General features: G+C 39.6%; 1 protein-coding gene and 1 pseudogene across 1 annotated transcript; both read right to left on the reverse strand.

The window, feature by feature from the left end:
• Window positions 1-4,963: 4,963 nt before the first annotated feature.
• On the reverse strand, window positions 4,964-25,993 carry LOC136677181 (microfibril-associated glycoprotein 4-like; annotated as a pseudogene).
• A 6,634-nt stretch (window positions 25,994-32,627) lies between these two features.
• On the reverse strand, window positions 32,628-37,651 carry LOC136686674 (microfibril-associated glycoprotein 4-like). Its single transcript, XM_066660590.1, has 5 exons — window positions 37,522-37,651; window positions 36,565-36,759; window positions 36,286-36,382; window positions 35,763-35,930; window positions 32,628-32,890 (listed from the first exon to the last, which is right to left on the reverse strand). Exons 1-5 carry the CDS (start codon window positions 37,588-37,590, stop codon window positions 32,628-32,630), a joined length of 792 nt encoding a protein of 263 aa, XP_066516687.1. The 5' UTR covers window positions 37,591-37,651.
• Between the last annotated feature and the right edge of the window lie 14,432 nt (window positions 37,652-52,083).

Here is a 52,083-nt window from a genome sequence, read left to right on the forward strand (position 1 = left end):
ATCCTAGATGGTGAAGGGCTTGTGCATTGTTCCACAACCAGGACAAAATATGCATTGATCCTCCTGGTTCTGAGGTTCAACTGTCAGCTGGACTGCTTTTTCCAGTACACCTGCATAGACAATACTAGTGAAGCTGTTGAGTGTAGTAGGAACACACATTCCGGACAAGACACATTCCGGGGTCTTGAGTAACTGAGTGAATCTCATCCACCTTTAGGGCTCTGCCACCAGGATGTTTTCTGACCATCTCAGGCACCATGCCCCAACCCCTGCTTCCTCTTTAGAAGATGTTCTGGTGGGATTGAGAAATTCCTTAAAGAATTCCTTCTACTGCCCAATGATGTTCCCAGTCGAGGTCAACAACTCCCCACCCCCATCATATACAGTGTTGGTGGGCAACTGCTTTGCCCTCCTAAGCCACCTGAATCAGAAGCTTCTCAAAGCCGAAAATTGTTGTCCCAGCAACAGCTAAAGCTTCAATCTGCTTGGCCCTTCTGTACCCATCAGCTGCCTCTATAGTTTCACAAGGCAGCCTGGTTTGATAGGACTCTTTCTTGAAAGCCTCAGCTTGCAATATCACCATGAAAGGCACAGACAACTTTGCAACAACAAATTCCTTCAGCCACCTCAACAATGGAGGCATGGAACATGATCCATCTGGACTCATCGTCTCCAGGCTCCACCACCATGCATTCAAAAGACTGCTGGATGTGGAAGTTATAAATCTTTCTGACAGGTTCTTCTGCTAGATGATCGCAGCAAACCTGTCGTCCTGCAAAGTCTCTCCAGAATCCTCCACTGCCATCTGATCCAACTCACCACAAAGTGTTGATGAGGTGACAGCTCTGGTGGCCCACAACATATGGCCACAACTCAGAAAATATAACTATAAATTTTATCATTGGATTGCAGTCTAAGGTATCCTGATGCCACATGCACATATGGTCAAACATAGTGTTTGTTATGGGTAAACTGTTATGAGCATAGACATGCAACTCTGGTTAAATTTGGGTAGGCAGTTTCTTCCAATCATGCCACTACATGTCTCACTGTCATTTGAGCATTTAAATCCCACAGCAGAACACAGCAGAATTGTAGGTTTAGGTTAGGGTTAGTATTATTTATAATAATACTAACACAATAATTAGTGCACCATCTGTTTTAAATGTGAAGGCAACACAATACCTTCAGGAACAACAGAGGCCTTTTCACTTATTCATGTACTATAATAACTGAGCATGAGAAAACTGTCCCTTCTCCAGGCTCAGACATGCTGCCAAATTACTCAGAACCAGTTTGATCAGATGCTGAACATTCAATTCTCTGAGGGATGCACATATATAAATTTAAGATATCATGGAGATTAAATTTTTTTTCACCCGAGTGTGTATAATCTCACAGTGAACCGCAGAACACAAGAGACAGTCTGGAGCATGTGTACATGCTAAATATCAAGTGTGAGCTAGGGGGTTTAAATTTGACAGCATTATTACACGTTTTCCGTATTTAGAGGCTGTATGTATCTGTTGCTCTGCATATTTTGTTACCCCCCTTTTCCCCTTTTCCTCGGTGCTCAGGACCCCCACAGAGCAGGTGTGATGTGGTGGTGGATCACTCTCAGTGCTGCAGTGACACTGATGTGGTGGATGTGTGTTAGTGTGTGTTGTGCTGGTGCGAGTGGATCAGACACAGCAGTGCTGCTGGAGTTTTTAAACCCTGTGTCCACTCACTGTCCGCTCTGAGAGACACTCCTCCCTCGTTGGTCCACCTTGTAGAAGTAAAGTCAGAGACAGTAGCTCATCTGTCGCTGTGTATGATCCACTCGTACCAACCCAACACACTGAGAGGGTCCTGACTACAAGAGTTTGTCAAAAATAAGTGAACCATGCATTTAAAATATGAAGGTAAAATATGTCTTCAGGAACAATATGGGGACATGTGTTCAGAGCACACTGAAACTCTCAGTTGTACCAAACGTCAGATGCGCTTCTTCAGATTCGTATGAGGAGTTTTCAAAACCAGTTCGACCAGCTTCAGAACGTACAGTGCTCTAAGCGATGCAGATATATATCATACATTTCTTAAATGAAAGAGAAGATATCATCAGAAGTTCAGAAGTTTTTAATCTCTTAACATTTATGTGTATAATCTCACAGTGAAGAGACAAGCCTGTTACCTTTATTTACGTTGATACAAACTAATTATCACAAGTTTTCAGTTTTATCTCATGCAGATAGTGACGCTGCAAGATCCAGAGTCTGTACAAAATCACAGTCTGTGACTAAAACTATATGGTTTAGATGCAAGAAGGTGTCAGACGTTAGTCTTTTATAATTCTTTTAGTCTTTTCTTATAGCATCTGCTTACAATAAACTAAACTATTCCTCCCAGTGGAGATGTTTCACACAGCCAGTCACTCTCACATTCACACCTGTGGACATTTTCAGACACTTACCCAATCACACAGCTGTTAACAAGTTTACACTGTCACTCACACACAGTGTTTGCATTCTACACTTAAAAACTGTCACTGTGGTGGTATCCTCAAGTGAACATATTCAGTACCATTAGTTAGGGAATGTAATAGCACCTCATTGTATTATAAATGTAGATTTTAAGATTTCATACACCCGTTTCATCTCCACTTATGGTCTTTTATTTTACACAGTTCTATTCAATGAAGCACTGATGAGGGGAGGTGCCTGCCTGATGATCCCTGTGAAGAGCTACTGATGCAGAGGGTGGTTTGGGCTGGGCTCAGTGAGTAAACATAGTTGATAAGGGTTGCTGGAAAAATTTACACAGTTTGTACCTTTAGTGACAATAACATACCTCTAGTTTATCTTTTTCTGAGAGTATAGTGAGCACAAATAGGTTAGAGTCCAGATTACTCTTAGGCTCATACACTGTCAGACACACCTATGAAGAAAATAAAAAATAGATAACACAACATAACTGCAAAAATGAACAGTTCCCATGTGTTCTTAACTAGATGGAAGAAAAGTGTTAAGTATAGAATCTTCTATGGTAATAACTGTGCATACTTGTGTAACCTCAGACCTGCTGCTTCAAATTTTTCTGAAAAGCAGTTCTCAAACCAGTTTGATCAGATGCTGAACATTCATTGCTCAGAGTCATGCAAATGAAAATCACAAATAAGGGGAAACTAAGTGTTAAGTGTTAATGCTAATGAATCATTCTACCATATTTGGTCACAATTTCCTCTGATAATCCACTCAGTTTATAGAGATTAGTGACATGGTAATTGTAGATTGACCAGAGGAGTATAGGTAACCCTGTGTGAGCCTTGGTCATCATAAGGTTTCTTCCTCAGTTGAGGGAGTTTTTCCTTGCCACTGTCGCCCTTCGCTTTCTCACCTGGGAATTTTTTACATTCTTTATAATTTTACATTTTATGTCAAAACTTTATGTCTTACCAGAATTCTGCGAGTTGCTTTGTGACAATAACAATAAATTTGATTTGGTAATGATATTGTGGCAGCCAATGGGAGGTGCCACTGGTGCAGAGACTCATGGGACTGTTTTTGTTTATTCTTAGATGTTCTAGTTATTAATGGTTTCAGTTAATCAGTGATGTTGTGCTGCTTTTACTGTTGCTTATGGGTTGTGGTGTCAGTTATGCATTGTTATTTTGGGTGGCCACCATGACCGAGATGAGTATGGCAATTAATGACCTTGGGCTATTTTCCTGTGTTGTTAAGCTTTGGGTTGTGTCAATAAAGGTGCAGTTTCTGTGGTACACCACCAGGTGGGCACAGGAAACCGGCAGAAAAGCTAAAGAAGTCTCTTCTGGTGCTTGCCACAATATTATTAGAAGATGTAAACAGAGTGTCACTATATTTGTAATCAGAAAGTAGATTACATTCTTTTTACGCAGAAATATGGGTTAAATCTCATCATTCTCAACCTCTCAAACATACAGTTGCTGAGAGATGTTTGACATGTTTATTTGCTTCATGCCTTGCTTAATCCAAATATTTTTCTCTCTTAAACAGCACGTTTCCCAGACAGGGATTAAGCCTATTCCTAGACTACACCCTCAATGGAAAAACAAATAAATCACACAATACACAATGCTGTGTTGTCCTGGACTAGGCAGAATCTGTTTGGGAAACCGCCCCATAACGTTGTTGAAGGTGGAATATGCAGATGTTTTATTGTCTGAGCTGTGAGCTGCAAAGTTGTCAATTAAAACTTGTGTCAGATCTATGTTGGGTTAGATGTTACCATGTACTCATCAAATTAAGAGATTATAATTCAAATATCATGAAATGATGAATTAAATTAAAAAGAACAGTGTCCCATAACCAGTTTTTGTGCATACCACTTTACACATTTATTCGTTTGTCTCCCTTTCAATAAAAGCAGATGTTGACACTACTAGGTTTTAGTCTTTGCTCATGCAAATTGTGACCCTGCAAGATCCAGTCTTTGCAAAATCACAGTCTGTGATTAAAAACTAATTGTGTTTAGATGTGTGTGTGTGTGACAGACGTTTGTCTTCCAAAAGCCTTTTCAGAATCTTTTCTTTTAGGGTATGGTTAGAATAAGCTGAAATTTCCCTCAAAGTGGAGATGTTTCTCACTCTCATCCGTCACTCACTCACTCACTCACTCACACACACACACACACACACACACACACTACCCTGCTGACTGTTTCACACATTCACCCAGTCACATACACAGCTGTGATTCACAGTTTTTCACAGAATTTTCCTCTGAACTTTACCTTTAAATACATCTGTTAATGTAAGTGTAGTGACTGACTATAAAAACAGTGTTTTTGAGAAATCTATACAAAATAGTTCACAGAGAAACATGACTTTATTAAAATACCAACAGCTGAAAACTTTTACATAAATATGGCAATCAAATCTCTGATACATCCAGGCCAGGGTTGTCAGTAACACCTGAAATAATGATTGACCACTGTACTCTCTTTAATAACAAAAGGGGAAGTTAAACCTCGACACAGATCTGATATTCACGCTGATGATTTTCAGCCCATAATCATAGCCTTTCCAGTGAAGTCACACATTACCAATGGCATAATCTTTCCCTCACAGATAAACACCATTAGAATTAGCGCGGTGACAGTTACTGTACCAGAAACCTCAGAGGTAGGACTTGGCACAGTTTGCCGTTCCATGAGAGCCCTGGTCTTTGTTGAATGTGGAGAACTTCTGTCTGCTGTCTGTTGTTTGTCTGCATAGAGTTCCCTACAGACAGAAGAACACCTTGCAACAGACACTTTACATATTTCATTTTCCAAGATCACAGTAAACTTTAAATACATATGTAACAAAGATAGCTTTGTACAACTAGGTAGAGAATTGAAATACGGTGCCCCATAAGGCTCCATTTTATGGTCCATATTATTCTTTTATTTACATCCTCTACAACACATTAGCTCTAAACACACTATTTTATTTTTTATTTACAGTAGTTTATCAATTTATGAACCATTTAGAATTTATGATATATATACTACATTTCAAGGGAAGCGTGTGTAAAATAAAATATTCAGAGTAATTTTGGAGCATGTCATCATGAAATTTACAGTTTGAACAACAGCTGCTATGTTCAAATGATGTAGTAAAATTAAAATGGACATGTTTTTATCTAGATAATGATGAAATGTGTGTGGCAAAAGCATGTGAACCTTTAGGATTAACAGATATTCTGAAGGTGGATTTAGTCAGGCGTTTTCAATCAATGGGATGACAATCTGATGTTAGTGGGTACCACCACTCAGCACATCTTCACAACATGTTTGAAAAACAAAACATTGTTTATACATGTATAACCTTTGCAATGAGATACATCAGTTTATTTTTCATTTGCCCACACACTCACACAAACACATTTACAATTTCTGTAGATTTTTTGCTCATAATTTTCTTTACCTCTTTGAGGTCATCAGATCAGCTGCTGTTCACTGTGCCACGTCTCAGTTGAAACTTAAAGGTGATCAGGCCTTTGCTGTTGCTGCATCAAGACTGTGGACATTAGGTCTGCACTCTCTGTTGATGCTTTTAAGTTTAGGCTTAAAACCTACTTTTATATATGAGCTTTTTTGCTTGTACAGTATTTTGGTTGTGCTTTATAAATAAATACTAAGTAGACACAGAATTACAAACAGTGGTGGACATTCTGTAATTACATAATAAGCTCTCCTTAGTGAACATAGTGTAGTACTTATACTGGGCCTAAGTTATTCCTAATCCTTACTTGAGGTATTCTGCTTAAATTCAGCCTATTCTGAATGCATCTCTTGGCCACATACAAATGAGCCTTCGAGATTTGACAGCACAATCGCACTGCTGTGATTTAATCTACTATCTATAAATGCGTCCTTCAAAGTATGCAGTCCCCCACCCCTGAGGGGTTTGGTTTGTACACAGTTGTGCTTTTACACTCCTATTTAAAGATCACTTTTCTTTAAACCATTATTACTCATTGAAGACAGCGGTAAACCTGTCTGCCTTTGGTAAATTAGGAATAAATATACAGATACATTAAAAGTTTGAGGAAGAATATCTACAATTTAAACATACAGAACAAATCTATATTCACCACCTTGTCCTTCTTAGTTGTGTTTAATGAACTGTCCAATATTCCTGCCTCCTCTCTCACCTGCCTCTCCATCAGTCAACGCTCCGAGGTGGATTGGATTCAATTGGATTCAGACTCCACAGAGAACGACGAGTACAGAGTGTAAACCTTTACTCCCTCAAAGTCTTGCAGGTCCACTCTCAGCTCATACTTCCTCTTCCGGATCAGCTGGTACAAGTTCTCCAATCCTAAGAGGTGTGACAAAGGTGTTATCAAACCATTGTGAATATAAAAGGGACACAGACTATTTGGGGGAACTGGGGTGACTGTCTTATGACTCCTTTGAAGAACTAGCAATGCTGGGGCTGTGTTGAGTATACATGGTTTGGGCCCAGTAAGCAACCGCAGTTGTTAGGTGTAGCTGGTAGCGATCCAATAAACAAACAGCCACAGCAACCATAGCGGTCAGGAGTAGTATACAGGGATGTTGAGAGGGCTGGGCCCTATGTGGGATATTTATATAACTTTATCCTGTGTATAATTACAATCAAACATTTATATACTATAACGTAATCCATTTATTTACATGAGCACTCAAGTGTTTACAAGTGGTTATTTATTGTTTTAATGTATTCCAATCACAAGACATCTTTGAATTCCTAAATGAACCAGCTGAGGCTTCACAGACCGTGTCCCCCACATGAAGTCGAACAGTTTTCAAAATTCAGACACATGTTCTCGTGCTCTTGTTGAACGTCATCTTCCACTGCCAGAGTTACATTACAAAACTCAAGAACAGTTAAAGTACCCAGATTCGTTTCCTCTCCACCCAAAGCAACAAGGATGCATCGGTTCCTGATTCGCCAATGGGAACAACCTGAAAGTCCCATCATTCACTGTGACGCCACAAATTTACTCTCACAAGGCAACTACTCAATAACATACTTTTAGAGAACAAAAGTCCATTATGGGCGGCACGGTCCCGGTATGGTCAGCAGGTAGTGTTACAGTCACACAGTTCCAGGGACCTGGAGGTTGTGGGTTCGATTCCCGCTCCGGGTGACTGTGAGGAGTTGGTGTGCTCTCCCCGTGTCTGCATGGGTTTCCTTCCTTCCTTTTTCCCACAGTCCAAAAACACACATTGGTAGGTATGAAGGTGTAGGTGTGACCGTAGGTGTGAATGTGTGAGTGTGTGTGTTGCCCTGTGAAGAACTGGCATTCCCTCCAGGGTGTATTCCCGCCTTGCGCCCAATGATTCCAGGTAGGCTCTGGACCCACCATGACCCTGAATTGGATAAGCGGTTACAGATAATGGATGGACAAATCCATTATGTGTGCTCCTGGGGTTGAGCCACGTTCTTAAGTACAGCATTCAACAGGTGAGCCTAGTCCGCTTAATTAACACAGAGGAGTCTGGGAAATTGAGTTCCTTTGGCTACTGGCTCTACACACAGATGTACTCACAGATTCACTTTTGATTTTTCAGTTCCAAATGTAGTAGTTTTTTCAGCAGTGTTTCAGAGTCATTTCTACCAGTACGTAATGAACACTTTCTAAAGATCTACTCAATTAAGTCATCCAGTTAATTATATATATATATAAATATATATACATATATATATATATATATATATATATATATATATATATATATATATATATATAACTTTACGCCCTGTAGTGTAAACATCAGAACAGTCTGTGGAAAACAAATACTGAGAAACAGAGGAACTGCCCAACAGCAGGAGGAGCACTAGAGCCAGAAATATTCTGCTCTGGAGAGAGAGATAGATAGAGAACCAGTCTCATAAATAATGAATACCATTAATCTTAATCTTAATGCTAATTGGAATTATAAGACATATTCACTAAATGTGCATTGATATGTCCAAATACATTGAGCTAATTATGAGCTGTATGTGCATTATGAGCTGCAAACATGTTACAAATAATTTAAGCATGTTTAAACTATATATTAATTTAATTTTCAAAATCACAACACTTACACACAACCAGATAATGAAAAATATTTAAGATTCATATGTGATAACTTTGAATTATAACTTTGATTATATATTAAACCTCAAAGACACTGTCATCTGTGTGGGAAAAAAATGGGTAGATTCCAAAATGTATAGAGCAAACTAGAATTACTGATTATATAATTATATTCTTTATACTCTCTACATATGCTACCATTTTCGTAATATCATCGTAATTTTACTGATTGTCTGAAAAAGGTAAAAAAAAAAAAAAGTTGTTTGTTGCAGATGACAGATTTCAGAGTGATAATTGCACAGATAGAACTAGACCCCGAGTTCTTCCACAGAAACTTGACGGATCTTCATTACTATGCTCTTCAGAGAGTTGAAGCTCCCTTTCCAGGGCTCCCAGTACATCTCAGTGTATGAGTTATCTAGGACCCCAAACTTGTAGAGGCCAGTAAGATTGCAAGGCTGCCAGTAGTAATACCAGTTGTAGTATGATATGATGAATGTGAATTAATATGAAATTTGACTTTATGAGAGTTTTATTTTAAATACCCAAACTTTAGCTCGTCTCAGAGACATCTCCTCCACACAAGCCAGATGGAATTTCAGATAACAGAGAGCAGGCTCGTAAACCTCTCCAAGGACCCTTTTTTATGGCTCCAGGACCCCCTGGATCAAGAAAAGAATCTTTGCAAAATGCAGAGAGACACACAGACCCACCTTTATTCCATGTCCTCTTACATCTTTTTAAAGACTGTTAACTCTAAAAGACTCAAACATCCCAAAGTTCTTGCATGAAAACAAGTTGTATATGGGCACAACTGTTTGAAATTAATTTCATTTAGAAAATCAAAATGGGTGGGATTAAGTTACATGTGTTTAAAATCATTTTTGTTTTATAAGAATTTATGTAGAACCAAGGTAGCCACATACTATGTGTGTCGTTGGTTAATAATTATGCAGAACATGATTGTCTTAATGATATTACTTTGTGTTAACATCTAATCTTTTATATTTCAAAAGTATGATTCAAAGTCTTGGACATTCATTCAAAGGAATGGTCTTCAAGCCTTTTGTCTTGTCAAGGGTCATAAATTGTATGTGATGTCAGGTACAGGTACAGGAAGCAGCCAATCGGGAACAAGAAAGGCTCCAATCTTATCCAGTCGGTATTAAAGGCGCGTCTTCTAAACTCTGGTTAAAAACCTTTGGTGCCAAACGACACGGGCTTCTTCCCCCTTACTCCGCTGTTCGACTCTTCACTTCAAGGCTCCAGACGCTTGGGGCATTTCCTCTTTTAGCCTTTTTCAAGGCTAAAGAGTAAAATGACCCGTTTTTTTTTTTTTTTTTTAATGACTCTGCAGGCTCCTCTGCAGGCGTCAGACTCATGGCTTTCTTAAACAGTCTTGGGCCCTTAAAGTGTGGTCCAGATAGAAACTACAGATTAAGAAAAGCTATAGTTTAACTCTAGCGAAATTTCAACGCCACACCCAGAGAATGAAGGAAACCTTAGACCTCTGACCCTCAAAAGGACGACAATGCCTCCAGCGATGAAGAAGACGGCCGCACGCACCCTCAGAATGACCTTCTGAGATGAGGCCCCAGGAGAGACCTTCTTGGACTGTCTCTCACAAGGCGGCAGATCAGCAGTGACGAAGAATCCCCACAGAAACCTTCAGAACACCACCAGCTCCAACGGCTGCATCTGAAAGCCTCGGGAGAAAAGGAATGCCCGCAGCTGCAACCTATGAGGCCCGTGTCTGCAATTCTCCAGGAAGTCGTGCCAGCAAGCACCGTCAGCGACATGGTCCCTGTCCATCTCCAGATACATAAGGTCACATGGTCTCATGTCTCTCATGGGTCGGTACTGAAATGCTTGCTGGGATAAACCCTTTCTTAGAACTTAGGGCAATAATTATCATAGAAAAATTCCTTCATAGATTAATCTCCCTGTTCCCTCATGTATCACATTATATGAATGTCTAATCAATATTCATTATTTGATATTACAATTAATAAACCAGTTATAAAACCAGTGATAAAACCAATCCTTGGTTATTTGTTTGTGTGTGCACCTTTCTTGTATAGAATTATATCTTCTAGTTCAGATCGAATTTCAGAGTCAAGAACCCACGGCGGGTCAATGAGCATAATTCATTAATAATAGTTAATTCTAGCTAATTCTGCTGTAATATATGTGAAGATGGCCTTCTTGTCTAAGCTAAAATTAGGACAGGTAAGGACACTACATATTATTTAATGGCTCCCAAACATGGAGATTAGCAGAATGAATTAAATAATTAATTATTAACAAAATAATAATGAATTATCATTGACTCCGCTATGTAGTGCTTATGCCACCGCAATGTGTGCATAACTATTTCCGCTACACAGTAATACCACCATAAGCAGGTGTACCAGAATCCTCCATAATAAGTGATACCACAGTAATTACTATCAAAAGTTGCAAAAATCTGCCCATTCAAACTGGTCAATGCATCTCTTGGAAAACACAAGCACATCCTTTTGAATATACAATAATCATACTTATCAATAATCATAATAATCAGTTTTAATGAGTGCAATAAAAGTAATATTGATAAAAAAGATTTCTCCAGGAATTTTATAGTGTTGTACTCACTGGCTACAATACAAAACACAACTCCAATTATAAAAGTTTGGACATTTTAAATCTCAGACCTATATTTTATTCACAGATTGCAGCAGCGCATCTCAAAAAAGTTGGGACAGTGCCATGTCTAGCACACAGCTAATTCACCCGTGTTAAATCAACACCATTAACACACTCTCAGTAATAATTTAACACTAATAGTCTTGATTTTACACTAGTGAATTTACTGTGCACTGTTTAACTTGTGGAAGTGATTTTCTGTCAGATGTAGCATTCTAGCTGCTCAACTGTCTTGGGCCTTTGCTGGACTTGTAGTTTCATGATGCGGGGAGAGTTCAGCACCCAAACTCTTTTCCTCAAAGCCGTGGTTCTTCAAAAAACAGAATAGTTTTTCATTTTGGCCCAGAGTATTGCCCTAGGGCACATGACAGCAATTCTGGATTGTGTTGACATATGGCTGCTTCTTCTTAGTTGCAAATTGTGTCTCTAGCTGTTTTTAATAGATCCCTTACTTTTTCAGATTTGTGCCATGATGTTCTAATTGAGTTAATGCTTTTCACTAAATGATAAAATGTTTCACTTTCAAAAACAAACGCACAGACAAAGTGAGGGAGTCAAAAAGGCTTGCTAAGAGAGCCTAGAAAGCCATTTAAAGCAGTAAGATGTGCAGCACAAATAAATTTAGCCCCAATTTTTCTCCACACCACTGAGACAAAACACTTATGTTTTGTATAATTATAATTTGGTAAATGCTACAACAAACAGAAAAAGACTTATGTATTTACAAAGTAGGCCTACAATTTTACAAGTATTATACTCAAGCCATTTCCAGCACCCCATGTGAGGAAGAATGCGGCTTGAATGAATCTTGATTCGTGACATAAAGGCTCCTGGCTCTGGCTCAGCCAATTCTTGGATTGAGGTGTTGGTTGAGGTTGTTGAGAATGAATTAGACAGAGTCACACGCGTGTGAAGAGAGTAAAGATGTTTTATTTTAAAGTAGAGATGGAAAAGTTTACAGAGATGTTTCTTGAAAATGTTATCACCCTCAATTGTTCCATAAACAACAATCACTGCATTCCATTTTTATGAATGCATGCACAGTTTACAGTTTTTTAAAACTTTCATAATATTGTGTTTGTAAAATAAAATACAGCACATGACGAGGGATTCTCCTCTTTTCTGCTCGTCAGGCTATTAGTCTGGGGTTTTTCCCCAGTCCACCAGCCTGCTCCATTATGCTATAATTCTCATCTTACACTAACCTTGATTATTTACAAAACCATATTAATTGCAATTTAGAGTATGAAATTGAAATGTTTTGTGAGTCATTTAAATATATCTTTTTTCAATCCCAACTTTTACTTTTGTCACCTGTGCCATTTCTTGCCTCACAATTAGAATAACTCTAATCTGAACCTGTATGATAAAGGATATTATACCTGATTACAATTTTGATGTTTTAGAGCAATTCACGCTCATTATAACACTATAATTCATCATTCATATTGCTCCATGTTTAAACAAGTGCTAAGGTCATAGTACTTCCTTAAGTTTCATAAGGAAATGCAGTGTAACCAACTGGAATAAAGAGAGTTGAGTGCTTTCCCACCTGCTCCTCCGTTGATGTAGTTGGCGATATGGAGTGTGTAATGGTTAGCCTCTGACACAACAGTGAAGCAGGTGTATTTTGCATGGGCAGTACATCCATCAAAATCCTCCAAGTCCACCCTCAGCTCATATTTTTCAAAATTAGTCATGATGTAGATGTTGTGCAGACCTGCAAATACAACAGGGTTTAGGTCATTGGTGTCTACACTGCAAAAGTCATGTCTTACCAAGTAAAAAGTGTAAGGAACTGGAGCTTAGATCTTTTGCATTAAAGACTGCATTGTTATCCACTACTATAACCAGCCTCATTTACAAATCTGTACAATGTCTCACCCTGCCAGTATTCTCCACTCAGGTTCCCAAAGCCATTCTGATACTCTTTTCTATGTTCTGTAGAAGTTCACACAATGTACACAGAGCAATGAGAGCACTGAAAAAAAACAGAGAGAACAAGAATGGAGAAGAAAGAGAACCAAGCAAAAATGGGTTTAAAAAACAGAGCTTCTGCTCTGGTTTTCTGCTCTGAATAAGAACCTTACACCACCTAGCAAAAACTGATTGAAAAAATACAACTTGGTCAGCTCTATAAATAATGTTGAGATTTGGTTAAATATTGAAAAGTGATGTTGTCTGAAATATATATTCGTCCTGGGCTAAATTTGAGCCAAATCATATGGACAATTGAGGGTACCCCCAAAGTGGCATATTTTCTGACACTGTATATTATCATTAAAACAACACTTACCATGTCTGCAAGCATTCTTTCTTCTGTTGGATAAAAACAGACAATCAACTTCTTAATAAATAGTAGTTTCCCCAGGGGTGTCTATATTCATAGTCATCATAACTTTCATTTATTCTGTGTCCTGCATATCACTTATACACTTTTTCAATAGTCAAGAAGGCATTCGATTTAATGCATAGAATATCCACAACTCAACCTAGATAAAGTTACACAACACACAGCAAACTATCAAACATAACTCAGAGATAATCTAGGTGTTAGATATTTAGTGCTGATTAGAAGCCGCTATGCTTTACTAGAATTGTTTTTAATTATCTTCACTCATTCATGACCTGATATAGTGGATGCCATCAATGAAGATTGTGGTGAAGTGGCAATTGGTTACATAGCTTTTGTGGCATCTACATAGAGGTGAATATTTAGACTGTTCCAGAGCATTGAGACCAGTTTACTTCCTCAAATCTAAGGACCTTGGCACTTTAAACTGTAGAGTTTATATTGTCTTATATAAAAGAAAAAATGCATTTCCTAAATTGTCTTTTAACAAATGAATTCTCACAATTGCTTAATATAGCCTAATGTTAAGAATGTTAATCTTTACAAAAATTCATTAAATCATTCATTGTCTGTAACCTTTATCTAGTTCAGGGAGGCAGTGGGTACAGAGCCTACCTGGAATCACTGGGCGCAAGGCGGGAACACACGTCCTTCACAGGGCAACACACACTCACACTATTGAGTTGCCAGTCCACCTACCAACATGTATTTTTGGACCATGGGACGAAAACCACAGGGAGAACACACCACACTCCTCACAGACAGTGACCCGGAGTGGGACTCTGTCCCTGGAGCTGTGTGACTGCGGCACTATCTGCTGCACCACCCCTTTACAAAAATGTAAAATTTTAAATTCTTTAACATTAACAAGTGAGTTTAAGCAACTTTCCATTTGACATAAGGGACACACAAATTCTTTATTTATATTATCTTTACTTTTTTTACTTATATTACATTAAGAAATTTAACAAAACAGGACATATGGACTATAATATACAGAAAATTATATAAATATGTATGTTGAATATGTACTGCATCTATAAAACTGACGAAGACAGAATCCTCACCTGTGTTCAGTGCAGTGTACATATTCTTCACTCGTTTGGCTGCAAAAGTGAGTGGAATTAATGAACGATGTCCTCATTCCTTTTCATAGTCCAGTAAGTTTGGCCAGTAAGTCAGGCGTTTTTAGAGAAAACTGTGAAAAGTGGATGGACAGCACATTTCAGGCGTACGCCATTAGTTAAGTGAAGTTAGGGACAAGGACATTTAAATGACTATAATCACAAACACAAAGTTATTAAATTTCACTCCAAAAGTGACTAAATTAATAAAATCTCAAATAAAAATAATCTGAATATGGTAAAATAAATATATGGTTATAATTTTGATCAGTATGGCTTATAACTTATAAAAAACAGAAATCCAAATTATGTGAATATTTTATTTGAAGTTAGAGTAAGTATCAAACTGTGTAAATATCGTGTATCTCTCACTCTAGCTCAGCACATGCAACCACAATCATGGAGAAGACTGCTGACTTCATAAAGAGAAATTCGACCAATTCATACAGACATGCTGAGTGCCTCCATGCCACTCTGTACTGTTGCAGTCATTTGTGTTAAAGAAGCCCCAACAAAGTACTGAGTGTATAAATAAACACACTTGTCAGAAGCTGGACATTTCTATTCTGTATAACTTTTCATTATACTGTACATCCTGTAATGTTATGAACAATTTTAACAATTTGAAATAATGGATTTCAGATTTTTATGGGCTGTAAACCGTATTGAATAAATTAAAACAAAACCAACAAAATAACACAAAAAATCTTTTGGACATAATATGTCACCTCAGGTGAAAAAAAAATATATATAATATTTATAACAATTAAAAATTTTAAATTTAATTATGAAAATATGTTTACATTCTCCACATACTCTAATTTTCTTAGATACACTAGTAAATGTGTCGTTGACACACATCAAAGAAATAAACACATCTATGCCCTCTAAATGCATCATTAACAAACATGAATTAAATATAAACTTTAGCATTGTAATTTGGTAAACTGGTCAGATTCTGTACTAAACCCAAGTTAAAATTCCTCAGTGGTAGCATGTGGTGTTCTGACGAGTCTAACTCTTTTTTTATCTGAAGAAGAAACATACTCAGATTTATACCAATGTAAAATACAAAAAACAGAGTGGGCCATAATATGGGGTGTGTTAGTGCATATGGTCTGTAATACTCTAAGTTTCTCCACATTGTAGAGCAACACATTCTGTCTGTTATAAGGTGTATATATGGTCAGCCATTGAGGTAGCCATGGACTAATGGTTAGTGAAACAGGCTTGGGGCCGAAAGGTTGCTGTTTCAATCTCCTGGTTAAATGCAAAACATTCACTATAAAATTTTATTCAAAGTATGTGTTATGTATGTGCAGCTCTCTGACACTTATTAGATAGTGTTTAAAAAAAATTGAATGAAAAACATGTAAATCCTCAAATGCTGTATGTTTTGTACAATTTCCAGTCACTGATTTCTGTATCACACAATTTAAATGCTATATTTTTTAGCATTACGCAAATCAGGAAATCAAGTGTTTACTGTCGTGTTACTGCATTAAACGGTATTTGTTTGTCTTTGTGGTAAAACCTAAGGCAGGGATCCTACAGAACCATGGGCAAGTTGTCAGGTTACATATTTACAATTGCTATGCTGGTTGAATGAACTCGATTGTTTCCCTTCATCAACAAAACACACAATTATGAAATGATAAAATCCTCACACCTCATGACAGTCTGCTGCATGCTTTCTTCTGAGTGAAGTTGTAATAATGGTGGGGTGTAGGAGTAAGGGATGGAGGTATATGCAGGAGGCTTTATTACAATAACTTAAAGGAAACTAGACAGAGGGACACTAAACAAAAGGGCTAAGGACAACAAGGACTATACAGAACTAAGAGGCTAAATGCTAAACACAGCAAAACACTAAACAAGGAATCTAAACATAAAACACAAGAGTTAAACAAGAAGGCTAAACACAGAGCAAGACACATAGAACAAAGCTAAGGACCATGAACATCAACCAAACATACATACAATGACCCACAGACAAGAAACATTGACAAGGACTGTATAAAGACAACACCAACAAGAAACACCTGGGTACTAATTAAGACACGTGACACTAGGGACACAAGGGAAGGGTATCACATGACCAGGGAACAATCAGGAGGCAGACAAGACATAGGGAGCACAAACAAGGAACAAAAACAGAACACAAAAAATGAATTCTCACAATTGCTTAATATACCCTAATGTTAAGGATGTTCATCTTTACAAAAACTCATTCAATCATTCATTGTCTGTAACCCTTATCCAGTTCAGGGAGGCAGTGGGTACAGAGCCTACCTGGAATCACTGAGCGCAAGGCGGGAACACACGTCCTTCACAGGGCAACACACACTCACACTTTTGAGTTACCAGTCCACCTACCAACATGTATTTTTGGACCATGGGACGAAAACCACAGGGAGAACACACCACACTCCTCACAGACAGTGACCCGGAGTGGGACTCTGTCCCTGGAGCTGTGTGACTGCGACACTATCTGCTGCACCACCCCTTTACAAAAATGTAAAATTTGAAATTCTTTAACATTAACAACTGAGTTTAAGCAAATTTCCATTTGACATAAGGGAAACACAAATTCTTTACTTACATTATCTTTACTTTTTTACTTATATTACATTAAGAAATTTAACAAAACAGGACATATGGACTATAATATACAGAAAATTATATAAATATGTATGTTGAATATGTACTGCATCTATAAAACTGACGAAGACAGAATCCTCACCTGTGTTCAGTGCAGTGTACATATTCTTCACTCGTTTGGCTGCAAAAGTGAGTGGTATTAATGAACGATGTCCACATTCCTTTTCATAGTCCAGTAAGTCTGGCCAAGTGCCAGGGTTTTTAATATTGACAAAAAATAGTCAGGCGTTTTTAGAGAAAACTGTGGAAAGTGGATGGACAGCACATTTCAGGCGTATGCCATTAGTTAAGTGAAGTTAGGGACAAGGACATTTAAATGACTATAATCACAAACACAAAGTTATTAAATTTCACTCCAAAAGTGACTAAATTAATAAAATCTCAAATAAAAATAATCTGAATATGGTAAAATAAATATATGGTTATAATTTTGATCAGTATGGCTTATAACTTATAAAAAACAGAAATCCAAATTATGTGAATATTTTATTTGAAGTTAGAGTAAGTATCAAACTGTGTAAATATCGTGTATCTCTCACTCTAGCTCAGCACATGCAACCACAATCATGGAGAAGACTGCTGACTTCATAAAGAGAAATTCGACCAATTCATACAGACATGCTGAGTGCCTCCATGCCACTCTGTACTGTTGCAGTCATTTGTGTTAAAGAAGCCCCAACAAAGTACTGAGTGTATAAATAAACACACTTGTCAGAAGCTGGACATTTCTATTCTGTATAACTTTTCATTATACTGTACATCCTGTAATGTTATGAACAATTTTAACAATTTGAAATAATGGATTTCAGATTTTTATGGGCTGTAAACCGTATTGAATAAATTAAAACAAAACCAACAAAATAACACAAAAAATCTTTTGGACATAATATGTCACCTCAGGTGAAAAAAAAATATATATAATATTTATAACAATTAAAAATTTTAAATTTAATTATGAAAATATGTTTACATTCTCCACATACTCTAATTTTCTTAGATACACTAGTAAATGTGTCGTTGACACACATCAAAGAAATAAACACATCTATGCCCTCTAAATGCATCATTAACAAACATGAATTAAATATAAACTTTAGCATTGTAATTTGGTAAACTGGTCAGATTCTGTACTAAACCCAAGTTAAAATTCCTCAGTGGTAGCATGTGGTGTTCTGACGAGTCTAACTCTTTTTTTATCTGAAGAAGAAACATACTCAGATTTATACCAATGTAAAATACAAAAAACAGAGTGGGCCATAATATGGGGTGTGTTAGTGCATATGGTCTGTAATACTCCAAGTTTCTCCACATTGTAGAGCAACACATTCTGTCTGTTATAAGGTGTATATATGGTCAGCCATTGAGGTAGCCATGGACTAATGTTTAGTGAAACAGGCTTGGGGCCGAAAGGTTGCTGTTTCAATCTCCTGGTTAAATGCAAAACATTCACTATAAAATTTTATTCAAAGTATGTGTTATGTATGTGCAGCTCTCTGACACTTATTAGATAGTGTTTAAAAAAAATTGAATGAAAAACATGTAAATCCTCAAATGCTGTATGTTTTGTACAATTTCCAGTCACTGATTTCTGTATCACACAATTTAAATGCTATATTTTTTAGCATTACGCAAATCAGGAAATCAAGTGTTTACTGTCGTGTTACTGCATTAAACGGTATTTGTTTGTCTTTGTGGTAAAACCTAAGGCAGGGATCCTACAGAACCATGGGCAAGTTGTCAGGTTACATATTTACAATTGCTATGCTGGTTGAATGAACTCGATTGTTTCCCTTCATCAACAAAACACACAATTATGAAATGATAAAATCCTCACACCTCATGACAGTCTGCTGCATGCTTTCTTCTGAGTGAAGTTGTAATAATGGTGGGGTGTAGGAGTAAGGGATGGAGGTATATGCAGGAGGCTTTATTACAATAACTTAAAGGAAACTAGACAGAGGGACACTAAACAAAAGGGCTAAGGACAACAAGGACTATACAGAACTAAGAGGCTAAATGCTAAACACAGCAAAACACTAAACAAGGAATCTAAACATAAAACACAAGAGTTAAACAAGAAGGCTAAACACAGAGCAAGACACATAGAACAAAGCTAAGGACCATGAACATCAACCAAACATACATACAATGACCCACAGACAAGAAACATTGACAAGGACTGTATAAAGACAACACCAACAAGAAACACCTGGGTACTAATTAAGACACGTGACACTAGGGACACAAGGGAAGGGTATCACATGACCAGGGAACAATCAGGAAGCAGACAAGACATAGGGAGCACAAACAAGGAACAAAAACAGAACACAAAAAATGAATTCTCACAATTGCTTAATATACCCTAATGTTAAGGATGTTCATCTTTACAAAAACTCATTCAATCATTCATTGTCTGTAACCCTTATCCAGTTCAGGGAGGCAGTGGGTACAGAGCCTACCTGGAATCACTGGGCGCAAGGCGGGAACACACGTCCTTCACAGGGCAACACACACTCACACTTTTGAGTTACCAGTCCACCTACCAACATGTATTTTTGGACCATGGGACGAAAACCACAGGGAGAACACACCACACTCCTCACAGACAGTGACCCGGAGTGGGACTCTGTCCCTGGAGCTGTGTGACTGCGACACTATCTGCTGCACCACCCCTTTACAAAAATGTAAAATTTGAAATTCTTTAACAACTGAGTTTAAGCAAATTTCCATTTGACATAAGGGAAACACAAATTCTTTACTTACATTATCTTTACTTTTTTACTTATATTACATTAAGAAATTTAACAAAACAGGACATATGGACTATAATATACAGAAAATTATATAAATATGTATGTTGAATATGTACTGCACCTATAAAACTGACGAAGACAGAATCCTCACCTGTGTTCAGTGCAGTGTACATATTCTTCACTCGTTTGGCTGCAAAAGTGAGTGGAATTAATGAACGATCTCCTCATTCCTTTTCATAGTCCAGTAAGTCTGGCCAAGTGCCAGGGTTTTTAAAATTGACAAAAAATAGTCAGGCGTTTTTAGAGAAAACTGTGAAAAGTGGATGGACAGCACATTTCAGGCGTACGCCATTAGTTAAGTGAAGTTAGGGACAAGGACGTTTAAATGACTATAATCACAAACACAAAGTTATTAAATTTCACTCCAATAGTGACTAAATTAATAAAATCTCTAATAAAAATAATCTGAATATGGTAAAATAAATATATGGTTTTAATTTTGATCAGTATGGCTTATAACTTATAAAAAACAGAAATCCAAATTATGTGAATATTTTATTTGAAGTTAGAGTAAGTATCAATATGTGTAAATATCATGTATCTCTCACTCTAGCTCAGCACATGCAACCACAATCATGGAGAAGACTGCTGACTTCATTAAGAGAAATTCGACCAATTAATACAGACATGCTGAGTGCCTCCATGCCACTCTGTACTGTTGCAGTCATTTGTGTTAAAGAAGCCCCAACAAAGTACTGAGTGTATAAATAAACACACTTGTCAGAAGCTGGACATTTCTATTCTGTATAACTTTTCATTATACTGTACATCCTGTAAAGTTTTGAACAATTTTAACAATTTGAAATAATGGATTTCAGATTTTTATGGGCTGTAAACCGTATTGAATAAATTAAAACAAAACCAACAAACTAACACAAAAAATCTTTTGGACATAATATGTCACCTCAGGTGAAAAAAAAATATATAATATTTATAACAATTAAAAATTTTAAATTTAATTATGAAAATATGTTTACATTCTCCACATACTCTAATTTTCTTAGATACACTAGTAAATGTGTCGTTGACACACATCAAAGAAATAAACACATCTATGCCCTCTAAATGCATCATTAACAAACATGAATTAAATATAAACTTTAGCATTGTAATTTGGTAAACTGGTCAGATTCTGTACTAAACCCAAGTTAAAATTCCTCAGTGGTAGCATGTGGTGTTCTGACGAGTCTAACTCTTTTTTTATCTGAAGAAGAAACATACTCAGATTTATACCAATGTAAAATACAAAAAACAGAGTGGGCCATAATATGGGGTGTGTTAGTGCATATGGTCTGTAATACTCTAAGTTTCTCCACATTGTAGAGCAACACATTCTGTCTGTTATAAGGTGTATATATGGTCAGCCATTGAGGTAGCCATGGACTAATGTTTAGTGAAACAGGCTTGGGGCCGAAAGGTTGCTGTTTCAATCTCCTGGTAAAAGGCAAAACATTCACTATAAAATTTTATTCAAAGTATGTGTTATGTATGTGCAGCTCTCTGACACTTATTAGATAGTGTTTCAGAAAAAAACTGGAATGAAAAACATGTAAATCCTCAAATGCTGTATGTTTTGTACAATTTCCAGTCACTGTTTTCTGTATCACACAAATTAAATGATATTTTCTAGCATTACGCAAATCAGGAAATCAAGTGTTTACTGTCGTGTTACTGCATTAAACGGTATTTGTTTGTCTTTGTGGTAAAACCTAAGGCAAGGATCCTACAGAACCACGGGCAAGTTGTCAGGTTACATATTTACAATTGCTATGCTGGTTGAATGAACTCGATTGTTTCCCTTCATCAACAAAACACACAATTATGAAATGATAAAATCCTCACACCTCATGACAGTCTGCTGCATGCTTTCTTCTGAGTGAAGTTGTAATAATGGTGGGGTGTAGGAGTAAGGGATGGAGGTATATGCAGGAGGCTTTATTACAATAACTTAAAGGAAACTAGACAGAGGGACACTAAACAAAAGGGCTAAGGACAACAAGGACTATACAGAACTAAGAGGCTAAATGCTAAACACAGCAAAACACTAAACAAGGAATCTAAACATAAAACACAAGAGTTAAACAAGAAGGCTAAACACAGAGCAAGACACATAGAACAAAGCTAAGGACCATGAACATCAACCAAACATACATACAATGACCCACAGACAAGAAACATTGACAAGGACTGTATAAAGACAACACCAACAAGAAACACCTGGGTACTAATTAAGACACGTGACACTAGGGACACAAGGGAAGGGTATCACATGACCAGGGAACAATCAGGAAGCAGACAAGACATAGGGAGCACAAACAAGGAACAAAAACAGAACACAAAAAATGAATTCTCACAATTGCTTAATATACTCTAATGTTAAGGATGTTCATCTTTACAAAAACTCATTCAATCATTCATTGTCTGTAACCCTTATCCAGTTCAGGGAGGCAGTGGGTACAGAGCCTACCTGGAATCACTGGGCGCAAGGCGGGAACACACGTCCTTCACAGGGCAACACACACTCACACTTTTGAGTTACCAGTCCACCTACCAACATGTATTTTTGGACCATGGGACGAAAACCACAGGGAGAACACACCACACTCCTCACAGACAGTGACCCGGAGTGGGACTCTGTCCCTGGAGCTGTGTGACTGCGACACTATCTGCTGCACCACCCCTTTACAAAAATGTAAAATTTGAAATTCTTTAACAACTGAGTTTAAGCAAATTTCCATTTGACATAAGGGAAACACAAATTCTTTACTTACATTATCTTTACTTTTTTACTTATATTACATTAAGAAATTTAACAAAACAGGACATATGGACTATAATATACAGAAAATTATATAAATATGTATGTTGAATATGTACTGCATCTATAAAACTGACGAAGACAGAATCCTCACCTGTGTTCAGTGCAGTGTACATATTCTTCACTCGTTTGGCTGCAAAAGTGAGTGGAATTAATGAACGATGTCCTCATTCCTTTTCATAGTCCAGTAAGTCTGGCCAAGTGCCAGGGTTTTTAAAATTGACAAAAAATAGTCAGGCGTTTTTAGAGAAAACTGTGAAAAGTGGATGGACAGCACATTTCAGGCGTACGCCATTAGTTAAGTGAAGTTAGGGACAAGGACGTTTAAATGATTATAATCACAAACACAAAGTTATTAAATTTCACTCCAATAGTGACTAAATTAATAAAATCTCTAATAAAAATAATCTGAATATGGTAAAATAAATATATGGTTTTAATTTTGATCAGTATGGCTTATAACTTATAAAAAACAGAAATCCAAATTATGTGAAATTTTTTGTTTGAAGTTAGAGTAAGTATCAATATGTGTAAATATCATGTATCTCTCACTCTAGCTCAGCACATGCAACCACAATCATGGAGAAGACTGCTGACTTCATAAAGAGAAATTCGACCAATTAATACAGACATGCTGAGTGCCTCCATGCCACTCTGTACTGTTGCAGTCATTTGTGTTAAAGAAGCCCCAACAAAGTACTGAGTGTATAAATAAACACACTTGTCAGAAGCTGGACATTTCTATTCTGTATAACTTTTCATTATACTGTACATCCTGTAAAGTTTTGAACAATTTTAACAATTTGAAATAATGGATTTCAGATTTTTATGGGCTGTAAACCGTATTGAATAAATTAAAACAAAACCAACAAACTAACACAAAAAATCTTTTGGACATAATATGTCACCTCAGGTGAAAAAAAATATATATAATATTTATAACAATTAAAAATTTTAAATTTAATTATGAAAATATGTTTACATTCTCCACATACTCTAATTTTCTTAGATACACTAGTAAATGTGTCGTTGACACACATCAAAGAAATAAACACATCTATGCCCTCTAAATGCATCATTAACAAACATGAATTAAATATAAACTTTAGCATTGTAATTTGGTAAACTGGTCAGATTCTGTACTAAACCCAAGTTAAAATTCCTCAGTGGTAGCATGTGGTGTTCTGACGAGTCTAACTCTTTTTTTTATCTGAAGAAGAAACATACTCAGATTTATACCAATGTAAAATACAAAAAACAGAGTGGGCCATAATATGGGGTGTGTTAGTGCATATGGTCTGTAATACTCTAAGTTTCTCCACATTGTACAGCAACACATTCTGTCTGTTATAAGGTGTATATATGGTCAGCCATTGAGGTAGCCATGGACTAATGTTTAGTGAAACAGGCTTGGGGCCGAAAGGTTGCTGTTTCAATCTCCTGGTAAAAGGCAAAACATTCACTATAAAATTTTATTCAAAGTATGTGTTATGTATGTGCAGCTCTCTGACACTTATTAGATAGTGTTTAAAAAAAAATTGAATGAAAAACATGTAAATCCTCAAATGCTGTATGTTTTGTACAATTTCCAGTCACTGATTTCTGTATCACACAATTTAAATGCTATATTTTTTAGCATTACGCAAATCAGGAAATCAAGTGTTTACTGTCGTGTTACTGCATTAAACGGTATTTGTTTGTCTTTGTGGTAAAACCTAAGGCAGGGATCCTACAGAACCATGGGCAAGTTGTCAGGTTACATATTTACAATTGCTATGCTGGTTGAATGAACTCGATTGTTTCCCTTCATCAACAAAACACACAATTATGAAATGATAAAATCCTCACACCTCATGACAGTCTGCTGCATGCTTTCTTCTGAGTGAAGTTGTAATAATGGTGGGGTGTAGGAGTAAGGGATGGAGGTATATGCAGGAGGCTTTATTACAATAACTTAAAGGAAACTAGACAGAGGGACACTAAACAAAAGGGCTAAGGACAACAAGGACTATACAGAACTAAGAGGCTAAATGCTAAACACAGCAAAACACTAAACAAGGAATCTAAACATAAAACACAAGAGTTAAACAAGAAGGCTAAACACAGAGCAAGACACATAGAACAAAGCTAAGGACCATGAACATCAACCAAACATACATACAATGACCCACAAACAAGAAACATTGACAAGGACTGTATAAAGACAACACCAACAAGAAACACCTGGGTACTAATTAAGACACGTGACACTAGAGACACAAGGGAAGGGTATCACATGACAAGGGAACAAGCAGGAAGGAGACAAGACATAGGGAGCACAAACAAGGAACAAAAACAGAACTTAAAACAGCATGTTACATAACTCCCCCCCCAAAAGCATGTCTCATCGAGGCATGCAAAAGACAAGACAGGACACTAGAGTAAACAAGGGACTGACTCAAGAGAAGACTGGACTATTCAGTGGAACAGGGACCAGAACATTAATGGCAACAGACACAAAAACGGTGACAGGAACAGGGACAGAGACAAGGGCCGAAAAAGGTACAGGGACAGGAATAGACAACGGAACAAAAACTATATTTGGGGAGTGCCCAGGACTGGCATAAGTCTGAGGTGAAGTCTGAGAAGCCAGCCTGGATACCATTTCAGGGATTGACCCTGAAGTCCTTTGGGTTGATTTAGGGATACGAACTGAAGCGGCCGGGGCCACAGTCACAGGTGCAGAAACAGAAGCAGCGGATGCCACCCTCACAGGAATAGAAGCGGCTGAGGAAGCCGTCTGCATGGGAACAGATGTGGCTGAGGAAGCCGCCTTCAAAGGGACAGGAGCGGCTGCGGAAGCCACCATCACAGGAACAGGAGCGGCAGAATTCAGGAGAATGCCTCGCTTTGGCCTTTGAGTGAGCCTCTGTAGCTCTGGGCCATGTCAGGCCTCCACTGAGTTTACTCAGGTCTGGATACATTAAGTCAGATTGTGTTGTTCATTGTGTAGCCCTATGAACCCTATGTATATAGCTATTATAGATAAAAATACACAATAAAGAATTATTTAAGCTTTTTAGTTTATATTTGTTGATCTAATGCAGTGTTATTTGATGTGAAACCTACAAAATCCTTGAAAACCTATAAATCAATAATAGGAATATGTTTTTGCTGATGACTCATAGTTTTCTGCCCAGTGACAGCGTGAGATGACATCATTTGAGTCAAAACGAAACTGAAAGTAAACGCCGTCTTTCTTGTTCCTTTGCAGCGTCTTTATTTCTGATTATAACGAATATCATTAGAATCTTTCATGACGAACATGACACACAAATTTTGAAGGAGCACCTTGATTTTTAGGTGGTTTTTCACACTGGATTACTCCCAGAGGCTTCACAGCACCGCCATAAGAGCGCTATTTTTAGAAACGGTAGGATCTGCGCTTTCTAACGGTATACGGAGCTCACAGACACATTCAGACATTCAAGACTTACAAAGCTGATTATATAAGGTGTGTTTCTACCCCGCAAAATGTGGGGTTAGGGTTGAAAAATACACTAAATGATTTATTCGCTATTTATTAAGTTTGGTCCTGGTGACCAATATTTATTTAAATTTTTAAAATCTATTCTGTGGAAATCAATAATTATTTACACAATCAATCATTCAATCCACTTTTGTTTAAAGAGATTTGTACAAAATGTAAAATAAAACTGCATTAACAATATACATGATATTTGCTAGCACTTTGAATGCATATTATTGACCGTTACATTTAATAACACCCTCATATCCAGAGATACTTACAAAAGTGTTTTGTGTTTAGTCAGAGTTTGTATTCTAGCTGGTACAATTAGTCGAGTCTAAACTGCCCTTGAGTTTAAACACTGCGAGGGCAGGCCAAGACACAGCCTTTTGAATTATGATCATTTATTGAAAAGAAGATAAAGTTCAGGACAAAGCTTAATCCCTATCTGGGAGTCTAAACCAAAGATTTGGGAAAAAAAAACATGAATTATTGCTTAAATTTAGGTTTCAGAATTATCCACAGCCCAAATTGCACATGCTTCGTGGAGGTCCTGTTGTGGTACTAACTGAAGGAGTTCAGCAGAAATTATTGCACCACCTCAGTGTGGGCATCAAGATATTTAGCTTATGGCCATAGACTTAATCAGTTCTTAACCTACTGTAAAAATTCAGAGCATGCAGAAACTTCAGTTCCCACAACCAATTTGATTAAGTCCTGAATGCCCACTCATCAGTATGGTGCAGATAAATGAATAACAAACTTTTCAAAAGAATGGGAAGATCATTTTTTAAATACTTTACATAATATACATAATTTTAACAGTAAAAATGGGGAAAAAATGCTGTGGAGCAGCTGCCCATGAACATAAGTTCACTTAACACAAAGTGTTTTGTTTGAGTTATCGGTGAATACAACCCCTAACATGAGGCTGTACAACGATGTAGAACTGTGTAGTGGAGGAACTGCGCTCTTTCCAACACTGCTGGGATTCACTGGCATCCAAACATCTTCCAAACTAGGTCACTCTTAAACTCACTTCAGATAATTTAACACTCACCCAGTCACTCGAACATTAACACCTGAGAACAGTGTCACACACTCAGCAGGTCACTCACACACCTGTGGACATTTTAAACTCTCTCTCTCTCTCTCTCTCTCTCTCTCTCTCTCACACACACACACACACACACACACACACACACACACACACCTGTGGACAAGTTCACACACTCCCACTGTCACTCACACACTCATCCTGTCACTCAAACACTCCCATCTGTTGACAGTTCCACAAACCATAGAGTCAGTCACACAAATCCATATGTTGCCCACTGTAAAAAATTTATGAATTCATATCAATAATCAATTATCAACTGTCTGCAATTTGTTCCACCAAAACATAACAATCAATATTTTAATAAGGGATTGTTTATTGATTTTGTCTTTGTCTGTGAAGTACTTTTCATGAAGCGAGGAATCATATCAATGTTTACAATACATTTAACACATGGTCTCTAATATATCCATGTCATTGTTCTCATTTTATTGACCTCTTTTGAGACACATTAGCTGGGTTAATCTGAGATATTGTGTCCCACTAAGCTTCATTACAAGATTTTTACACTTCTTCACTCCTCATAACATCTCCTCCACTACATGGTCATACAAGTATAAAGCTGAAGTAGCGGGGTCAGATATATCTCACTGATTTGCTGGTGTTTTGAAGCCTTTGCACAGCTGAGGCTCATTTTCTATTGGAAGAATGGCCCTTGCTCATCAAATGTCCTAGTGGGTTATCCTTATAATCATGCCGCTCCATAGGTGAATGCTCTGAGGTGGAGCTGCATCCTTTGACATCAGACTCCACTGATACAACTACAGATAATAAAGCTTTACTCCCTCAAATCTAGTATCATAATAATCTGTGTCAGCTGGTACAGTTTCTACAATCCAGAGGACCATAACAAAACATTCATTCATTGTCTGTAACCTTTATACTGTTCAGGGCAGTGATGGGTCTGGAGTCTACCCGGATTCACTGGACGCAAGGCAGGAACACACCCTGGAGGGGGCACCAGTCCTTGACAGGGCGACACACACTCACACATTCACTCACACATTCACACCTATGGACACTTTTGAGTTGCCAATCCACCTACCAATCTGTGTTTTTGAACTGTGGGAGGAATCCCACGTAGACACAGGGAGAATACACCAAACTCCTCACAGTCACCTGTACAGTGTGCAAGACGTACAGTGGATGCAGGGCGCTGTTTGTTTGTGAGGGGAACTAAACTGAACTAAATGAAGCAAGTTTGTCCGATGGGGAAATGACATGAATTTGCGGGGTATATATAGGGCTGAGAGCGTGGTCCTACTCCAAAAATTATGCTATTACATAACTTCAATTATTTATTTATTTTGTTCTATTTTTAAATTTTAAATTTCACTTTAAAATGTATTCTTTCTTTTGAACTTTCAAACATAGTTGTTATTTTCTGCAGCATCACTAATCTATTATTGAATGTTATTCATATTTCATACAAAAAAAAATAATAATAATAATCACCGTACATAATAAAATCAAAACAAAACAATAAGTATAAACAAAAATCAAAGGACTAGGCTAAAGACTGTATGCTGTCCTGAACAGGTGGGTCTGATTAGGCATGATTTAAAAATGTCCAGGGAGTCAATATTACGAATGTCCAGTGGGAGGGAATTCCAAAGACGGGGGGGCAGTGCGGCTAAAAGCTCTAGACCCCATGGTGGTCAGACGGGCTTGAGGGACAGTGAGACTAATGGACGAAGAGGATCTAAGAGTCCGGCAGGGTCTGTTTATGTGGAGGAGCTCTGTGAGGTATGGTGGGGCAAGGTGATGGATGGCCTAAAAAGTAAGCAGTCAATGCGAGATTTAACAGGGAGCCAGTGCAGCTGTTGAAGAACAGGGGTGATGTGATCAATGGATGGAGTTCTAGAGATAATACGGGCTGCAGCATTCTGAACCAATTGCAACTTATGAAGGGACTTGAAGGGGAGACCAGATAAAAGAGTATTGCAATAGTCCAGACGGGATGTGACCAGGGAGTGGACCAGGATGGCAGTATTGTCAGGAGTGAGGGAAGGACAGAGGCGGTTGATATGACGAAGATGGAAGTATGCAGAGTGAGTGATGTTATTTATATGGGTTTGGAAAGACAGAGTGCTATCAAAGGGCGACACCTAGACTACATATTATCTTTTTTTTTTTGAGGCTTCTGTGCTATTTCTCTCATACAGAATTTTTCTTAATGTTTTGAAAGGACCCTTCCTGGATCAGGGCGTTGTCGTGGTGGAAGGGCTTGTGTGGTCTCATGACCTCCAGGGCTATGTCGTCGGGAGCTGTTAGCTCCCACTAGGGTCTCCCATGGCGAACAAGTCTGGAGTGAAGATCCAGACAAACATGATCCAAAAGCATCCCTATGAGTATTAAAATTCAGTGTACCCTGCCCGGGAGAGGGTTACCGGGACCTAACCCTGGAGCCAGTGGTTTTGTGGTTTTTTTGTGGTTGTGTCTTCTGACCTGAGGCCGTATGTTTTGGACACTCGGGTAAAGAGAGGGGCTGAGCTGAGTTGATGAGTTGGATCCGATGGCGGGGAAAGCTACCGGACAGACCTGGTAAACCCAAACGTATAGTGAGGGTGTGCTGGGAAAAGCTAGCAGATGACTCTGTCTGGATGGATTTCAACTCTCACCTCCAAGAGAACTTCTCACATGTTCCGGAGGGGGTAGGGGGAATGGAGTCTGAATGGACACTGTTCTGGACCTCCATCGTGGAAGCGGCTGCATGTAGTTGTGGTCAAAAGCTTGTCGGTGCCTGTTATGGCGGCAACCCAAGAACCCGTTGGTGGACACCCGTTGGTGAGGGAAGCTATCAAGCGGAAGAAGGAGGCTTTTCGAGATTGGCTAGCTCGGGGCACTACCGATTCTGCGGATGGGTTCTAGCAGGCGAAAAAGGCTGCAGCTGTGGCAGTTGCTGAAGCAAAATCCAGAGCATGGGAGGAGTTTGGAGAGGCCATGGAGAATGACTTCCGGGTGGCCTCAAAGAGGTTCTGGAAAACACTTCGACAGCTCAGGAGGGGGAGGGGGAACATTGTCCAAGCTGTGCTCAGCAAGGATGGTGAAACTCTGAACTCGACTGAACAGATTGTTGGGTGTTGGAAGTAGCACTTTGAGGAACTCAACCCAAGAGACATGCCTCCTGTGCAGGAGGTAGGGCCAGAAGTGTCTGGGGGGTCAGATTCCAATTTCCTTGGCTGAAGTCACTGAGGTGGTGAAAAAGCTTCGCAGTGGCAAAGCTCCAGGAGTGGATGAGATTCGCCCAGAGTTACTGAAGGCACTCAATACTGTGGGGCTGTCTTGGATGACAAGCCTATACAATATTGCATGGAACAGTGCCTTTAGATTGGCAAACCGGGGTGGTGGTTCCTATTTTCAAAAAAAGGGGACCGGAGAAAGTGTGCCAATTATCGTGGCATTACACTTCTCAGCCTCCCGGGGAAAGTCTATGCCAAGGTGCTGGAAAGGAGAATCCGTCTGATAGTCAAACCTAGGATTTTGGAGGAACAATGCGGATTTCGTCCTGGCCGTGGAACTATGGACCAACTCTTTACTTTTGGACAGATGATTGAGGGGGCATGGGAATTTGCTACTCCACTCTACACATGCTTTGTGGATTTGGAGAAGACATATGACCATGTTCCCCGAGAGATTCTGTGGGAGGTGCTCCAGGAGTATGGGGTGCCAGGGTCGCTCTGGTGAGCCGTACGGTCCTTGTACTCTCAGAGTTTGAGTTCTGTTCGCATCCTTGGTAGTAAGTCAAGCTTGTTCAGTGTGGGCATTGGACTCCGTCAGGGCTGTGCCTTATCTCCACTCCTGTTCCTGATATTCATGGACAGGGTGGCGCGGCGTAGCCTGGGGCAAGAGGGCATCCGTCTAGGAGCTCAGGAGGTGGCATCTATGCTTTTTGCGGATGATGTTGTTCTTCTGGCTTCTTCGCACGGAGGCCTCCAGCGTTCACTTGAGCAGTTTGCAGCCGAGTGTGAAGCGGTCGGTATGCGGATCAGCACCTCCAAGTCTGAGGCCATGGTTATCTCCCAGAAACAGATGGCATGCTCCCTTCAGGTAAGGGGTGAGAACCTGCCCCAAGTGAAGGAGTTCAAGTAACTAGGGTTCTTGTTCACAAGTGATGGGAAGAGGGATGGTGAGATTGACCATAGGATAGGTGCAGCGTCTGCAGTAATGCGGTTACTGTGCCGCACCGTTGTGTTGAAGAGAGAGCTGGGCCATAAAGCAAAGCTCTCAATTTACCGGTGAGTCTACGTTCCCACTCTCACCTATGGTCATGAGCTCTGGGTATAGACCGAAAGAACAATATGGCGGATACAAGCGGCCGAAATGAGCTTTCTCCGACGGGTCACTGGGCGTACTCTCCGTGATCGGGTGTGGAGCTCAGTGACTAGGGAGGAGCTCGGAGTAGAGTCACTGCTCCTTCGCATTGAAAGAAGTCAGTTGAGGTGGTTTGGGCATCTGATCAGGATGCCTCCTGGATGCCTCCCACTGGAGGTATACCAGGCACATCCAACTGAAAGGAGGCCCCGGGGTAGACCCAGGACACGCTGGAGGGATTAAATCTCCTGGCTGTCCTGGGAACGCCTTGGGATCCCACAGGAGGAATTGGTTGATGTTGCTGTTGTTGCTAAGTTGTTGGTGGTATGAAAAAAAAACATCAAAGGCCATAGGTGCAAACCAGCTTTCATGTCTAGAAATGATTTCAGTCACTCTATTTTGGATTTCAGCCTTATCAATTTTCTGTGATTTTACACCTCTGGAAAGATTCACACATAAATTAAACTGTCCACAGTGAACTGTGCCCTTACACACTTTTATGAATATAAGTTTGTAAGTGTAGTAATTCATTATGGTCACAGGATGTTAAGAAGTCTACCCCACATTCTTCACAGGGAAATATGATCTCTTTAAACAGTTTTTACAACCAAAATGTAACAATTGTTTTTGAATTAATTTTATATCTGGGAAGGGGAAGTTATGCTTGGGTCTCAGACACATGTCTGATTTTCATGCTGATGAACTTCATTCCATAATCATAGCCTTTCCAGTGATTCCACACATTTCCAATGGCATAATGTGTGCCTCCATTTCCACACAAATAAACACCATTAGGATTAGCATGGTGACAGGAACAGGACCAAAATGCTCCTAGGTGATTCTTAGCACAGCATCCCCCTGTATACTGGTCTTTGTTGAATGTGGAGAACTTCTGTCCATTGTGTGTCTCCACAGAATTACCTACAAAAAGAAGAACACCTGTAAACACAAGATTTACTTATTCTTTGAACTGCGGTATAGTATCGCTCTAGGCTCCATTGTTGGTCTTCCTCATAACTTCCACCCAAATGCAAGGTCTTATTTATGATGTGTAAAACTGAAGTGCCTGGTCTCTGTCACTGATGTGTTGGTGCTTTGAAGCCTTTGCTCAGCTGAGGTTTACTGAAACCTTTAGGATCACTTACAGACACTACACACACACTTTTTAGTTGCACCAATCCACCTACCAACGTGCGTTTTTGGACTCTGGGAGGAAACTGGAGCACCCGGAGGAAACCCACACGGACACGGGGAGGACACACCAACTCCTTACAGACAGTCACCCAGAGTGGGAAATGAACTCACAACCTCCAGGCCCCTGGAGCTGTGTGACAGCGACACTACCTGCTGCGCCACCGTGCCGCACAACAGTACAGATGGTGAAGTAAATATGTGTACAATATATATATATATATATATATTTTATGTTTAAGCCACTTAAACCTGAGACAAGGACAATGTCCACATAGTACCTAGATTTTGTATGATTTGTTAACATCAATATTCTAATTGTTAAAGTCTGCCAGTAATACCACTGTACAGAAAAATTAACCATAGCACAGTGTGTTTCTCTAATATCAAATGTCCCCAGTGAGTTTCTCTCATGTCAAATGTCCCCAGTGTGTCTCTCTCATATCAAATGACTCCAGTGTATGTCTCTCATATCAAATTTCCCCACAGTTTGTTTGTGTGGGGGTTTGAAAATGTATTTTTGCTAATATATATATAATATAACAGAATATGTAATAAAGAAACACATTAGTACAAAAATTTAATCTTTGCTTTTTATTTAATGCTTTTGATAGAGAAAGAAAGAACAAAGAGATTTAGGCATGAACAATCATTCCCATCCACCAATCGCAGGGTGGATTATGTATCAACTCTCTGGAGATATTTAGATACATTTTACATTTTGATGATATGGTATTGTCATTAAGCAAGTGATTACAAATCTTTCACACAAATATCTCAACAGGCAACAAGCTGATACAAAACTGAAGTAAATATTCGATTTAAGAAAATCTAAATCACAAAAATAATTTCCCATTGCATTATCAAGTCAGAGTTTCGAAAGCAGAGTTTTACACTGAAAAATAATGTCTTAGCAAGGTGATCTTAAATATAGCTCACATGTTTGGATTGTTGTAAAAATGTATTACACTAGATAATGTGTTTGAGGTTTTTTGACGTTTTTCTAAAATGTATTTATTTATTTCTGTTTGTTTTAAGCAAATATTTAATAAAGTCTATGAAGCAAAATTCTCTATAAATTATACTGGCAAATAATTTTAATTGTTTGGCATATGAATTAAGGACCCTTTGTTTTTGTAGGGGTCTTATCTGGGGCAGGAAAATTTTAATGGTGTTACCCCCTACATTTCACTAATTGTACAAACAAAAATTCACTTTGTATAATGACATAAGCCAATAATGTCTTGATAATCCTTAAATAATACAGTAATATTCTCATAACGATCTCAGAATGAGAAAGTTCAGAGCTAGGGATGAGTATTAAACTGATTTCTCCTGCTGAGGAAGCATTTTTGTCAGTGTGAGGTACAATATCATGGATTATTCCTGAGTTCCAGCCTTAAACCTGTGATGTTAAACAGCTCGTCTAATCTTCATCACAAAGGACTTGAGGGAATAATTGCAGCCTTTCCAGCTGCACCAGTTGACGGCGGTGTTGGCACTAGCTGAAGGTCCCCACTTGTAAAGGCCATTAGGGTTGGACTGAATACAGTTGTAATACCAGTGTCCACCAGAATAAGCCACAGCGCAGTTGTTAGTGTCTTTGTCAAATGTAGCGAACTCTCGCTCATTGTGATACAGCAGTGATTCTCCTGAAAATATATAATATATTATGTTTTTAGAAAGGTCGGCATGGTGGCGCAGCAGGTAGTGTCACAGTCACATCAGAGAAAGTGAAAGAAATGCTTTCAATTAATATCACTTAAGACATGTAAAGCACTCTAGAAACTGGTGAATAAACTTTCAAATCTCTGAAGTATTAGAAATATCATTCATTCATTCATTCATTATCTGTAACCGCTTATCCAGTTCACACACACACTTTCACTCACAGACATTTTTGAGTCACCAATCCACCTATCAACATGCGTTTTGGGCCGTGGGACGAAACCGGAGCACCCAGAGGGAACCCACGTAGACACGTGGAGAACACACCAACTCCTCACAGACAGTCACCCTGAGCGGGAATCGAACTTACAACTTCCAGGTCCCTGGAGCTTTGTGACTGCAACACTACCTGCTGTGCCAGCAGCGCTTAGAAATATCAACCAGGAATATTAGATATACCTAATAGGATAAACATTTCACTGAATAAAGATCAGTGTTGCAGTGTTTAATCAGAAAAAATCCCAGAAAATTATGACTTCTTAGAGCCTTGTTTAAGCTACACTTTTAGCTATCACACTATTGCTTAGAAAATCTTCCATTCCACATTAAGAACTAAGGTGTGTGGGCACGCTGTGTGTCTGTGTGTGTGTGTGTGTGTATTTGTATTTGTTCTCTTAAGGAGTAAGTTGAAATCAAATATGTCTGTTTCTGTTTCGCACACAAACTACTCACACCATTTGTTGGGTAAAATGTCACCTTTAACATTAAAGTTAAGTTAATGTAAAGAGATAATGTTACAGGACTTGTTTGACACTTGTAAACTGGAATGTAAAATGTGTTAAATGGTATTGTTTCCCTGTCTTGTCCTGACAGTGAGGTTAAACAGCTCATATCTCATCAGTAACTAAAGTGGATGAGGAATCTGGTGGCTCACCTGCGCCTCCGTTGATGAAGCCGGAGATGTGCAGTTTGTACCTGTACGTCTCTGAGTCGATGAAGAAGGAGGTGTAATGAGCGTAAACGCTTCCTTTCTCAAAGTCCTCCATGTAAATTCTCAGCTCATACTTTCCTCTGGATGTGATGAAGAAGATGTTCTGCAGACCTGTGTCAAATATAGCACAACTTTACACAGTCCTTCTACCAGAATCTATATACCTTTTAATATCTTTATCATCTCACTGGGGATTCCTGGTGGTGCCCATGGAACAGGCCCTTAACCCTCAAGGAAGAAAAATGACTAAATTCTACTGATTTTGAATACATGACGAGATGAATATGGATTTTCAATGCGTCATATTTCCACACTACTTTTCCCTCCATACCGTCCCCACACTGTCTCACTGTCTAAATCTTTTGTCATAGCACTGTAACAGAATGAGATGATAATTAAACCCAGAGAAAATAAAGGCAGCTAACTGTAAAAGTTCCCTTGTGGATCAATAAAGCAGACACCTCACCCAGCCAGTATTCATTGCTCGCGTCCCCAAAGCCGTTCTTGTACTGCTCCCAGGATCTGTAGAAATTCACACTACCATCTGTCCTCCTCTGAATCACCTGAGAGAGAGAGAGAGAGAGTGAGAGAGAGAGAGATTGAGAGAGAGAGATAGATCAATTTCATTTTCTGATTCTTTATCTCGTGAATTATGTAGAAATGTAAATATAAGGAGTAATCGGTTTCTTAAAATGTAAATAATGTAGAAGGCCTTCTTATTCTTCCTTGAAAGTTTACTACTCACTGTCCACTTTCCGCGGTCATTGTCACAGCCCATATCACAGTAAACTTTCACAGCTGTATCTGGGGCCCCGGGGTAAATGGTGTAAACTCCACTTTTCTCCGAGACATTGTTGTAAACGTCCTCGCAGTCCTGAGGGTTGAAGACGGTCAGAGGAGCAGCCTGCACCACCAGGGGGAGCACTAGAGCAAGCAGCAGCTAAAAACAAGTCAGAAATATGAGTTCATGTGCAGTTACTCTAGTCCTGTTACCTGTTGTCCTCTACATTCTGAGTGCAATATAAGTGGCCACGTTCTCTCCAGAGACGATAAGAAAAAATGTAGAGGTGGAGTGTTGGAGTCTGGCACTAATGCTAAAGTTAACACTCAAGCTAACTGGTGGAATTAAAAAATATATATAAAAACACAGAAAATATAACATTAATGCCATATTCTTTACATAAAACACAGAACTGTACATTTTAATGAAGAGTAAGCATTTATTAGCTGAGACCCCGTCCACACAGATCTGGATATTTTTAAAAACTGAGATTTTCCTCCCTCAGTTTTTGAAAATGCCCCAGTCCAGACTAATACAAATACGGTTACATTATCATGCCAGTCCAGTAGGGGGATTAGGGTTAGGATTAGAGCAATGTTTACATTGGACAAGAGGCCAAAATCATAGGCAAAAACATATGTTTTTTAAAAATATCCAGATACGTGTTGACGAGGTCTGAGTTTAACAAATTGATAAAAATAATTTAAATGACATTTAGGATTTTTTTCTAATAGATGATAGAAAAACTAAAATGTGTAAACATCATAAATGTGTTCTCCGTAGAGTATAAAACGTAAATACAGTCACGAAAACAAAAAACCCTTTCTTTTGACTGAGTACACAGATGTGTAATTTAAGCTTTTACAGAAGCTTTTTCAGAAATAATTTTGATCTTTTTTTTATAAATTAATATAACCTCACCATCATAGTGGAGTCTGAATCCTGTAGAAAGAAAAAAGAACAAATGATTAAACATTTAGCATTCACCATTTTTAATCAGCCTTCAAAAATAACACATATTCCATTAATAAAAGTAAACATACAGTGTTTCTCTGTGGAACCAATAGAACCCATAACCAGTTACTGTCTGTGATGGGAGACCTGTTCCTCACAGTTCAACAACCAAGAGTGTTCTACTACTTCCATGAGTCAGAGTGTCATTTTTAAATTTTCATTATATAAACATCATCTGTCATCAAACATATTTTTTAATTATTATAATTAATTAATTATTAGAGGTTTTCTAACTATGTGAACACTGGCAAGAAGTACTAATTTTGATTACTTGCTTTTTTAAATTGATATTTTTAGTTAGTCTAAAAACACAGAATAATAGTGAACAAACTATATAACATATCAGGGATGTCACAATAATATTTGGACATTACCTTTCAGTAGTAATATTTATTATTTTATTGTAGCATGAATAGTTACTTTCCAAACTTTAAAGGGGACATATAGAAAAAAATCTTTTTTCAGAGCATAGTTATATGAAAAGTGTGTATTTGTAAAGTGTGGATCTGGAGCCTACCAACCCACACAGTGAAACTGTGTGAGCTGCCTAAGTCAGAAAACATGGGATATGAGACATTCCGATTTTGCTCCTCTGCTGACGTCTCCACTGTTGACGGTGGAGCGGAGGGATGCCAGTGTTTCAGGGTGCTCCCACATCTCTATGTCCTTCTGGTTCTCTCCTTTTAGTTAAAACTGTCATAGTCAGATCTGCCGGAGTCATTAGCCATACTCTGGAAATGTTCACATTTTCTGCATTCCTTTGACCAAAACAGATCCAAACTAAATCCATCCCTCTGCATTTTTCCGAGTAAACGACCGCCCACCTGTCCTTCTGGACACTGATGTATGACTGTCGAGCTCCTGCTCCACGCTTCAGACCAGCTGGCCATGCTCCAGCAACCACCAAGTGCGTTGGAACTGCCCCTACGCTGACGTTTTCATGGATTCCTAACTAATCTGGTGAGAAGCGGCAGACAAATGCACACAGTGACTCTCGACCAGGAACTGTCCACCTGGAGGACTACATCAGGCACTGGGGTTTCACCCAGTATAGAGAGCCAATCCATATCTGGGCACACACACATTCACTCCCACACATACACACTCATTCACTCACACCAGGACAATTATTAGAGAAGCCAATTCAGGTAACCGAAGCCTAATGCTAATGTTTTACAAACTCAAATTCTTTACCAGTTGAAATAATTTTAAAATACAGTATCATTAAAGATATATTACATAAAGAAATGTAACAGTAGAGGTCTTGTGGCCTATAATATAAAGAAAATATGAATATGTATGTTTATATGATTGAATATAATTTTGAGTTTGCATTTAAATTCCACTGCACCAATAAAAGGGATGGAGAAAGATTCCTCACCTGTGTGTGGAGTAGACTAGAGATCTGCACTCGTTTGGCTGCTAAAATGAGCAGTGCAAATGAAAGATGTCCACACTCCTTTTTATAGTTCAGTAAGTCTGGCCAAGTGCCAAGTGGAAATTAACAAAAAATAGTCAGGTGATTTCAGAGAAAACTGTGTAAAGGGACGGACAGCATATTTCAGCCTTACACCATTAGTTATGTAACACTGGGAAAGAGGACGTTTAAATGATAATAAGCACAAACACAAATTTATTAAAGATCACTCCAAAAGTGTGTAAATTAATAAAATCATGTAATACATCTCATAGATCTTCGTCAGTTTAAATAAACAAACATCACTCACCATAACCCTCTACTAGTGCTTCTCAAAAAATCTGAACATATTCAAAAATATGGATTTACTTTTGATCAGTATGATTTATAGTTATGTATAGTTTGTGTGCATATTTTATTTGAAGTTTGAGTAAATCTCTATTAAAACTGTGTAAATACTGTGAGTTTATCATTCTAGCTCAGCACATGCAACCACAATCAGGGAGAAAACTGCTGACTTTACAAAGATGAGAAATTCGACTCATTAATAAAATAAAAAAAAAAGTGTATCCGTGCCACTCTGCACTGTTAAAGGAGCCCCAACAATGTACTGAGTGCATTCTGTATAACCTTTTCATTATACTGTGCATCCTTTAATGTTACGAAAAATGTAACAATTTGAGTCACTGGATTTCAGGTTTTTATAAGCTGTAAACCATAATGAATACATTAAAACAAAACAAACAAACAGAAAACAAACACTTGAAATATATTTATAAAAAATATAATAGCTATATACTTTAAGTCAAATTATGAAAATACATTAACATTCTCTACATATTTTAATTGTCTTAGATCACTAGTAAAGGTGTCATTAACACACATCAAAGAAACAAACACAGCTCATATCTTCCCTGTAAAAGCATCATTAACAAACATGAAGTAAATAAAAAATATAGCTGCAAGTGACAGTTCCCGGGGTCCAAGCTTGTATTTGCTGGTAGAAGAACAAAGCGCCAGCATGTGAGCTTTTAAGAGACAGAAGGGGATTTTTTGGGAAGTTTGTATAGTGTTTTGAAGGTGGTGCTTGGTGTTCTGGCATCTCTTTGGAGATGTAGCTTGAAATGGAGGAGTAGTGGATGACAGAGACAGCATAGAGCACAGAAGTGACTCTGGATTTGCACCCTGTTTCTCATCCTAATGTTCAGGACCCCCAAACAGCAGATATGATGCGGAGTTGCTTGTACTTGAGTCCGTCATCAGTGGACACAGGACACTGTCTGCTTGATGTGTTTGACTGTGGACTATTCTCAGTCCAGCAGTGATGCTGAGGGATTTAAAACTCCAACACCTGAATCATACCTCCCGTATGGGTGTCCAGACAACTGAAGACCAGGGTGAAAGTGAGCAATCTTTGCAGAGAAAGAGGATAGCATATCACATTTCCTGATACAAGAGCCACACTTTAGGATAGATTTTGTAATGCTTTTAAATGTGATTCTTGGTGTTGTGGTGTCTCAGCAGAGCAGGATTTTAAGAGGGAGTGGTAGTGGATGAGTAGGTGAATTTCTGGTCTGATGGTTGGGCTTGGGTTACAGAGACAGCACAGAGCACAGAACTGACTCTGGAATTTCACCCTGGATTCTGACCCAATGTTCAGGACCCCAACAAAGCAGATATGATTTGGGTGGTGGATAATTCTCAGCACTGCAGTGACACTGACATTGTGGTGATATGGCACTGTGTGTAGCGCTCTTATGAATGGATCAGACAGAGCAGTACTGCCTGAGAATTTAACACCTGTTTCCACTCACTGTCCACGCTGTTAGATACACCTATTTTATTGGTCAAATTTATATATATAGGCAGAGACAGTAACTTATACATTTTCAGCACACCTGCTGTGTGGGTGTGCTGACGATTGAAGAACATGTGAAAAGGAGCAATGATAGTATGCAGAGTAAGAGGTGGACTCCTCTGTGTAATTTTAGATCTACAAAGTGCTCCTGTGGGCACTGTGTCTGTGTCTTCTGGACCTCTTTGACTGACAGGGGGGAGGGGAGGGGGAGAGGTGACAGTCTGTGTGCAGAGGAGAGGGAGGGGTTGAGGGGACTCTGCATAACAGAGAGAAGTCTGAAAGCATAGATGAGATGTAACAGACATATTTTGAGCATGAACTAGGCTCTGGCTAAGCATTCAATATGGACATATGTGGTATAATGAGAATCGTAAGAACCTGAACTTTAATAATTATCAAAACATATTTGAACTTTCATTACTGTGTGATTGCATTGTCTGCTTAAAAAGAGCAGTGCAGCTTGTCACTCAAAAATGCTTTAGCCATATGTTATGTAAAAGCACAAGCTCCTTTCCCATGGTCTTCAGAATATACCTATCTCATCTTGCTGGTACGGCATCTCTAGGTGGCGGTGTAATCAGTTAATAACTTATGCAACATGTTGTTGTCTAATTGTAGCGCCCCCTTTCTGTGCAATGTAGTCACATTTGGCACAATACTTCAGAGTCATGACTTACATATGTGTACCAAGTTTTGTTTGATTTGGGCCAAGTTTCTTTGAGCTATAGATGAAAGAGTGCATCAAGCTCTGCCCATGTATATTTGTTGAATAATTGCTGAAACAGCTTGTCAAAAGTTTTTTTTGCTAATTTTTTACCTATAGTCTATACAGATTTCAAAAATACCAGTTGTTTATTGATAAGACAACATTGGTCAGTAGAACTTTGACTGAACACAGTCAGTAACAGGAGCAGGTGAAGACTCTACAGGATGGGGGTGATATAGTCTGTTCTCTGGTTTGAGTGAGGACCCTAGCAGCTGCATTCTGTACACACTGTAACTGACTGAGGGATCTGATCAGGAGGCTGGACAGAAGAGGTAAAGTAGTGTAACCATGAATACTACAACACATGTATGAGTGTTTCTGCAGCTACGGTCAAGAGTTGACTGGTGACATGCCACTTTACATAGATGGAAGAAGGACACCTAAACTGATGATCTGATGGGGCTGGAACAATGAGATTGGAATTCAAGATAAAACTGAGATAATCTAAGAACTTTAGAGCTTTAATTCTGAGTAAATACAGATCTGTTTTATGAGATCTGAGTTTTGAAACATTACTGTGACCTGATATCAAGGATGTAATCATATAAACATGGTGGTGGAGTGGTTAGATGAGAGTTAATGGTTACAGGGTTCTGTACATAATCTATGTAGGGATGGGCATGCAGAAAAAGTCAGCCATGATTGCAGACTAATTTTTGCCAAATATGTCTCACTTTTGTCACTTATGCCACTGACAGTTGTTGTATGGTCAGGAACTGGGCTTTATTAGGTGACTGTACATGTTGTTTGAGTCTGAACTGAGGTCACCAGACTCATTTGGAGAATAATTTTGAGGGAAATTCGAATATAAATAATGGTTGCCTTTGAGGAAAAAAGTGGAATAGAAAATTGAGGTGGAATTGAATATTTCACATTTAATATTTAATTGCAATGTTAATTGTAGTAATTAACTGAAACCAAGTAAAGGAAATCAAGTTAAACTATCTTGAAAAACTTCAAAAACAATAATTGATTCATTCATTTATTCATTGTCTGTAACCCTTATCCAGTTCAGAGTGGCGGTGAGTCCAAAGCCTCACTGGAATCACTGGGCATCAGTCCTTCACAGAGTGACACACACTCACACATACACACACAGATTTACATAGTGGGAAGAAACCGGAACACCCTGCAGAAACCCATGCGGACACGGGGAGAACACACCACACTCCTCACAGACAGTCAGCCAGAGCAGGACTTGAACCCACAACCTCCAGGACCCTAGAGCTGTGACAGAAACACTGCCTGCAGCAACACTGTACCGCCCTAAACAATAATAAACTAACAATAAAGATGTCACATGAAAGCAATAATACAACAAACAACAAGTTTTTAAATTGGGTATTATTTTGACTAAAATATAAAACATTGTCTGTAAATAAATATACTTTTTTACTTAAAAATGAGCTTGAGTTGACTAAAACTTCTGAAATTAAGTTATACACACAGCATGCCAATCAGCATGCCTATAAACAGAAAGAGCAGCACAAGCACCTACAGAAGGCTTAGCTTACTTTACGCAAAACCGTATGTGTGTTAGAAGAGTTTTAATCAGTATTTTTACAAAAATTTATTCATTGTCTGTGACCAGTTCAACCAATAACCTGGCCTGGGTCAGAGTGGGCTGAAATAGGGTTTCTGATCAGAACTCCTCTCTTTGGCCTTTGAGTGAGACTCTGTAGCTCTGCTCATGTCAGGCCTCCACTGAGTTTAATCAGGTCTGAATATGTTAAATCTGATTGTGTTTTCTTGTCCATCAAAGAGACAATCCTAAACACTCAGGGCATGAAGAAACTGAAGTCTGTTCCAGTATGGACTCATCTAATGGTGGAGATTTCTTAGAGTCAGCCCCCTGTTTTTACAATGTCATTGTGTGTTCTGGGGCTGATGAGGTGTGTTAACGTCATCTTGCTGAAGTGTGACTTATTCAGAGATTCTGAAAATAGTTTTTCAAGATAACTTTAATGATTAGGACCCTGTGACATTTTCTTCTGGTTTTTGTCTTTTGTTTTTGGCCTCTATTTATTTAGGTTTATTAATGTGTTGTTCATTGTTTAATAAAGTGAAATACACTAAATGGTTTATTCACTATTTAATACGTTTTAATCCTGGTGATCAATATTCATTTAAATTTCGAGATCTGTTTTGTGGAAATCAATAATTATTTACACAGTCAATCATTCAATCCATTTATGTTTAAAGAGATTTTCACAATAAATGCATTAATACATAATATTTGGTAGCACTTTGAATGCATATTATTGACCTTTACATTGAAGGTATTATAAGAGTCTCATATCCTGAATGTTTTGTGTTTAGTCAGAGTTTGTATCCTCACCGGTACAATTAGTTGAGTCTAAACTGCCCTTGAGTTTAAACACTGCCAGGGCAGGCCAAGGCTGATACCTGTTCGTACCATTTTTCCCACCTTCAAAAAAAATATGTTTTCCCAGAGATGGATTAAGCCTAGACCTGGACTAAACCACATTTGGAATTATGATATTTTATTAAAAGAAGGATAGAGTGCAGGACTAAACTTAATCTAAACCAAAGATTTTGAAAGAACATGAATTATTGCTTACATTTAATATGAAATATTTTTTAGAATTTGAGAGGTTTCAGAATCATCCACAGCCCATATTTTACATGTTACATGTTTGAGGTTGTGATAAAAATTACAAAAGTTCAGCAGAAATAACTGCACAACCCCAGTGCAGGTATCAAAATTCTAGGCTTACGGCCATAGATTTGATCAGCTCTTAACTTACTGTAAAAATTCAGAGCATGCGGAAACTGTCAGTCCCCATAAACCCCAGAAAAGCTGTCAAATTATGTCTGCTTCAGATATTTCTTTAAAAAAGTGCTTCTCAACTGGTTTGACCAGGTCCTGAATACCCACTCATCAGAATGGTGCAGATAAATGAATAACAAACTTTTCAAAATAATGGAAATATTTTAAATATTTTTATATTTGTAAATATTTTACATAGTGTACATAATTTTAACAGTAAAAATGGAACACACACAATAAATAAATAAATAAATAAATAAATAAATAAATAATGCTGTGGAGCAGTTATCCATGAGCATAAGTTCATTATTCCCAGTGTTTTGTTTGAGGTAGCAAGGAATAAAACCCCTAACATGAGGCTGTACATCGGTGTAGAACTGTGTAGTCTGGAGGAACTGGGCTCCTTCCAACACTGTTGGGATTCACCAGCATCCAAGCATCCTCCAAACTGTGTCACTCTTAAACCCACACCTTCAGATAATTTCACACTCATCCAGTCATTCAAACATTAACACCTGAGGACAGTGTCATACTCACCAGGTCACTCACATACCTGTGGACATTTTAAACAAACAAGCTTTCTCTTTCACACACACACACCTGTGGACAAGTTCAAACACTCCCCCTGTCACTCACACACTCATCCTGTCACTCAAACACTCCCACTGCTTGACAGTTACATACAAAGCCACACGTTGCCCACTGTAAAACGTTTAATGAATTCATATCAGTAATCAAATTTCCACAGTCTGCAATTTGTTCCATACATACTTTTACATACATTTTCTTTTCCGCTTCTCCATTTCAGGGTCGCGGTGGCAACAGGGCGAGCAAAGAAGCCCAGACGTCTCTGTCCCTTGCAACATCCACCAATTCCTCCTGGGGGATCCCAAGGCGTTCCCAGGACAGCCGGGAGATATAATCCCTCCAGCTTGTCCTGGGTCTACCCCGGGGCCTCCTTCCAGTTGGACGTGCCTGGTATACCTCCAGTGGGAGGCATCCAGGAGGCATCCTGATCAAATGCCCAAACCACCTCAACTGACTTCTTTCAATGCGAAGGAACAGCGACTCTACTCCGAGCTCCTCCCTAGTCACTGAGCTCCTCACCCAATCACGAAGAGTATGCCTAGCGACCCCTCGGAGAAAACTCATTTCAGCCACTTGTATCCGCGATCTTGTTCTTTCGATCATTACCCAGAGCTCATGACTATAGGTGAGAGTGGGAACGTAGACTGACCGTTAAATTGAGAGCTTTGCTTTATGGCTCAGCTCTCTCTTCACCACAACGGTGCGGTACAGTGACCGCATTACTGCAGATGCTGCACCTATCCCACGGTCAACCTCACCATCCCTCTTCCCATCACTCATGAACAAGAACCCGAGATACTTGAACTCCTTCACTTGGGGCAGGTTCTCACCCCTTACCTGTAGGGAGCATGCCATCTGTTTCCAGGAGATAACCATGGCCTCAGACTTGGAGGTGCTGATCTGCATACCGACCGCTTCACACTCGGCTGCAAACTGCTCAAGTGAATGGTGGAGGCCTCCGTGCGAAGAGGCCAGAAGAACAACATCGTCCGCAAAAAGCAGAGATGCCACCTCCTGAGCTCCTCGACGAAAGCCCTCCTGCCCCAGGCTACGCCGCGCCACCCTGTCCATGAATATCAGGAACAGGAGTGGAGATAAGGCACAGCCCTGACAGAGTCCAATGCCCACACTGAACAAGCCTGACTTACTACCAAGGATGCGAACACAACTCAAACTCTGAGAGTACAAGGACCATACGGCTCGCCGGAGCGACCCTGGCACCCCATGCTCCAGGAGCACCTCCCACAGAATCTCTCGGGGAACACGGTCATATGCCTTCTCCAAATCCACAAAGCATGTGTAGAGTGGAGTAGCAAATTCCCACGCCCCCTCAATCATCTGTACAAAAGTAAAGAGTTGGTCCATAGTTCCAAAATCCTAGGTTCGACCATCGGATGGATTCTCCTTTCCAGCACCTTGGCATAGACTTTCCCCGGGAGGCTGAGAAGTGTAATGTCACGATAATTGGCACACTTTCTCTGGTCCCCTTTTTTTGAAAATAGGAACCACCACCCCGGTTTGCCAACCCAAAGGCACTGTTCCCGATGTCCGTGCGGTATTGTATAGGCGTGTCATCCAAGACAGCCACACAGTATCGAGTGTCTTCAGTAACTCTGGGCAAATCTCATCCAATCCTGGAGCTTTGCCACTGTGAAGCATTTTCACCACCTCAGTGACTTCAGCCAAGGAAATGGAATCTGACCCCCCAGACACTTCTGGCCCTACCTCCTGCACAGGAGGCATGTCTCTCGGGTTAAGGAGTTCCTCAAAGTGCTCATTCCAACGCCCAACAATACACTCAGTCGAGTTCAGAGTTTCACCATCCTTGCTGAGCACAGCTTGGACAGTGTCCCCCCTACCCCTCCTGAGCTATCGGAGTGTTTTCCAGAACCTCTTTGAGGCCGCCCTGAAGCCATTCTCCATGGCCTCTCCAAACTCCTCCCATGCTCTGGATTTTGCTTCAGCAACTGCCACAGCTGCAGCCTTTTTTGCCTGCCGGTACCCATCCACAGAATCGGTAGTGCCCCAAGCTAGCCAATCTTGAAAAGCCTCCTTCTTCCGCTTGACAGCTTCCCTCACCCCCGGTGTCCACCAACGGGTTCTTGGGTTGCCGCCATAACAGGCACCGACAAGCTTTTGACCACAGCTACATGCAACTGCTTCCATGATGGAGGTCTGGAACAGTGTCCATTCAGACTCCATTCCCCCTGCCTCCTCCGAAACATGTGAGAAGTTCTCTCGAAGGTGAGAGTTGAAATCCATCTGGACAGAGTCATCTGCCAGCTTTGCCCAGCACACCCTCATTAAACGTTTGGGTTTACCAGGTCTGTCCCGCAGCTTTCCCCGCCATCGGATCCAACTCACCACCAGATGGTGATTGGTTGACAGCTCAGCCCCTCTCCAAAACATACGGCCTCAGGTCAGAAGACACAACCACAAAGTCGATCATTGACCTTTGGCCCAGAGTGCTCTGGTACCAAGTACACATATGAGCAATCTTATGTTCGAACATGCTGTTCGTTATGGACAAACCATGGCTAGCACAGAAGTCAACATCACACCACTCGGGTTTAGATCAGGCAGTCCGTTCCTCCCAATCACTCCTCTCCAGGTTTCCCAGTCATTGCCAATGTGAGAATTGAATTCCCCCAGTAAAACAATAGAGTCAGTGCATGGAATTCCCTCTAGAACTCCAGTCACTGCCTCCAAGAAGGCCGAATACTCTGAGCTGCTCTTTGGTGCATACGCACACACAACAGTCAAAGTTTTCCTCTCTGTAAGCCGGAGCCGCATTGAGGCGACCCTCTCATTAACTGGGACAAACTCCAGCTGTACAAGCACCAGCCGGGGACTTATGAGTATCCCCACACCCGCCTGGCGCCTCTCACCCTGTGCAACTCCTGAGTAGGAGATAGACCAACCCCTATCGAGGAGTTTGGTTCCAGAGCCTACACTGTTTGTAGAGGTGAGCCCAACTATATCTAGCTGGTATCTCTCAACCTCATGCACCAGCTCTGGCTCTTTCACCCCAGTGAGGTTATGTTTCATGTACCCAGAACCAGTTTCTGCTGACAAGTTCCACGACACCAGGGGCCCCTTCGCCCCCACTCTGTGCCCGATGAGCATTGCACCGCACCCCTACTCTGGATCTTGCGGGTGGTGAGCCCACATGATCCTCCCACGTTGCCATTTCGGGCTGAGCCCGGCCGGGTTACGTGGGCTTTCCCGGGCAGGGTACACTGAATTTTAATGGGTGTACTCATAGGAATGCTTTTGGATCATGTTTGTCTGGATCTTCACTCCAGACCTGTTCGCCATGGGAGACCCTATTGGTAACTAACAGCTCCCGATGACATAGCCCTGGAGGTCATGAGACCACACAAGCCCTTCCGCCACGACAAGTCCCTGATCCAGGAAAGGGCAATTTGTTCCACTAAAACATAATTAATATTTTGAAAAGAGATGTTGTTTTTGTACACTGATTTTGTACTTCTCATGAGACAAGGAATCATATCAACCATGTTTATAATACATTTAACACATGGTCTCTAATGTATCCAAGCCATTGTTCCTATTTTATTGACCTCTTTTGAGAAACATTAACTGTGTCTCACTGAGATATTGTGTCACACTAAGCTTAATTGCGAGGTTTTAACACTTCTTCACTCCTCATAACATCCCCACTACATGGTCATACAGGTATAAAGCTGAAGTACCTGGGGTCAGATATATATCTCACTGATTTGCTGGTGTTTTGAAGCCCTTGCACAGCTGTGGCTTACTCCAAACCCTTAGGATCATTTACAGTTGGTGTAAGGTTATTTTCTCGTACGTGTTCTAAACTCTGCAGCAGCATTTTAGAGAATATCAAATGAAAGCTGGATTGCTAGACTTTTATAATTGAGATCAATTTAAACATGATTGTTTAGGCTATCACATGCTGGGACAGAAAACTTTGGCTCATTTACTTTAGTTTGTGATTATTTCTTTCTTTCACAGTGTCAGGATTGCGGGGCGGACTGACAGAGGCAGACGCACATGCTAAAACACAGGCTCTCAGCACATGGCTCTGTCTGTTATTGTCCATGTCTCCGCCCATGTCCCACCTTTGTTCTGCCTCCTTGTCCGTCCTCCTCGTTATCTGTTTCAGGTGTCTTGTCTGTGAGATGTATTTTAGTCCCTTTGTCTCGCTTCCTTGTATTGGTCATTCGTTCTAATTCCCAGTCTTGTTGTTTCCTTTCCGAAGTCATGTTGTGTTTCTTCATGTTGCTTAGTCTGGTCTGTCTGTCTCTGTCATTTCCTCGTTCCAGGTCCTAGTATTGTATTGTTTCATCCAAGTCCTAGTCTTTTATTGATTTGTTCCAATTCCTAGTATTGCATTGTTTCTTTACCTATGTCTTGTTGTTTTCTAGCCTCTGTCTCCGCTGTCTCTCCATCATCATTTCCTTAGTCAGTCTTTGTTTGACATCCTTGTTGTAAATAAATGTATTTGTGTTGTAGCGTGTGCGTCCGCCTCCGTCAGTCCACCTCCGCGTTCTTGACAGAATGTCCAATAAACAGGAAGTGACACATGGGAACTTAAATACATAACACAGACAAGGGACACCTGGAACAGATAAAAAGGGGGCAGGATTACAAATGACACTGACAAGGAGGAGGAACTAAGGCAGGACTAGGGTGTAGACAACAACAACAACAACAACAACAGCAAAGAGCCATGTGCTAAGTGAGCACATGGTGGAAACAACAGACAAGACTAGGCCAGGGGGTGACACATGCCCCCTCCTAGACATGCAACTCTCAGGGCATGTAAACCTAGACCCCCAGGAGCTGGCGCAGGAGGGGCCAGGAAAACAAAGCAGAACAAGACCAACAGGACTCAGGACAAGACCAGACACAGGAAATGGAGTTGGGGAGTTGACAGGACCGGAAACAGGAGACTGGACCCGCAAAGGGGAGCAACGGGAGACGAAACTGGAGATCAGACAGGCGACTGAACAAAAGACTGGACAGGTGACTGATGAAATGGAACAGGAGATGGGACTCGGGACTGGAACAGGGACTGGAGAGAATTAGATAAGATGGGAGTGGAGACATGAGACTGGACAGGAGCATGTGACTGGACAGGAGATTGGACTTGAACACTGGATGGGGAATGAGACAGAACAGATGTTGAAAAGGGAGACAAGACTGGGAACAGAACAGAACCAGAAACAGAAGACTGGACAGGGGACAGTACAGGGTGCTGGATATTAGACTGGACACTAGATGGGAACTAAGACTAGACATGATTATTAACAGGGGACTGGAAGGGAGACAGGACAGGTGACGGGACTGAGGTTGGGTACCAGAAAAGGACAGGGGACTGGACTTGAGACAGGATAGTAGAAGAGACAGGAGACAAGACACTGGACAGAAACGCGGACTGGACAGGACTTTGCAGGGGAACAGGAACCAAGATGTTTACAGGGACTGACACAAACATGGTGACAGGGACAGAGACAAAAGCAGACAAAGGTACAAGGACGTGGACAGAGACAGGGACCAGAACAGGGACAGACCAAAACAACTGTGGAACTGCAGCCGGGTTTGCCACCTTCACAGGAACAGGAGCGGCCAGGTTGGCCGCCTTCACAGGAATGGGAGTGACCTGGTCGGCCGCTGAAGATTAAAAATGTTATTTTGGACCGTTCTCAAAGTAATTAAAATTTTAAAATATCCAAAAGGTCCAAAATACACCCACCACACACGTGCTCGTTCCAGGAGCTTTGCAAAAGCCAGTCGAGTGAAGTTTAAAGCAAATCAAAGTATTTATTGGATCCAAGAGAACTAATACATGAAAAGAGTCTAATGGCCTCCCCAGTAGAGTTCTGAGGTCTTCTCCCATCTGACTCCACAGTTATTCCCCAGATGACGTATAGCCTGGTGGTGAGGCGTTTCTAACTGATTAACATATATTAATATGCATAATAAGACATGATAGTACTCAACTTTCTCGCGTGCAAGTTTCCCATGCACTTGTGACCCCAAAACACTCATCATGCCCTTCTGACAAGTACCTTTTCCTTTCCCAAGCCTCCTTTTCTGTCACCAAAATTTAGAGGAGTCACTAATGGACTTCAGGTCAAAATGGCCCTAAAGTTCAACTGTCCTAGCTAACACTTGTAATTTATATCAGCATGCTAAAAGCCTAAGTGCAGATCTGTTCAATGTTAGAAGTCTAAGAATTTAGAAAGGTGTAAATACTGAGTCAACATGCCAGTTAGTGTGCAGATTCTAAACTGTTTAAATGCATGGTTAAATACTGGTTAATCATTCATATGAGTACATATACAATACAAGATTTCACACAATTATAAATGCTTAATTTTAACTAATCATTTAAGGATATTTGTCCACTAACACAAAGTAATAAAATTATTTTCTATAACAATTCCCCCTTATGACGTGTCCCAAGACATGTCATCACACTCTAGGTCCTCCAAACATGTTTTTGACATGTGTTTAACCTGTGAGAGCGAAAACCTGTAGGGCAGCCAACCAACCAATTTTTGACAGGAAAAATTCTCCCACTGGCCCCTTCTGCCCCCAGGCGGCCAAAATTTAATCATGTCAACAGGAGGAAATAACATTATTTCCCTATTTATTATCTCCCAGACTACTTATTCTACAACAGTAATTCCTCCCGCTCTTCCGCAGACTCCAACATTGTTAACATATATGGTGGTGGAGGATCTTTGCCCTCCATCATACGTGTTATTGTTCTCTCTATCAGAGACCTAATTCAAGGTACACAGCAGCATCCGCACGTGACTAAAATAGCGGCAAATACCGCTACGGCTGAAGCCAGATATAAACACGCCTTTCCATTGTCCAAAAGTTCTCTCTAACCACTTAGTGATTGGATTGTCTACTCCCGTGTTTTCTGCCATCTCTCTAGACAGAGATTTTAGGGCTATTAAGGCTTTAGTCACCTTTCCATCTGGGGCCGTATTATTTGGAATTACAGTACAGCATACATCTCCGAACATATGACAAACGCCACCCTG

The sequence above is a fragment of the Hoplias malabaricus genome, chromosome 2 (assembly GCF_029633855.1).
Source record: "Hoplias malabaricus isolate fHopMal1 chromosome 2, fHopMal1.hap1, whole genome shotgun sequence".
In the NCBI taxonomy this organism is placed as follows: domain Eukaryota; kingdom Metazoa; phylum Chordata; class Actinopteri; order Characiformes; family Erythrinidae; genus Hoplias; species Hoplias malabaricus.

Excerpts from the sequence above, each read along its gene's own strand:
- LOC136686674 (XM_066660590.1), bottom strand. The coding sequence starts at position 37,590 with ATGGTGAATGCTAAATGTTTAATCATTTGTTCTTTTTTCTTTCTACAG. Across the intron at positions 36,383-36,564 it reads ATGACCGCGGAAAGTGGACA|GTGATTCAGAGGAGGACAGA; the intron begins GTGAGTAGTAAA and ends TCTCTCTCTCAG. Across the intron at positions 35,931-36,285 it reads GAGCAATGAATACTGGCTGG|GTCTGCAGAACATCTTCTTC; the intron begins GTGAGGTGTCTG and ends TATTTGACACAG.